This window comes from Branchiostoma belcheri, unplaced genomic scaffold, assembly GCF_001625305.1.
Source record: "Branchiostoma belcheri isolate BF01 breed outbred unplaced genomic scaffold, Haploidv18h27 scaffold42, whole genome shotgun sequence".
In the NCBI taxonomy this organism is placed as follows: domain Eukaryota; kingdom Metazoa; phylum Chordata; class Leptocardii; order Amphioxiformes; family Branchiostomatidae; genus Branchiostoma; species Branchiostoma belcheri.
Genome location: NW_017804043.1, coordinates 886,286 through 958,374, shown reverse-complemented (window position 1 = coordinate 958,374; position 72,089 = coordinate 886,286). Strand labels below are relative to the sequence as shown.

At 40.4% G+C, this 72,089-nt stretch overlaps 3 protein-coding genes across 3 annotated transcripts; all 3 read left to right on the top strand.

Annotated features, from left to right (window-relative positions):
* Positions 1-19,784: 19,784 nt before the first annotated feature.
* LOC109477985 (corticotropin-releasing factor receptor 2-like) lies at positions 19,785-52,557 on the top strand. Its single transcript, XM_019779437.1, has 14 exons — positions 19,785-19,850; positions 25,350-25,494; positions 32,792-32,930; positions 33,481-33,594; positions 35,551-35,648; positions 36,449-36,555; positions 39,987-40,104; positions 40,477-40,630; positions 43,018-43,078; positions 45,417-45,489; positions 46,704-46,789; positions 49,272-49,413; positions 51,569-51,610; positions 52,372-52,557. Exons 2-14 carry the CDS (start codon positions 25,462-25,464, stop codon positions 52,555-52,557), a joined length of 1,353 nt encoding a protein of 450 aa, XP_019634996.1. The 5' UTR covers positions 19,785-19,850; positions 25,350-25,461.
* Positions 52,558-57,233: 4,676 nt separating this feature from the next.
* On the top strand, positions 57,234-64,209 carry LOC109477984 (mucin-2-like). The gene is made up of 5 exons (XM_019779436.1): positions 57,234-57,373; positions 58,477-58,633; positions 60,125-60,209; positions 60,803-61,005; positions 62,799-64,209. Exons 1-5 carry the CDS (start codon positions 57,319-57,321, stop codon positions 64,207-64,209), a joined length of 1,911 nt encoding a protein of 636 aa, XP_019634995.1. The 5' UTR covers positions 57,234-57,318.
* Positions 64,210-67,585: 3,376 nt separating this feature from the next.
* On the top strand, positions 67,586-71,928 carry LOC109477983. Its single transcript, XM_019779435.1, has 3 exons — positions 67,586-67,598; positions 69,958-70,077; positions 70,717-71,928. The coding sequence occupies exons 1-3, from the start codon at positions 67,586-67,588 to the stop codon at positions 71,223-71,225; spliced, it is 642 nt and encodes a 213-aa protein (XP_019634994.1). The 3' UTR covers positions 71,226-71,928.
* Positions 71,929-72,089: the final 161 nt, after the last annotated feature.

Genomic DNA, 72,089 nt, shown 5'->3' with positions numbered 1-72,089 from the left:
AACCAGGCTAGTGAGACAAACCAAACACAGTTCGTATGTATTGTGTGGTATCACCAATTGAACAGTAATTTCTGGATACCTTCCTACATACTGCCAAACGTTCTTGTGATGTAAACGCATACACCAACTAGCGGTCTCTACCTTGTAATATTAGGTATGGAGAAGGAGGGCCAATCAATATAACGATCAGAAAATCATCCCCTGCTTATGATATAGATATAATTTAATCTGCAGTATTATTATGACAGGGAATTGAAAAATTGTACAACCGTACAAATTTTGCACCACTTTTCTAAATTACACCTAATTTATTGTTAGTGATATACATAATCTCCTTATTATCATTCCCAGATGGCTTTTATTATTATTGAATATTTGCTTTACGGCTTTAGGTAGAACATTCATCAGGCTTAGGGTCAAGCGAGTTGACTGTAAGTTTATACCACCACCAATGTGAGATGAAATCGTTCATTCTCACACGCATGGAATAGGATTTCAATAACGGTCGCCGCAGGCTAGGCTCTTGAATTCCACGCACGCCCTTGAACCAATAGAGCGGAAATATATCAAATTGCCTGTTCTTACCTCAGCTTGTTATGTTGTTTCTACGTATACTCAAGTCTGTCTTACGCAGAAACTTGTTGTACAGGTCTCTAGGGGCCTACTACAAGTGATATTTAGTAAGCCTAGCCTTACGTTTAGAGGCAAAACGTTGACGAAGAGAGGCTCTAGTTAATTTATTGCATTGGAATCTGAGCCTCCAAAAGCAACCTGCTTGCTTCCTAATCTAATCAAGCGCACACTTGTGACACAAGGCTTCAGAAAACAGGTACATGTGGGGATTTCATATTCATATTAAATACAATGATAATTGTTGTTTAAAATACCTTTCACAAGGCATTATGCATTGCAATATATAATATATTGTATAATTATACAACTGAGTGTTCCCTAATAAACCTTAACTAAATTATACAAGGCTGAATCATGCACCTTAACATGATAATTTAAACTTATCTGCATAATTTGGTTGAGGGAGGATCTAAGGTCTAATGTCTAAGGTAATGTATAATTCAAATTTCACAGAATGTTTCTCCGTTTACAAGTGAACCCTTACTGCACTCTCTACAGAGTAAGCAGTCCCAATTAGAAGTCATTAATTCTCCCTCCCACCGCGACTACCACTGCTAATATCCTAAAGGTGAACACACGCACTCATCTATTCTTCTATACATTATTTCCCAATGGTGTACCTAAATCCCCATATAGGTTCCTGTTGTAATTAACCTACAAGGAGGTTTACAACATCAAAGACTATAGGACTATTGACAAATGGTCTTATAGTTATTTCAGTAGTAATGAACATGTACATTGGAGAGTTTACTGGTTCTAGCTATGTCATGCTGTTAGCGCTATCACTAGTTCTTTGTTTAATATTCTATCTTTATTTGCATTCGGCTCTCAAGCAAGAGTTTGCAACAAACGATTATTATTGTTTTATAATCAATTTATATCCGGATACATTTGGCTACGATCAATGAGGCATACTCCTATGCGCCATATGGGTGGATTATAAAGTACTTAGTGAAAGAGTGAAAACTGCCTTGCACTTAACTTAAGATAATAAGGAATGCTAGCCAGCTATACACAGCGGTCTTTCATTATCTTGTAATTACTATCAAAGTTGACGCTAGAATTGCTCAAACGCTGTTTTTCTTGAAGTCTACATTACATTGTAGCGGTGCCAACGGCACACGTGTCTGAACCTTCATTGAAGTACTTGAAGCAGCTCTTCTGAAGGACGGCTTTTCTTTGCGCAGATAAAGGCAAGGTTGATAGACGGCCCCCTCGGCGTGATTCACAGCGAGAAGTAATTTTCCGCAAGACTGTCACACGAGACAGAGCCGACTTCTGAGGGTCTCCCTGATCATTGACTCGAGCCCGATGATGAGACGTGGCAATGGGAGGAAGTGTCAGTCGAGTGATTGGATCAACATTTCTGCACCTTTTCATCCCGAGTCTGGCGGTGGAAGATAAACACGCTAGCTCCCGCCTTTAATAGCAGTAACTCATAAGTTAACGTTATCGCTTTCTGACCTACCAACCTCGTTCATATTACCCCAGTAAATGTGTAACGGGAGTCAGGTGCAATGCACTGTACATGGAGCTAGCGGTGCGTTTTGTTTCATTGTAAAAAGAAATGGCAATTTTTACTAACCGATTTTTCAATATCACTAGTAGTGAAATTTACTCAAATAAACGGCGAAGATATATGCGTGTAGCCTTGCCACAAGTGCATTTTGTTTCGTCAGGTTCTTTGGCATTAACACTGAAGTGGGTGGTGGTTTTTGTTTCTCCGTCTAAAAAATTACAGCAATTTTGATTAGCCTAAATAATTTTTCGGCATTACTAGTAGTGGCATTACTGAAAAAAAGGTGACGATACAGCATGATGTAGCCGTGGCACAAATGCCTTTTTATTATCATTTCGTCAGATACTTTGGCAGTTCAGTCTCTGCAGACTATTATGGCTGTTGATATTACATGAAATGAGATTTTCTATTGCCACACGAAGCTTTTAATGTTCTTCAGATTGAATCAGCGCCCTCAGCCTGAGATAATAGTATTTTTTCACCCCATGAATTCCCTACAGTTATCTGGCCCCTCGCCAGCGTGCCAAAAATCATCACCCATCTCCATTTATCTTCGTATGTTACAACGACCAACAGGCAATGTTTCCTCCAATATTGCATGCAAACGTGCATTATCGTTAGGGTATCTTCTGTATTGGGTTTCGGAACATTTGCATGCTATCTGATACTTCATCAGTGGGCCCAGTTCCAATATCCCGCACAATTTATTTCCGCACGATGCCAGGACATGCAGGCTCTGTTTTCTTCAATATTGTAAACGTGAAATGTTTACGACTGCTACAAACAGCATAGATTCATCAGGTGTCTTTGCGATGACTATATGGATTGGATGCCGATTTAAGATAATTATTATTAAGGTTATTTTTGATGTAACAAACATCTATTTTGATTTTTACTTGTATTTTATGCACCTTCGATTTTATCCACCTTCGAAGTTTTACTTTCGAGATTTTGGGAAATTTTTGTTTCATTTATTGCTGGAAATTTATCATTGATTTTTTTCTATGCATTTACTATTGACTTCCAAAAAGCAACAGATACACATGCATATAGCAGGAAATTGAAGAGAGGAAATTATTAGCCTTTCCGGGTACCTTACAACTAACTTTTTATGCTTGTGCTGCCGTAGTTAATAACTATGGCAACACAAGCACAGAAAACAAAGCCTTGGTATACATGTAGAAGATAGATGATTGCACGTGCCACAGAAGGTACACTTGTCAATTGTTTTAACAGTGTTGGAAGCAGCTGCCAAGGAGATCGATTCTGACACTGATGTCTCTGTTTGTGTCATCAATCATGCAACACGTGCTAATTGACTTCGGTTACAGCTTTGCCAGGCCATTGGTTTATAACTTTTCATCATCACAAAGCAGGAAAAAGGCCTACACATGTACCAGACACACATACAATGTACGTATCTATAGATGCATCCAGACTAGGCATTTTTCTACTTTTCTACGTTAAAGTATCTGTGTGACCTCTTGAGGATTTAGCTACCTAGTTATCATTAAGTAAATGAGTTTTTGAGAAGGATTCGTTTAACAGGATGGAGGTATAGTGAGTTGGTAAGGTGTGTCGAAATTTGAAATATGAAAGGCAGCCAGCTTGATTTTAAAGATAAGCATAGAAAACTGATCAGCATTTTATTATGAGCAAATAAAAATGTCATTCCATCTATTATTTACCTAACCAAAGGAACACATATCGCCATACTGACGTTTTTCAAAAGTTTATAGGTGGAAAAATGTCAAGAATAAGTGCAATGTGGAAAGAGTCAAGTAACAGACATTCTATCTCTATCTATACTGGCATTAATCTAACAGAGAAACATTGCTCTAGATTTCTAAGGTGATTTATCTCAAACCTGATACACGACGGCGCTCGAGGCTATGCTTTGTTATCAGTGTGCTCAGACTGATAATATCATTATCCAGTTTATCTCCATAAGTAGATCATAAAAAAGATTAGCGGGATTCGTCACTGAGATGAAGTATTTTCAATCGATTCTGTCGCATTGTCCAAACGTTTTGTTCAATTTTGCGAATGCTTACTCAACTAATGAACAGGTTATACGCCCTCTTCTGTGCGTTTTTATTTTTCCACTTACAATTAGCCTTATGGTAGGGATTTGTATCAAAGGTTATCATCTCTATATCATTATTAATCCCAATAAGGGAGGTCGTTTGGTTTAACAGTTCTGACGTGCTCCTTTAGATTACGCATTGTTCCTAACACTGACTGCTGTTACCTTTCACTGCTTAAGTACAAGGTGTCTATCATGTATGTGGCATTATTTATGTATGCTTAAACCAACATACGTGCTCTTTACTTAACCTCACTTCACTGCAAACTAAATAAACTTTTTAAACCGAGTCAAACCGTGCCAACCGAAATAAGCTTATGCTGCCTGCGCAGTCCCTTGTATTGTGACGTTGCAAGTTTAATAAACAATATAAACAAAGACCAAGTCTAGCCGACTGTTGTGAATTCCAACCCATTTTTTTTCTTAATTTATTAGGTCAACGATTTTCCGTCGGTCACTGCTGTGTTTGTAGAACAGCTTGTGGCAAACCTGTTCACCTCTTTTCTTTGAAGCTTCCGAAAACCAATCGATTGATACCACTGTTTTAATCACAGCTGCTACAGACGCGGCCGGTGTCTGTGGTTAGCGCCGTCACAACCAAGCCTCAGCTTACGTCACAGGCTGTGAGGAGCGCTAGCGTCGGTGTTCATGAGCTTCATACGCCGAGAGAAAGGCACCGTGATCACCTGTCTACTTCAGCGGCAGAATAACCAGGTAAGTCATCAAGCACATGTATGTACATACCACAGGATATATTATATCTATTTAAATTATACTTCAAATGTAATTGTTGTGTACGATTTTAGCATACACCTGTCTACTTCGGTAGCAGAATACCCAACCTGAGAAGCAGATCTGAGTATCACAGAATACGTTCTATCTGTCGATCTACTTCAAATTCACTAGTTTGTATACAATTTTTAGCCTACATCGGCTACATTACATACAAGCAGTACTCCAGTCAGAAGCTCTGGAGAAGGTGTCCGATAGACACTGAAATGTAAGCAAGGCAAACATTACTGGTGTAGTAAAATGAAAATCCCAATATCTAATGTTCCACCAACCTGATGAAATTATTTTCGAAAGATTTTTAACAGTGTTTTTTCTTCTCCGTACGGGTGGGTTGATATACTATTCCACACATCATCCACACGGTATATAACATGATTGCCGTGAAAGTGCCCGTATTGCACGCGAAGGCCACGCCTGTTTATGATCTTTTAACTCCTCTGGCAGCTCCTATTCATCCTGCGTGAATGAGGTATAACTAGATGATTTGTACGTGGTGAGGACCGCTGAAGTGTTTCAAGAAGACAAATGCCTAATGTGCGTGCCACGCCGCACTCTGTGTTCATGATGGGCTATCGTTAGCAGCTCTTGACAAGCAGTTATGGCTTTACTCTGGCGTCTTTGAGTTTATGGCAATGCACATCGCCGGCGTTTGATGTAAAAAGAATGCCGATGGGGAAGGATCTAGGAAAATCATGACTTCCAATCATCTGTATCTGTATCTTTATAGCCGGTATAACCGCCTTTCGGCGTAACACACCAGCTTCGCAGGCACGCGGCGCGGCGGCAGCTGGCTACATTACACCGATCGTTTTGTTACACCTAACCCTTGAACATCTACCTCTAGTTTAACTCTGTTTAAAGGTATCTAATGGCAATGCCCCTATTGTACTTGGTGATAGTTCTAGGAAAGAATGAATTATTGAATGCCTCAATCCTTTATTGATAACTCTGGTACTTGAAGGCGTGGCTATTTCTTGCTCTCTTCTCGGCTGGTATTAGGTACTTAGTAATTGGGACGTCCACCAGTTTTTTATTACTACTATTAGTCATTTTGTACATCATACATAGTCTGGTCATGTCAGAAAGGCGACATCAACAACGCTAATCCTGGGATTACGAATCTTTTTACACATCAATGGCCATGGTATCAAATACCTGCCTTTTGATGACTGTAATTAACCTATAGGTTGATTTGATACTAAGAATCTTAATTAACGGGTTGGTAATTGAGCACAAAGGACTTTAATTTAACGGGTTGTTAATTGAGCACAAAGGTCCTTAACTAAACGGGTTGTTAAAACGTAATTAGTAATACCGAGAGATGAAAATAATTGTATATTCGAGGATGGATCACCCTTTCTTCCTCCATTCACCACCTCTTAGGAGGACGTTCCATGCTGAAAGCTTCTTTCCTAGAACAGCATCACTAAGGAATAAGCTACCATGTGCTTGATTCCCACACGTATAACCTCAAACTTTTCAAGTCTAAGGTCAACAAACATCTGTCCTCACTATCTGTACAGTAACCCAAAACATCTTGAGTGGCTCCCATGAGCCTTGTTTTGTGGTGAATCATGAAGTAAATAAAAAAAAGCGAAAACAAATGAAGCGCTGAGCATGTGGTATGATGACACTATTGAAGTGGCGTCGACTGGCCGTGTGGCTAGCTGTGTTGCTACTTCGGTTTCCCAAATATAACTTTTCTCTCCTTCAACCATACCAGCATGATTTCCTCCGACTCTAATACAATTTGGCATGAAAGTCCTTCTTGTAAATGCCAATTATCAACTGCCTTTAGAAGAAGCACTGTATGACGTATTCCGTGTAAATTAGGTGTAGTAGCCCCATGGTGCTATTCGGTATAACCCTTTTCAATGTACCAAATTCAATTTGTTATGTTTTTCTACCTTCAGGCGTACCTCTGTAGGATACTTTATCCAATTTTCTTCACATCAAACGTTCTTAGATTTACATTAACTATCAACAGTAGGCATCATTTTAAACATCAAACCTCTCTCTATATATAGGGAAGTGTTCTGTACAGGACCGGTGCAATGACCAAGTGGGTAGAGTGTTCGCCTTGCATTCGGTAGGTCGTGAGTTTGATCCCGGCCGAGTCATACCAACGACTTTTAAAATGGTACATACTGCTTTCTCTGCTTAGCACTCAGCATTTGGGAAAGAGTATGGGAGTTAAACACACACCACTACCAGTGGACTAGCCCCCTGTTGTAGTGACTTCTGTGTGTGGCCCAGGGCTAATGAACGGAGATGGGCGCCGCCCTATGCGTCACTTGACGCGGGAAAGCTCTTTAACTTTAACTTTTTTAACTTTTGTGCAGGCCGGCTGTGTCCTATTATCCCTCTCCATGGCATGTTCGTGTAAACATTTTGGGTAAAACCTTCGGTGGGTCACCAAAAGGTGGTGCCTTGGGTCCATCCGCCGGACAGGGCTGGTGCTCCCATCTAAAGACTGTGTAACATAAATCCTACCGTATGTAAACAAAGACAAGGGCATCTTAAGTTTGAGTTACCAACTTGACACACTTGGTTTGTTCTTCAAGCAAAGGGGTGGAACATGCAAGAGGGAAGGTAAGGCATAAGCTGAGATGACCTTAAAACTTAAAATGTTAGACTTCGCAGAATCGTTTAGAAGTTAATTTTGTTACGCATGCAAACTGTAAGAGATATGTCTGTTTTATTCTAGTGCTTTTATCTATTTGATCCCTACGTATACTTCACGGGATGATTCTGTTAAATCTGTAGATCTTGGGGTTTAAGGCTAGGATATAGGATCGCATTGTTTGTTTGGGCCTTTCTTAAGTTATAAAATATTCTAAATTTCACATTCGTCGTGCGAAAGCTGAAGAATTCTAGATCAGTGAGGCGTGGACAGAACCGACCATCGACAGGATCTTCTTAAGCTTTGTCACAAGATACATGTCGTCCGACACATGCACGGCTGTCCAACGAATGTCCCCGATTTGTCGTAAGTCTGTTGCACGACGGATTTGTCCACTCTTATTGACAGCATAACTTTCTGGTCATAAAAAAAGGTAACGCTATAACAGATAATATTTATCCGGTATACGCAGAATTAATGTACTCGGGGTAAGTTTCAAGGAGTAGAACTTGGATTACATTCCTAAGATAAGAATGACAACTCATCGCAGCGCCATGTCTATCTAGTTAGCCAGGACTCGAACTCGTAACCTTTGGCCCAGATTCGGGACCGTTACCCACGCAAGAACGCGCGCTATCAAAACCTGAAGGAGCGGGTATTCAGGACATTAGGTGCTACAGTCTTGACCTATTGACTCCTTATCTCTACCGCCACAGTTTTCAGCCATGTTGGAAGTTTTCCAGTTTACGCTAACAGTGTTACATGTTTCTCTCTCAAAAGCGATGGCCGCGCTAAGTGTATCAGACAAGCGTTCGGAGCGTCAGTTATCGGAGCAGAGTTTAATCTCACTACCATCCTTGACAAGGTGCAAACTTAACAAGCCACGATGGCCGTGAACGATAGCGAGTTGCGTGTTAGCCATCAGCAAGTTGTAGTGACCTGCGAGTGCAGGAGATACGTCCTAATCGAGCATTATGGCGCCATATCCCATCAGCAGGCCCCGGGTAGGTGCAGTGATCTCAGAATGATAGACGCAACAAGGCAAGAAGGATCAGCAGATATCGATCTTTTGCCGGATCCATGCCGCTTGGAATTTACTGCGGATTTAGCGGATTTGTCTGTAAGGCCCGTTGAAGGGTGTGTGTTGGTTTGATAGTCATTTGGACTGACAGCGTTTACCAAAGCGTGTTTCCGAGCGACGTCAGAAAAGTAAAAAGGTCATCTTGGTTATTCTCTCGGTTGTCATAACAGGAAGAGCTGGTGTTACAAATGTTCAATCAATATGGAACAAGTTTCAACTACAATTTCCAACACAGGAAATTGGACTAAATTTTCGACCGTACAACTCCAGTCTTTGTCGAAAATTTAGTCCCAATTTTTAGAAAATTTAGTTCAAACTTGCTTCATAATGATTTCTACCAGCACAGTTGAACTTCCAAGATAACGTTCAATCAATACAGGGAAGGGTTTCCGTCTAAAAGTCTAACCACAAGCAATCAGCTCTTTCTAGAGGAGACCACTTCGGGAGGAAGCTGGGATTCGAACTCTTGACCCTCTGCTAAACAAACTGTATAGTTACAAACAACGAGTCCCTACACTCTCCTGACGTTGTAAGATATATAACTTGCGCTATCAATTCTTTGATGAGCGATGAGATGTGAATCCACTGAAACCCTACGGCAAAAACACCATAGGAAGAGAAAATAATGATAAAGTCACTTTGTCAAGTTATACCGATACAGCTACAGGTTCAAAAACTCATTCTTTCCTAGAACTATCGCAGCGTGGAACTCGCTGTCAAGTACAGTCGATGCATTATCATTGGATACCTTTAAACAGTGTTTCGAGTTAGATGTTCAAGGGTTAGGTGTAACAAGTTGTTCGGTGTTATGTAGCCAGCTGCCGCCGCGCCGCGTGCCTGCGAAGCTGGTGTGTTACGCCGAAGGGCGGTTATACCGATGCAGACACAGAGTGCGTCTCTCCCTTTAACAAAATTATAGCCACGGTCCCAGGTACACCTGCGCCCCACCCCATACGACTTTGCCTCGGGGCCTGTAGTTTAAATCAAACTTTATTTTCACTATTCCCTAGTCCTGCCTGTATTTGCGGGTGCCCATGCGAAAGCGTCGTGCAATTTTCTATTTCACTGCGCCCTGCAAAGAGTGACCCATCCTCAACCCACTGACTATTTGGGATGCCACCAGCACTATACGTAGACACCTTCGTCAAAGTCACTGGCGCCTTACTATTGACGTAATCCAATTACTTAAGACGTTGTGGGGACCACGGCCAAGACACTGACGGGTAGTGCCTTATATGGATCTGCTGACATGTCGGCTTTTAATCTTGTCAGAGATACGTGACTTGATTTCTCACGCTCGCAAACGCCATCTAACGCTGCCAAGTGCGTTGTATGGAGCCGAGATGTACAAAACAGTACTACCATGTTACTTTATATGTTGAAAAGGCAACTACTGAAGAATCATGTATAGTCAGACAGAGAGAGAGAAAAGAGTGGGAGAGGGAGATTTAAAGGGATAACAAGGGATCAGGTTTTGTACCGAATATTGAATATTGTATAAAGTCTCCAGAATCCTCTAATAGTCTAATCTGCAAACTAGTCAAACCTTTGTTATGTACGTTATTTCATTGTTACCTTAATCAGCCTTAGGGCCTGAAATTGCAATAAACCGCATTATTAGTACAAAGAAGAAAACTTAAAGTAAAATTTTGAACAGGATGTTTATGTACATCATCATCATCTGGCGGCTGCATTACATATGTACATAATCATAAACTAAGTTTCCTGTTCTACGTGACGACTAAAAGTTTTGTTCCCTTTCGCTCTGTAGTATCATCTCAGCTTTGAAGGCTCCGCTTGTTCATCCATGTTTTATGAGTTGTACGAAGAGGTCCGAGCTCTAATTTACGACGTTATTGACTCCACAAAACGGACCTGAAATTGCTAAAGCTAATATCGTGTGGAAATGATCTAATACAGCATTTTATCGTATATATATAAAGCACCAATGCACAAATCACACAGTCACGTACACCCACTAAAAGTAAAGTTATTATAGAGAGGACATGCTGTTACGGTGCAATCTATTTTTCTATTTTTACCAGGGGAGTTCAATACCCTTCAGTCAGGATGTTACTCCTTCTTTAGCGCAGTATGGTTGGTTGGTTTTCTGACAGGATAATACCACTATAGATATAACTGGATGTAAATCGATATTTCCCTCTTTCGTTTTATTTTGAAGCTGGATATAATTGTAATTTTCAACAAAAGAAATTGAACGTGACCACAGAAAACGCACCGTTTCTATTAAGCCCATTTTACGCTAGATAGAAAATGTGGCACGGTTTGCTGCGGATCAGAAGTTGAAGGCAGTCTATGGCAGCCTCCGTCTCGATGGTTGTAGCGCTCTGATGACGTATAAGGCCTCTTAAACCTAATTCAGAAGGAAATGTACAATAGCGATGAGCTTTCAAGCTATCAATTTTACTTCATGGTACAATATTATTGTTTTGGGTGATTGTGCCGTGCGTTTTGTTTTTGTATGAGTTCGGAATAGGTTGCCAGCACGTGTTTAAGAAAGGAAAACCCACAATATTTTTTGAGAATCTGAAATTTCCCTCTTCTTGTTGGCTTGTTTGGAGTCAGATTTACAGCAAGAAGCAAACTGGAGCTCAAGAGCTGATGGCAAAATTTTGAAAGTTTGAAAGTTCTAAATGATGGAGACAAATTTCTAACGCTTGGGATCTTCCCACGTGATTTGATGTACATCAGGTGTGGTACGAAAAGTAGTAATTTGCTTCTAGGATATCACAGCAATCAAGAGCGACGAATAACAACATTCAGTACCGTTTTGATGGATGCTAAGCCCAGTATTTAAGACCCTTGCAGTTTTCTTTAACCGTGGAGGCGAAAATTTATAGCCCTTAAGTGGTTTTTCCTAGCATGATTTGTGATATCTCTTCCTAAGTGCCGCGGCGCAATTTTGTTTGTGTTAGTCCCGGCCTTCAATTAAGCAACAGTCAGTCCGGATACATAAATCTGGTCTAATGGAAGAGGTGTATCTCTTAATGACTATCTCTTAATGCACCAGATGTAAATCACCCTCACTGGGCACTAATTTTCGCTCCCATGCACTTATCTAAGGTCACATGTAAAAGCAGTGGTCATTATAAAATAATGATAAATTATATGTAGCAAAATCAAGTTTATAACCCCTATTGCCGGTGCCCTTGGAACGTGCTTGGAGATACAGAAGCAGACTTTCCTTATTATTAAATCCTACCCGCGGCATAATAGGGCATGAACTTTGCAAACGTTTCTAATACAAGCCTGCGGTGGTTATTATATTGAACGTACTCCGTTTGAACTCTATTCAGTCGACCTTGAGGTTTCGAAACAGCTTTGCGTTGGGTGTACATTGTTTGTGTAGAAGTCTTCAATTAAGCTCCAGTACTGTACCGCGAGGCTCTGTGGTCATGTTCTGTGCATCATGGCCTTGTAGTTGACTAATCAAAAGGGCTTTGTGCGCATGAAATATTCATTGATATCGATTTGATTCCACCCTCCAAGACAGACGTATTGAATACCGATAAGTGCAAAGTATTTTGTCAAGTGCGTTTTGTAACGGCGGTTGCATGGAGGGTGGGAGGTAATTTTGACAGTTGATTGACAGACTCACGATAGTTAAGCCTGAAGGTGACCCAGCGCGCTTGCTGTTGAAGCAAGTGGGTGGTATGTGAAGGAATTCAGGAAGTAGTTTAATTAATGAATGAAAGGCTTTTATTGTACGTTTGTGCTCTAACAAGCTAAGTACAGGTCATGAATAGACCAGGAAAAGGATACAGCAATGATACGTACACGATAATAATGCCCTGTTGAATTATATCACACAGTGCCCTACACACAGCTTCAATACATCCATGAAAGCCCAAATCATGGAAGGATACAGGAGTTTTCGTTTACACAACCAAGATAGTTTACGTACCTCGCTGAAGTTCGGTATCTATCAGATACCTTCCTCAGAGCTATACTTTACCAACCTGATAAAACTTTTTTTGGGGGGCCAAATCCTAGAAGTGTGAAAACTCTCTGGTGTAACGTGGATTCTAAAAGCATATTGAGATTTTAATTTTGTAGCTTCTTCACGTTTGATATATTCCACGTGCCTCCAAGACTACTACTCAAGCTAGATTGATTTCTGTTTACCTGTGAGCTCTTACGACCAGCGTAACGCCATTATTCAAATCCTGCAGTGTCTGTAGACGACAATGCAGGTTGATCTCCAAGCAGATCTTTTGGTGACTGGAAGACAGTTTCAGATTGGCAAGACGGTTTCACTGGCAGGACAGACAAAAACATACCAGTACAATAAAGAAAGCCAGGCATAAACGTTTAAAACACGTCATAAATAACCTGAAGCCTAAACCTCCACTCGGAGAGTAAATTCGGGTATCTCAACGCAATCACAAAGTCCTTTAACCCATTACCCTCCAGGTATACAGGTAACATTACCAGATACTGGAAATAATGATTCCCCATTAGTCAAAAAGACCGTCTAGGGACATGCACGGTGGGACATGAGCGTAATATCCAAGCAGATTCGGTGGGGCAAGGAATCTGCTTTGAGATTAACACGAGCAGCCAAATACATAAGTAATCTACAGGATCTGACATACATGTATGTGTCAGTCATCCAAATTAAGCCTTTGACGTGATACGTACTTCCGATGTGTTGCCGTGCTCCATTGAGCAAGAAAACACCATTTTTTTCAAACCTGGATGATTCCAGCCTGTGTGATCCTTACTCACGCTGGTTTAAGTTTCTACAATGGCCATCAAAGATTGAGTCGTCCCAAGAGAAACTCAATAAGTCTTACGAATGGGTGGGTTCGCACTGTGCATTGAGTTAGTGTTTGCAATGTGTGTGTTTCGCCAGCGTGCTCTACGAGTATACACAATCACAAAGAATTAACATCACGCTAGACTGAACGAGCCCGATGCGTTTCGGTGGATATTTTCTTTTTTGATAAGTTTATCATACTTTGAACATTTGTAAGTTAAACCTCGCAATGTGTGAAAGAATTGTATATAGTACTTGATATACCATTAAGCCTCCATAGGATTATCTTATCGTCAAACGTTTCAGACTTGTTCTTAGTACAAACATTTCCAGGACTTGTGGTGAATGAGTATTTAAATTGCTAGCTTGAAGCGGTTTTTGTACACGTTCACATTACCATACAGTAAACCCTTCCGGCTAAACGCCTTTGAGTGTATCGCAACAGTTTTGAACAATGTGCATATGACGGACTTCGTTTTGTACACTGTTCAATGTTCCAAAAACTGAGCAAAAACTTCTGTTTGTGTGTGTGTGTGTGTTTGTGTGTGTGTGTGTACATGTGTGTGTGTGTGCGCGCATGTGTGTGTGTGTGTGTGTGTGTGTACATGTGTGTGTGTGTGTGTGTGTGTGTGTGTGTGTGTGTGTGTGTGTGTGCGCGCGCGCGAGCAGCAAAGTCACAGCCTTTAAAACTGACTGACCGTAGTCAAGATTCCTATGACCAGACTGACGTTTTTGATCCACTCACACCTAGTTGAACCGATAAGAGCGGTACTTGTAACGTGCTCACGACGTGGATATCCTCAATCATCCACGCGTTACGTCACATCCGAGAGGAAGTCCCGAACCAAAGCTACATAATCATTTCCACCAGAGTTGTGTCAGGAAATAGGTGTTAACTTAAATCATCATCATCATCGGTCGACCGTATTGGTCGGGGTTATACCGCCCCTTACGAGGTGATATACCCTTTCGTTAGCTTAATACAAGACGGGGTTCGCCACGCGTCCGTCCGGGTGATGATGTAATCACCATGTTACCTTAAATACCTTTCCTAATTGCACAACATCGGTACCTGCTTGGGATTCAAACTCCAAACCAGTAGATCCAGAACCAACAATCCTAACCACAATACCATCATGTTACCATTAACAGAAAGTCTGGAATGTACGAACCATAAGAGTATACCACACAGCGATAATGAAATAATAATGATATATTACATTATATTCCCTCAGGGAACAAGTGATATATAGTTCAGCACGTGTTTCATACTCTAAAACTGCCAACTATCAGAAATTCATTTCATCTTGAGCAAAAGCAACAGTGAGCTAATTCATCTTTAAGCTTTCTAAATGTCAAATGCGTTGAAACTCACGCAGTGAAACATACATCTGTGTTAGCAGAATCCATTCTGTGACGGAATTGAGCTCTTATTCCCAACACAAAGGAAAACTGGAATATACCCAAACGACAATATTTGGCATGGTTTATGGCGCTATTATGTAATTTGTTTTTGCCTCGTCGGCAGTGTCCCGACGAGGGGAATGCTACGGTCTATCGATTTGCCAATAATTACAGGAAGCTGTGGAATTAGAGCTGTAAGTCAGCAACGTGATTGAAGTGGCAATGTAGTCTTATGGTACTGTATCTGTATTTGTATCGGTAAAGCCGGTATAACACATCAGCTTCTGTATCTGTGTAGCCGGTATAACCGCCCTTCGGTGTAACACACCAGCTTCTGTATCTGTATCTGTATAGCTGGTATAACCGCCCTTCGGCGTATTACACCAGCTTCTGTATCAGTAGTATAGCCGGTATAACCGCCCTTCGGCGTAACACACCAGCTTCGCAGGCACGCGGCGCGGCGGCAGGTGGCTACATTACACCGAACAACTTGTTACACCTAACCCTTGAACATGCGGTTAAGGTCGTTGACTCTAAAGGTTCTGGGTTCAAAAAGTATGGCCGATCAGTGCTTCCCCTTCCATGAGCCGGTTGCCACAATACTAGTAAAACCTTAGTAGTAAGCATTTCGTCGGTCATACAAGACCAGGAAAGTACTTCATCTACACCTTGTACTTAATCTTGGTAAAACCTTATCGATCGCATATTCAACCCAATGTAAAACGGCATTCCAACGACCTCACATAATGACAATGACAATGACAATGAACTTTATTGCATGTTCATGCCCTACACGGGCCAAATGCACTTAAGTTAAATAACTTGGTAATAAGAATAGAAGGAGCAATTGTTACATTCGTGTGCTATTTCTCTATCTACAGGATCTACCTACAGGATCTCTTCTCTCTTTTTGAAACATGTATGAATAAATTTACATAGTTTTTCAATTATATCATAGCGCTTGGATGTCATAATATGTTTGAACAATTCTATTTTCGGCAAGTATGCAAATTTCTTTTCTAACTGTAAGGAGCTAATAAAGGATTTCCGGATGTCATTGTATACCGCACATTCTAAAACAAAGTGTGCTTCATCCTCTATACAGTTATAGTTACATAGAGTGCAAATTAAGGTCGCGGCATATATACGAGGCAAGATTAAGTGGTTAAGTAGTTCCTATTACTAAACCCATCGTGCTGCAGTAGCTTCTTTCACGCTGGCGAATTTAATGGGCTTTCAGGACTAGTATGACCATGGTATGACGTGGTTTCGGGCCTCCAATCTCTATAATGTCGTTTGCGGGCAGTGGAGTTTGACACTGATGTCCGATACTGTAAACTGCAGAGTGGCAGGCGTGCGGGCCGTTTATTTGTGATAAATGGATTTGAAAGGGAGATTTAAGCAGCTGCATCCGAATTGGCCAAGTGGTGTATAGAAGCCGTCACAAAAAAGGTAAAAAGAGGTAGTATAGTGCCATAGCCTTATCTTTTACGACGTAGAGGCAGTGGGTTGTTAATCCACTGGCAAGGTTTTGGAAAGAAGATTCCATCCCTCTGCCTTAACTGCCTTACTAAGTTACGCCTGGGTGGAGTAAGGAAAGTACCTTTCTCGAGGACATAACTTCCAGTCAGGAAGCAGGGAATCGAACCTGTGCTTTCTCGACCTCGTGCCCACTTGCCTTACCTTGCTTCTTGACCACTTTCCACTAGCTACAACAGTAACCTAGGTCCGAAAACAAGTAGCGATCGCGCGAGCTCTAAAACAACATTTTTGGCAGCGACGTTATCAATGCCTCGAGATCACTACGATTTTTTAAACATGTACATTTTCTAAAAGTCACCTATCCAGTTTCTATATAACAGTGTATAGCTTCAGATGCAATGCATGTGGTCGACTCTCTGGCAAATTTGGAATTCGGTGACCTTCTGGGGATCAACGAGTCCGGCCCAAGGACAATATGACGGCCCTTTAACCAGGGCATTAGCTTGGCAAGCGACCGGCGACTTGTTACGTCAGAATGCTATTTAATGATAAGGCCCCTACAAGCCATTAAGTCAAATGGGATTTAAAATTGAAAGGTGTGTTTACGTGTACGTGGCTGCATCTGAATTGTTTAGGCAGTGTAACTAAGATGGATTGATACACCAGCACCAGTACATCAACACACCAGTACGCCTGCTTTGCCTAGTAGGCATGGCTTCCGCTGTTAAACCTATGGTTGTCTTGAGGCTTTTTTCTTGAATGCGTAAAGGAAATACTCCTACAGAATTGATTAGCCAGCATAACCGTCATAACACTGGTTTTGCCTTCGTACAACGTTTAGGTTATTCGGTATACATATACAGATTGCTCATAAAAAAAGGTTCAAATTCAATACAACTCAACTATTGGTATAACACTACAAGTTTGTCATAGAAAAAAGCATTTGTATACCAACAAGGTACATGTATTTTTCAGGAGTCTAATTCCACCGCTAAAGGCGTATTCCCAAGAAAACATTGATCTAGATAGCCGAGAAACATTTCAGGCCTTCAAAAAGACACAAACTCATGAATAATACCCGTAAGCATGTGAACCAAGGCCTTCATGTCTGAACGCCTTGAAGTGAGTCATACATTATCTTCTAGGTATCTTATTTGTTTACTGTTCTGCCTTTATATCATTGTCATTGCCACCACGGGTATCCTCCTGGAAAGAACGAAATGTGTTACCCAAGAAACATACTACTGTAATAAACAAAATACCAAGGGAAATTGTGCTATCGGTGAAGCTATTAAAGGTAGAGTAAAACAAATCTGATGCAGAACCATCAACTCAAACGATCAAAAGAAACAATTGAACAGAGACGGGTGGTCGGTACCGACTTCGAACCACCTTTGACCCGGAACTGACGTCACCCTTTCGGAGGATAACAGGGTCCTTCGATCCTGAGGAACACCGACCATTGGTGTTGATTCCTATTTCATAAGATTCAAGTTAAATTCTTTATGAAAAAAAAACACATCATAGAAATGGAGAAGCAAGAATTCTTAAAATGTTCATTTTGTCTCAAAACACATTATGTCCAAACAGCTAAGTATGTCACCACCTGTTCTATAAATTTCCTACCCATTGAATGATAAATTCAAACGCAAGCAGCTGCAGGGGTCTTCATAGTACAGCCTATCGACCACATGTAGTGGACATCCGCTGTACAGTGATATAAAAGCCGGTATTTACAATTAGTCTCCATGGTGATAACCTTTCTAATTACGATGTCCTGGATTCTTAACTGGATCTGATAGCGTTTCCAATGAGAGCTAGTGGACCATGCTGGGTTGGTGTTTATTCTAGCCCGGGGATGTCAGTGAGTCGGGAGTCGGTAACGTATATGTATAGTGATAGTGATAGTGATTGTGATAGTGATTTCGATCCAGTTTAGCTCATTGAAGAGCTAATCTTCCACTGGTCGTGACAGAGAAGACAGCCGCTATGTACAGTATTTACAGGTTCATTGTACCGGGGAAATTCCCCTAGCTCTTTTCGACAAGCACAATGAACAGTGGACCACGGTTAACGTCCCGTCCGAAGGACTGCGACCCTAAACAGTAGCGTACATGTCGGGTGAGCGACATCAGCCGGGATTCGAACTCCCAACCTCTTAGTCCAGAGGCAGGATCACTAACCACTGGACTACGCACGCTACTACTACTGTATCTTATCCTAGGCGGTGTATCAACGGAGTGAACGCAATTCGACGTCACTGCGGAGTAAGGTAAAAAGAATCGTTTTCCACGTGGCATTTAGATATACAATGTCCATGTCACAGATACTTGTAACATCTGTAAAATGAATGACTTTCGTTTTTAGTTTAGGAAAAGACTACCTAAAGAGCTTTGGAAAATTCTGCAAAATTCAATTGTCTTTTTATCTGTATCGGGGCCTGGTTCTCTAAGAACCTGCTTGCAATACGATGAATGGAAAAATGTACTGAAAACAGAAAGACTATTGGGCATTGGATATTGCGTTAAATGAATGTATCCTCCATCTCCCATGCACTAACATTGCTTGTGTAACGTTAACGTGTCAAAACAATATAATTTTCATGTAACCTCGACCGGTCCCAAAACCAGATTGCTGCGTATTACGACAATCATGTTGAATTTGCCAATGTCTTTTATTGCCGGTATCAACGCTGTGCCAGTTTCATTTCTAACCACGGATACCAGTAATCTGCTCTTCTAATGCGGCAGTTATCTGTAATTATATAACGTTTGATGTCATTTCGACCAATAAGGGACTTAAGCTCGCCGAGAATACACGGTCTTGCTTTTAGGTATGTAGGACAGCTAGGAAGCCTACTAAACAACAAGAAAATTACATACAAGACACAATAGTTGACAACTGTAGCAAATGGCTCATGTTAGCCTCACCACTGACATATAAAGAATAGAATTTATAACACAACAGAAAATGGGCGTTCGAAAATGCAAAGATAACATGTAACATTGTATCATTTTGTCAAATCAAATGTTTTTTCTAGAAAGTTTTAAACATTCTGTCAATTACCAACCTAATTCGTAATCGGTACGATATAAAAGGAAGAGGAAGCAGCAGCAAAAACTGAGCCAATTAAGAAGCGGATTATGAAAAGCCGCAAAATTTGCACCCCTCCCCCCGCTGAGTGAACAAGCGAAGTGCTATTTACCCGCACATTGCCGCAAGTAAACAATAGTCTAGCTCCGGAACAATAGTAGAAGTATTAAATTCCACCAAGATCGCAAGACCAATCAGCTCCCTCTTTTACGCTAAGGCATCATTTACTAGAAAGATTAGTCTCCTGTTTGCCAAGGATTTGGCCGCAGAATTGGTGTCATTTTATGTGGTGGGTAGCAGCGGTAGAGGTCCAACTTGAGCATCTACAACCCGTTTCTAAACCTGTGGTCATACAAGGTGAGTAAGTATCTCGTCTCAATCGCAACCTTTTCCGTAATAAGAGGTCTGTATTTCTCATGACACGGGAACGACAAGAAAGTCTGTGATGGTAAGACTATCGTAGGACGAACGAGACTGCGCCCTAACTAACACCAAGTCCCGTAGCTGGCAGTCATAGGGGCAGTTTACAAGAAAGTAGTAGGCCCTAACTCTGTCCCGTAGCTGGCAGTCATAGGGGCAGTTTACAAGAAAGTACTACACAAGTCTGCCACTCCCCCTGCTGTCAGTACTGACCTTAACCAAATCAAAAGTCTACATCACTCATCTAGAAACAGTAAAAACCTATTTGTTCTTATCCCCTACAGGGTGATTGTTGGCCATGTCCTATTATAAGAGATATATGAGAGGTCATGACCTGTAGGGAGAACGAACTTGAGGAAAACATAGCATGACCATCGGGAGGTTAAAGGTTAATTGAGAGAAGATTGCAGAATCAATGCGGATGAAATGGTTCGGTCTCTAATTCTACTCTGTCTCTGCCTAATACAAGGCCATTACCTCTGGTAGCCTATTGGATACTGCCTTGCCTATTGAAAACTGTCTTGCCTATTGGATACTGCCTTGCCTATTGCATACTGCCTTGCCTATTGCATACTGCCTTGCCTATTGGGTACTGTCTTGCCTATTGGATACTGTCTTGCTTGGATACTGTGTTCCTTATTGGATACTGTCTTGCCTAGTAGATGCTGTTTTGCCTTTTGGATACTGCCTTGGCTATTGGATACTGCCTTGCCTATTGGATACTGTCTTGCTTGGATACTGTGTTCCTTATTGGATACTGTCTTGCCTAGTAGATGCTGTTTTGCCTTTTGGATACTGCCTTGGCTATTGGATACTGTCTTGCCTATTGGATACTGTCTTCCTTATTGGATACTGTCTTGCCTAGTAGATGCTGTTTTGCCTTTTGGATACTGCCTTGGCTATTGGATACTGTCTTGCCTATTGGATACTGTCTTGGCTATTGGATACTGCCTTGCCTATTGGATACTGCCTTGTTTTCTGGCTTTCGCATTCTAGATAACAACATAATAAGCGTTGTAACTGGTGGGTCTATTGAATTTATAGCTTATTAGAATTTAGTATATACGTTTATCAATCTAGTATAATTTAGCCTTTAGATGTTACAATATAGCCTCTGCGATTCTTTAGTCATCTTTATATACTATCATTGTGTTATCACAGATTGCAATGAATCCTCTAAGTCTCAATGGATCGTACGGCCTTCACCTGCAGATGTTATGGTACTTTTCAGATAACAACTTAAGTATTATAGATGGCCTGTATCGGATCTTGTAGCATATTTATTGTAATACGTGTAATCCAATATTACTACAACCAAGCCTGCCTGTTACTGATTTGCCTATTTTACGGCCATTACATACTAATTTTCGGGTAGTTACTAGATAAGAAGCCCAGAAGAGAACACAGCCCAGAAGAGAACAAGAAATAGCCACGCATTCAAGTACCAGAGTAATCAACCGAGGATTGAGGTGTTCAAGAATTCATTCTTTCCTAGAACTATCGCAGAGTGGAACTCACTGTCACCAAGTACAGAAGGGGCATTGTCAATAGATAGCTTTAAACAATGTCTAGAGCTAGAAGTTCAAGGGTTAGGTGTAACAAGTCGATCGGTGTAATATAGCCAGCTGCCGCCGCGCCGCGTGCCTGCGAAGCTGGTGTGTTACGCCGAAAGGCGGTTATACCGGCTATACAGATACAGAAGCTGGTGTGTTACGCCGAAAGGCGGTTATACCGGCTATACAGATACAGATACAGATAACGCAACTTTGGCATTATCGAAGACATATGACAATGGCTGTATCATTGTTATAGTAATCCACTTATCAAAGAATATAAGTCAACCCCTCTGATTCCATCTATAGCGTCAAACTTTAGCGTCATAAAAGGCTTAAGATTCTATGGGTACGGGATTACCATAATGAATGGATTCTTGTAACAATATGTACATAATCGTTACATAATAAGCCAATTTTCAAAGATTGCGCGCGCTATGGTTATAAATTGGCATATAGGTTGTCAGATTTTACAATTCATATTACTCAGCGAACTTTTCATCTTTGGCTCTTCTTTGGAAGATTAGAGTAAGGAAATTGAGGGATTACAATGTACGTAAACAAAACATACAGTACATAAAACACACACGACACACGTTTAAGCAAATGTGCAAGTTTAGCACGTCTACCAAACATAACAGCAATATCCGGTTCCAAGCAAACAAAGTAAAACAGTCATGAAAGGAAAATATTTTGACTAACTCCTTTTGCAAACGCGACTTTGGAGGCTCTGGTGACAGAATTTGCGTCAATGGCATTATATCTTCATCGCAAATGGCAACTTGATATACATTCGTATGAAATTATACGCTGTATGTTGATGCTACATCTGGTTATGCAGCTTAACAAGATGAAGAGAACATGCCGTGAGACACCTGGGTACCACAAAGCTAAGGTTACCGTCGTATTAAGAAGTCATATGTTTTTGTCCCTGCATTTCAACGTACTTAATCCGCTAATGCAAACATTTACGAAGTGGCAGAAAAATTCATTACGATACGTGTAGCGGTAACAGGAGTTCAGAAGAGGCGGCAATATAAGTTGATTTATAAATCCATCAAATTCACCGTAGAGTGCTCAATGAACATCTGTGATGTTACATAATGTTTTATTTCGTTATCCTATAAGCTGCATTTATCTCTTGACAAAGCACGGCCTCTGTAAAACAGAGGAACTATGTTGTCCTCCTTTGCAGGCCTTCCAGGGTGTGTGTGTGTGTGTCTGTGCGTGTCTGTGTGTGTGTGTGTGTGTGTGTGTGTGTGTGTGTGTGTGTGTGTGTGTGTGTGTAAGGAGAAAAGAGAAGGCATGGGAAGGCCTACGAGCGATCATAAAATAGTGCAACTGGCAAAAAAACACCGACCTAACTGAGAAACAAAATCAGCGCTCCCCTCCCCCTACAAAAAAAACGCCAACCGCACCAAGAACGTCTGTTGAACGAGGCTCATACCCCCTGCTGCCAGCACCTTGTTGTTATCAATCTCCAAGTTTCTAACAAAATGAACAAATCCTCACTGCTGTGCCTACTCACACGCTGAAGAAGGTTCTAAGTTTGTGCCAAGGGAATCACGCACACCCCGAGGGGCTGTCATCAATCATAAAAATCACTTAATTGGTATCTCCCGAATCCTCCTCGTTACTTCAGGGTATTTGACTCGTAACAAACCAAAGTACTAAATGCCTAAACGGTTGAAATACATACTGGGTGGTTTCCCGTATAATCTTGTGGGGATAATTTGTCTAGGCAGATTACCTCCCTGGGAATATGTCGTTCACCCCGCGCTTGAGGACACCAACTTTATGAAAAAAAAGTTAACTTTTCTCTGAACTGATTATTGCTTGTTAGCACATTTTCTTGGACGTAACTTAAAAGTTTTGAAAAAAAGTTAACTTTTCTCTGAACTGATTATTGTTTGTTAGCACATTTTCTTGGACGTAACTTAACACACCATAGCGTCGCAGACACGCGGCACGGCGGTAGCTGGTTACATATCACTGAACTAAATGTCACGCCCATGCCCAACTCTCTTCTTACTGTACGGGTTATATATTGAGGAACGCTACAGTTGTTTTGGGGACGTAACGTCTTTTTGAACACCTTAATATCCTCGGTTGATAACTGGTCCTTGAAGGCATGCCTATTTCCACCCAGGTTTTCAATCACTATAGTGCGGGGTAGCCAATGGCTAATGCATAAATTGCTCATTGTGCCTGTCCATTAACAGTTCAAAAAAAGACAAAAGGGGGCTCCTGTTTATTTTTTCAAATATGGTGAGTAAAATGTTGAATGACACAGGGCGTGATATCCGTTAAAGAGTGCCTTAAATTCACCATTTACAACATCATATATACGACACAATATCCCTTATGCTGCAGTGATGACATTACATCGCCCGTGGCGATTCCGCTTTCCGCCAATCGAATCAAGCAAACTATTCATTCTCTCAAGGTCCAACGCCTCTCTATCTCCTCCGAACCGCGCGAAAACGTGATAGCAGAAGCCGTAGTTTCTGTCACCGTAGCCTGGAGGTGTGTTAGCACCGCGTACCCTCTCCCTCAGTCCCTAATGCACGCGGTAAATCAGCTAGAACCAGCTCCGTGAAACGGCCTAGGCGGGCGATGTTTCATGCTCAGTGGTCTGGCAGTAATACATAGCCACCACGTGACTAATGTTACGTTAGCACTTCGACAGAACGTACTGCGCCTGGGCCGAACCGTAGTGTTTTGTGCATAGCACTTTGGCAGAACGTCTCATATAAGGTCGTATTCTTGTATATAAGGTTAACATCCCGTCTGTAGTTTCCAAATGTTATGTCGGAAAAGATATCGTCTGCAACGGGCAAACTTCTAATCCAGTGTTGATCAAACATTCAACTACAACCGTGAACAAGAGTTCCGAGATCTCATACCTCCATGAAATATGGGCTTGATATGTAAATGTAAATTTGTTCTTTAATTACGCAAATGACCTCTGCATTAACATAATATATGCATCGTGATGTTAACTTTTGATTAACTTAAAGATGTCCCAAGTATGACATTCCCATCATTCACCATTGAGAAATCATAGATTTTTTTGCATTAATTATGCAAATTAGGTCACCATTTGCATAATTAGTATCTGTTGATGTTCCATCTGCCATAGGTTACATACATTACATGTATGAAAGTTCTATAATGTAAAACACTGTAATTATAGAATTTCCTCATTAGTTATGCAAATAAAGTCCTCATTTGCATAATTTGCAGTTAATTATGTACATCTCTCTGTCAGATAACAACACACCAAAAATGATGAAAATACGCTGTTCCTATCTGGACTTATTGGCTTTCAAATATTTCGCCCGAAAGTCCCCTGCAGTTCCTGATCAAGCTGCTAGGGGGACCAAACGCACACCACATATTCCTGACAGGAAAAGCTATCTGTCACCAAAAATTCAAGACCATAGCATGTTCAGGACCAAAGATACAAAAACCGGAAGTTCTGCTGCAGTACCAAGGTCATCCACCAGGAGGCCCATATTTGACCTTGACCTTTGTCTTCCTAAGATACCAGATACCAAATATCATCACAATCCATAAAGGCGTTATGAAGTTATGCTGACTACAAAGTTGCGGAAACACACACAGACACACAGACACACAGACACACACACACACAGACAGACGCCGCCAAAAACAATACCTCCATTTTTCATGGAGGTAAAAATCAGAGCTTCCCCAGGCGAAGTGCGCTCAGCCGACGTGCTGGTTGGCAGTAATACATTGTCACCACGTGACAACAGACTAGCGCTGCTTAAGGCCGACGCGGATGTTATAGCTACCACTGCACTGCGTGCGGAGATACGGGAATCATCACTGTTGCGTTTCGCCCTATCACACACAGGTAGTCGTCGTTACGTAGCTGCCGGTTGGGTCTGTGCCAGGCGCGGGTTGTTGGCGCTCGCGGATGCCAGGGATATCTAGTCGTTGGAGGCGCGGCCAGAGGAGCAGCTGCGATGGGAACTAAGGCTGCTTTTGGAATTCTACTGGTAAGTGAATCCTTATTGCACTGTATGCTTGTATTATATTGCTTTATTTCATTCGCGTATATTTTTTAGAAGATTGGGCAAAAATATGTGTACTTATAGAGGCCCTCTCCACACATACATATGAAAGTAACATTAACGTATTTTTTATTCAAGGTGACAGTAAGAATTGTAGATATATTCTGGTTGCTATTTGTTTCTTGGCATTGTCGAATGTCTTGATGACTGTAACAATATTTTCCATTTATGCTACGCTACGCATGTAACAATGTTTTGGTACATGTTTTTGTACAGATGTAACAGTGTCCAAATGTACAATGTTTTGTTCAAATGTAACAATGTTTATGCTTGTACGCTATGCCACGCTCTTATTAAGAAAGGGCCAATAACAAAGACAAATGTTGAAACCAATCCACAAAAATTGTTAACCAGGCACCTTCCGGATCTGTCATTTTTGCAAAACTTGCCACTTTTCTGTTAGGATAGAATAACATTTCCCCACATACAATCTACTACAACTGAGTGAACATGTAAATTATGCACCCTGAGAAAAACAACAAGACGTACAATCAGAAGGACGATGCTTTCTTGTGTCAACCGCTGTGATTTTATGTCGGTACTCTATTTAATACTAACACTAGTAACAGTACAATGCAGGTGAGGACATGTCAAATGTAAAAAACTTTCTTTGTCAGATCATATTGCTATAGATTAATGAAACTTTACATATATAAAAATCACAAGAAAAGAGTCACAAGAAAACTAAAATTCGTGCAAAACATTATGGGGTCAGTTTTGACCCCATACGGTAAGATTCGTCGCAAAAATACGATGGTGCAAATGAAATGTTGGATCTTGCTAATAAATCAGATGCTGATCATGTTTATACTCAAAAGATTTTCCCATGGTAATATTGGATCAATTATCCAAGACTTTGGGCATCATTTGATTCTCCATTGGGGGTCTTTAATTTGTGGCGATTGGGTTCGTTAGCGTAACAAAGCATCCCAAGACAACGCCGTAACCACAAGTGACACAAAATTAGCCTTAGAATCAGTACGACTTCCATGATTGTTTTCAACAAGCATAGAGCATACTAGGAAACATCAGAAATAATTATCTTGAAAGTTCATCAGTGTTGGTAGAAATCATTATGAAGCAAGTTTAAACTGTAATTTCCAACACAACAAACTGCACTCACCCAAGCGGTGGATTGCTCATTCCTTGACAAAGACTGGAGTTGTACAGTCGAAAATCTGGTTGAGTCCAATTTGTTGTGTTGGAAATTACAGCTTAAACTTACTTCATAATCAGACATAATTCAGTAGAAGGTTAGTGTCTGATCGTCCTTTGATCACAAACTAAAGGCACTCATGAGGTAGTCATACGTGTGTCGTAAACAACTCGGTTGTCTTTTTACCGAAAAGACCGTCTTTAGTTAGATCCTTGTCAACGGTTGGTTCTGTTAAAGCCTACTTCAAAACCAGACAGTATCAAAATTGCGTGATATGACGGCACCGTGAGGTTGAGTTTTGTTAGACGTCCCTTTTTCATAGTATACTTGTATGAAAGAAAAATGCAGTTAACTCAATTGAAAATGCGTGATGACCCTTTTACACTGTTCCAACGAAAACGTCCCGAAGGATGCAATTAATCCGCAGGTTTTACATCCAACCTTTGGCCTAGATTAGCTAATAAATCGAGCTTGTTACATGTCTCATTACTGCGAAAAGAAAAAGGAAAGAACCCACGTGGAAGGAATTTAGGCACTGCGTCCTCAGCTATCAGCAATCAACAACAATCCACAAAGGATTTGACGTAAATTTACTGTTATTGCAACTGCCTGGTAGCCTGGGTTCCATCCTGGTTAGTTTACGTCCGCTCCCACAGTTGGTGGTAGCGACTGTGGGAGCGGACGTAAACTAACCAGGATGGAACCCAGGCTAACTGCCTGAATTCTTTGTATCAAAATGAAAAATAGAGTAATTTCACCAAAAAGCAATTACTCAAGCGACTGGATATGATTTTGGAAACGGTCAGACGTTTCAGCTAGCATCAACTAGCTTTCGCCAGTGACTGAGAGACCAGAGGAGAAAGCTCTGTGACTAAACCTAGTGGATACTAGCTGAAACGTCTGACCGTTTCCAAAATCATATCCGGTTGCTTGAGTAACTGCTTTTTGGCGTATCTTATTACCTGGATGTCTAACCTTCACCGATAGTAATTTCAATTTGATTGACCTCTAACGAAGGTTTTCCCTAAGTGGAAACAATGTTTCCATACGCTATAGCATGTTATGTTATATCATGTTATGTAACGATACATAGATGTAGAATTGGTCTTGCGTATGTACAACGTGGTTCCCAATTGGGCGAAAGGTCCTCGTAACCTTATGGTTAAAAATCATTGGATTATGGCAACCCGAATCTGTCCCAACTTTCCGTTTTGTCTTCATTTAAGACTACGTGTTACTAATACTGTTTTACCATAAAAATCTCTCAACTATTTCATAAAAATACTTTAACCAGACATAAAATAACGCAAAGGATGAAAAATGGATTTGCTGTGGAGGTATATATAATGATATATAGTTACAGCTGTATGTCATCTATGTGTTTGAATTTGCTTACAGAACAAAATTAATGCACAGCACGGTTTTGGTCCCAAAGCAACACTAGAATGAGAATACATCACTTTAAGTCGGACGCCTTTCAGCTCAATTGGCGCTTGCTTTTAAAGATAAGCACATGGACGTCACAATGATACATGTGGTGCGCGTATGTTCTATGGATTTATGAAAACAAGAAGTGTCACCTGCGGATTTGTACTAGTTTTATAGCGTTTGCATCGGCTTACACGCCGAGCGAAGCAACTGTCGTGCGAGATAAAGGTTGTATTTCATCATATAGGACCTCAAACGGCCGTGTCTAACCATCAAAGCAAGCACTACGTCTTTAACACAATTACTGCCTTCTGTTATATAAGAAGGGATTGTTGTACTTACTGCTCGATTTATGGCAAAATTTGTTTTCTTTGTAGGTTGTCGTAAGATGTTGACCCTGACCTCATCACATAGATTCCACCACAGATTCAATCGCAAAGTTTCTATTACATAGAATAATGTTATCTATTAACAATTAAGCTGCTCATATCATATGTTCTTGTAATGTCAGTTAACTTGTTTTATCGGCATGGAGACCCCAGGCTAGTGAGGCTGCCCTGACTGTGTGTGTTCAACAGCCAAAACAATATTTTTTAACAGATAAATAACATTTTGATGCCGTTATGTTTTTAAGTAGGGCGTGAAGGAACCAAACTTAGAAATACTTTTCTGGTGCCGAATTGTTTACGACATCTGCACGACTAAGCCAAAGATGACATCCGTTTGTGGTCGTATGGTGACCGTACTACGTATGTGATCAGGCCCTTTGGAAAGAATTAAGGTGGAGAGGGTAATTGAGTTGGACATGCCACAAATCACTACATCAACGCTATTGAAAATGCCTTCGGAGCTATTCCCTCGAATATAACGCATATTTAATAATTCAAAATCACTAATTGATTAAGTATTGTGATCACGATTGTAAACTGAGGCCATCGACAGAGTTTTCAACCCAGGATTGTTTTCCCCTAAAACTATCGTAGATTGGAACTCGCTGCAACCAGGTACAGTAGAGTACAGTACAGTGCAGTAGGGGCATCATTAGATAGCTTTCAGCAACGCTTACAGTAAGATAAGTCTGGTTCGAGTTAGTGGTTCGAGTTAAATAGTCAAATTCCCAAGTCAGGACAGCGCGCAGACGGTTGGAAGTGGTAGTGTAAGGCGGCATCGTTACAGCTTGCGTTTGCTGCCAAGGACACTCTTATTCTTCTCTATAGATGCACATGTTGGATTTCGTTACGGGCAGGTATGTAATGACGTTATCGCACACAACAATAGTATATAGGGTACAGAGTATGGCATCTATTAGTACATTAATCCATAATGGTAACCTACCTAATACATGAGTGCGTGGTTTATTATTTGATGGGAATAAGTTCTTACAATCATTGGAGGAACGCCTAGACATTCATTGATATATAGCCCTATATATGACGCCTAAACTCATCATACACATACTATTCTGCTTTTAACGTCCTCTAGAAAGAGCGTAGGTTTGCTTTGCATGCACAGGAACCACGAAAATATCATATGCATCCGTTCATTATAACAGTACGTGCTCTAAAAACCTAAATAAAAGATTCATGTTATTCATTTCTTTAACCAACGTGATGATTTTCTTCGGGCTGTCACGAAATGAGGTGCAGTGCTCATACACAGTTCATTACAACCCGGCATCCCACGCTTTATCAGGATAACTCCTTTCGACAGGTCGCATCCAAGTGTGAAGCAACATCCATTTGCGGATTAGCGCGCTGTCCCTAGCAAGGTCGTGTGCTAATCCACTGCAATCCTTTCTGATCTCTGCTCTTAAGGTCAACGACCACCCCAAGGATTCAGAAAAGCTCATATAAGATGTTCATTGCACGGTCACTTTGAAGAGAAGAAGAGGAGATTTACTTTTGTCATCCCCTGCCATTCTTCAGTCTATCGTGGCCAGGTGGCCTTGAGTTTGGGAGGACAACTAGCAAAGGTGTATATTCACCTGTTTTGTCCTCCCATCCAGTTGTCTGGAAAATTCTAATAAATAAATAAATAAAATAAATAAATAAATAGCTGTTAGGTTCTAATGGTCCTGGGTTTGAATCCAGGTAGGTCACAATATAACATGTTCATTACACGGTAACTTTGAAGAGAGGAAGAGGAGCTTTACTTCTATCATCCCTTATCAATCTTCAGTCTATCGTGGCTAGGTGGCCTTGATTGTAGGACCGTTAGACTTGAATGATCCTGGGTTTGAATCCAGGTAGGTCACAATATAACATGTTCATTACACGGTAACTTAGAAGAGAAGCTTTACTTTTATTATCCCTTATCAATCTTCAGTCTATCGTATCGAAGTAGCCTTGAGTTTGTGGCTGGTAGACTCTAATGGTCCGGGGTTTGAATCCCAGCAGGTCACATTATTGTGCCTTGGGGTTGAGGTTATTGACCTATCAGGCAGGCCACGATACGTATTGTGCCCTTGAGAAGGACACTTAACATCAATTCCAGGAGTTCAGTCAGGTGAAAAAAAAGTACTTTGCTTTGGCTTAATGAGTGTTCTGTAGGAAATGAGCTCAGGGATAGGTCTGCCCCATTTCAGTCATTTTTTATTCATTCAGAACTCTCATTTCTTTATCTACCTATACAGAATAGTCACATAGAATGGTTACTTGCCATACATGTCTATGTATTATTTATGCTCTCTGTCACATGTACATACGTTATTAGTAAATTTAAGTAAAGATTTTACCTTAGTATAACGTAGAGCCTTATGTTTAACTTAGCATATGGTTTTCTAGAATTCTTCAATACATTCTGTACACATTGTTCTTGTCAGTTTGCAGTTAGCCCGCGGGAATTGACTTTGATTTTAGGGCAAAAACCCTAACCATTACTCCGCACTTTGCAACTGTCCGTCCAAAGTGACAATTGTATGCACTTCCCGTGCGCATCTCAACTTGACCTTGGCCTTCCCCTATAAATCTCTCACGCAATCGCTCCCTCGCCTTGCGTAACTGGCAGGAGATGATCCCGGAGGCTGCTATGTCGTTATCCGCGGGATTTGTCCGGATTACTTTCTCATTAGTATGGTGTGGCCGGCCTGCTTCACATGATTAACCCATTCATCACCTTCTGACGATCCGCTGAAAAGATGCCCTTTACAGAGCATCGGTTTGTGATGCACTGATGTACCGGATGACACTGTGTCAGATCTATCACGGCGCATTCTCGTCTGGTAATCATGAAGCTTTTAATTTGCGTTTGATTGGAATGCAAGTATGGCGATTTTTTTTAATTTCAGGTTGGAATACGGTACAGCATTTTTACTAATGGTCCAACAGGTGTATGTATACGTAGAATATGTGAGATCGTTTCAAGTGGGACAAAATGTGAGATCGTTTCAAGTGGGACAAAAAAAGGCTCTCAACCGCCTTTTCACGTAATGTGTATTAAATGGATGCCGCTCCTTGACCTTCTGGCTGGCTACTTATCGCTGTTGCTTTTATGATGTTAATGGAAAAACATCAACGACCGACTGTATTTCAGTGGAGGACAACCTAGTATAGATTTTCATTTGGTAGGTTTCCGCTAGAAAAGTCTTATACACGATAAAGCATGGGTTCGTTCCGGCCTATTGGGGCGAGGATTTGACCGGAATCATACTGCGTTTCTGTGTGTATCTGTATGCTCTGCATTGTATAGCCAGGTGGTATAGCTGCCATTAGACCTAACACATCAACTCACAGACACGCGTAGGCAGATGGTTATCAAACTGTCACATTTACACCTAACAATTGCACATCTTACTGTAAGCGATGCTGAAAGCTTTCTACTGATGTCCCTACTGTTCTCTCTGTACTTGGTTGCAGAGAGTTTCCATCTACGATAGTTTTAGAAAAAAAACAATCCTTGATTTTTGCTACTGGCCACACGTCATGTGTGCATGTAGAGAGTACGGCGAGCGAATGCGTCATCATTTTAAGTGGGACAAAAAAGGCTTTCAGTCGCCTTTTCACGTAATGTGTATTAAATGGATACCGTCCCAAGGCCTTTTTGGCTGGGTACGTATCGCCGTTGGCTTTATGATGTTAATGGAAAAACATCAACTACCGACTCTATGTCGGTGAAGGACAACCTAGTATAGATTTTCATTTGGTAAGTTTCAGCTAGATAAGTTTTATACACGATGAAGCAAGGGTTCGTTCCGGCCTATTGGGCCACAAGTCTCACGGGAATCACACGGCTTTTAACGTTGATGACATCCAGGTAAACAATACTCAAAGAAAATCAAACTCTACTACTGGATAAATAACGGAGATAATTTCCGGACGTTTTGAGTGACATCCATCATTCTTCTTCAGCGTCACTAAATGAGGATGTCACTCTAAACGTTCGTAAGTTATCTCTTTTATTTATCCAGTAGTAGAGTTTGATTTCCTTTGAACACACGGCTTGAACTTTCTGTGTGTATCTGTATGCGCCGTATAGCTGCGATTAGACCCAACACATCAGCTCACAGTCGCGTAGGCAGATGGTTATCAAACTGTCACATATACACCTAACAATTGCAATTTAACTCGAACCACTAGCTAGCTACTTGAAAAGCATCATAGTTCACATCATCATTGCCATTTCTTTTTTGTTTCCGTTTAGGTTCTTCTGCTATGCCGGGTGTCGGAGCAGGCGTCAACTCAGATGTCTGAGGAGGAACAGAGAGCCTGGGACGACCTTGTCTCCTTGAGAACTTTGATGTGTAAATTGGAACATGCAGGAACGTATGAACCAAGCAAAAGTAAGTTCAGGCTAACGCTCCATCTGCATTGGTAGTTAACGCACTACAGAGCTGAATCTATCTGTGTACATGTGAAATCAAAAAGTACATGGGATATTCGACTCACCTACTGCAGTCTTCCTGGCAATTGAAAGAACAAATTACCTAGATCACGTGAACCCACAGGCGATACTGAAAGTAAGTAAGGTGTAAATAGTTTATTTGAGATTATTCTGACTGTAAGGATTCTACTGTATAATGTATTATTATGTGTATACTTGATTGTCCATAACGCCATTTGCCCTGATGTAGGTGCATTTCATACAATATGAAATGTATTGATTTCAAATTCAATGCAAGAAAACTGAGCTGAATTTTATAGTCTGATACAACCCATGTTTCCCTACTTCATACATATAAGCACTACAAACTTTCTAATGAACTTAGAAACACCTTCGATTATGAAACATATCTGTTCCTATCTTTCAACCATATCGTAGCGTGAAGAAGTCGAGTTCACTTTGCTGTAGTTACAATGACAATGTATGAACTAAAATTTGTGAATTCACAGAATTGTGCAATGCGACGTTTGACAACATCACGTGCTGGCCACCCAGTCCAGCGGGGACTCTAGTGCGCATGCCCTGTCCATCAGAGTTGAGGGGGCACAGATATGACAACACCGGTGGGTCGAAATTTCCATATATCTGGTTCTGGTTTTGACTGTTGGCTTATGTTAGCCTTAGTCCCAAGCTCTGTATGCTACCGTGGGAGCCAATGCAGAGTGGAACTCGCTGTCACCAAGTACAGTAGGGGCATTGTCATTAGAGATTTAAACAATGTCTAGAGTTAGATGTCCAAGGGCTAGGTGTAACAAGTCGATCGGTGTGACGTAGCCAGCTGCCGCCGCGTCGCGTGCCTGCGAAGCTGGTGTGTTATGCTGAAAGGCGGCTATACAGATACAGAGAAATGACAGAAGGAGGCTATGGAAGATAACGCCCAAGATAGGTTTATGTATCTGTTGGCCGGGCTCCGTAGGTTGACAGCACTTGGCGGATGGACAAGCACAAACAAAAGGTCAAAAAGTCTGTCACAGGCATTGAAGGTGAACTTGAAGGTCACGGGAGCCCTGAATATTTCCTGGAAGTCTGAATAGTCCCGTTGACCAAACATTCTGGTTTAAAGTACAAAAAATCTGTGTGCTAACTGCCTTTTGATGCCTCAACAACAAGAATGAATTAGTGCTTATTTTGAAGGATTTTGTTCACAAAATTCAACTGTAGGAATATTCTCTAACAGTTTCAACGTGCTAGCTACATTAATGCCGTAACAAATTCACCGTTCTGCTAGATAAATATTTCGGTTCTGCACAGTTTAATTACACGGCCATCGCCCCCTAACAATAAATGGAGTAAGTCAAACATGTTTAAAAAAAAACACTTATCAGTGACTTTTCTGTATTGCCAAATTGCAGTTTTCGTGCCAATACAATTTGTATCGTCGACACGTTTATAGATATTTGGCACGATAACCCACAAGTAGGTTGCAGCAACATTTAACGTTATACCTGTAATACATATGGATAAAGACTGCACTACAAGTTCAAACATGTTCTTTTATGATTACTAACTATACATATGTAACAAGACTTTTAATAATTTCTATTTGGGACTGTGATAGCTCAGTATTGTCAGTTAACAAATCTTATATTATAGATAGAAACACTTTACATTTGGAACCGCACATTTCCCTATGATGTAACAATGCCTAGTATGTATGTCACAATTACACTACGTTCCGGAACGCATTGTAAACAGAAAAAACTACCTTAAGTGCACTGTGAACTATGTAACACCTTTAGTGCACTATGCACCAAGTAACATCTAGTGTCAGTCCACAGTAAACCCGTCAGAATTGTCCTGATGAAGATGACAGAAGGTCATCGAAACGTTGGCTTGAAAAATAAATGGTTGTGATAAAAGAACTTTGCTATTCATGTTTTTTTTTTTGGCTCTCGTTCACAGTTTCGCATCAAGGTAGCTTTTTGTCATGTTTATATGATATTATATGAAAAAGCATACGTACAATTTCAGCAACAGTATACTGTATAAGCTATGGGACAGATTGAGTGAATGAGTGATACTGTATATCCTTTCTTCGGGGAACATCATAAATATATGCTGCACACTATACGATCTTCTGTATGTGTATTTGTATATCTGGTATAACCACTTCTCAGCGTAACACACCAGCTTGACAAAGTGTTTTCCATCATGATTACATACGACACTGACATTGACAAATTTGTGAAAGGCGTCATAAAAAATAGCTAAACACATACATTACAACATGGAAGAGTCCATAATATACCACTTAAGGACCTGAATATAGGCGAAGTAGGCAACTGACTAAAACATTGGTCAGTGAGATCATTGAGGGGGCATTGTTAACCTCTTTGAGAGATCTTAAAGGGACCATTACAGACTTTGAAGACCGTTAAACACTGACTTAAAGACCACCCTTCAAAACTTTCAACGCTTAACTGACCACTTAACAGTCTCATGCCTATGTAAACACCCTTAAATGGGAGACAGAGACCATCTATGTGGCGATGTCATTATTCGATGTTTTTCTATTACAGATAATGTCACAAAACTGTGCCAAAGTAACGGCACTTGGGCCAAGCGAGCGGACTATGGAAACTGCCATGAAATAGAAGTTAGAAAAAACGACACTGAGGTAAGTGTAAGTGAACGATCGCCAACGGGGTGCGCTCTTGGGTTAGTCATGCATATTTTCTGCAGACGTTAACTTTCTTCTGACAGAAAGGGCAGTTTAACTTTGCTGTCTGTAGTTGGTTCTGTCACAGCCTGTTTGAAAAGTCTACTGAAATCTCACGATGAATGTAACCGTGCCATTAATGTCACATTTTGTCGGCTGGACTATCACTTAATTAAGTTTCAATTAAGATAACATAGCCGAAGATGAGGACATTTACATCTAAAACAAACATCAGAATTTCACGTACTGATTAGGAGGCTGCATAATACAAAGGAAATTTAAGATCTGACAATTCAGCATTGTCAATGTCGTAAGGAGATAAAGATAGCACTATTGGAGATTAATCAAATGGGTCATGTAGGGTACAGCATCGTTCATGTACTGTTCAGTTCAACTATAAATGGCAAGTCTATATTACCCTTCCATTCTATCTGAACATGAAAACCTAAGTTACAGTCCTTCCTGCACCAGGTGGTGTATAAGGCGGTGCCCATCGCTGGTTCAATAGCCCTTGGGCCACACAGTATTGCAATCACTTAAGCAGGTGGCTAGTCCACTGATAGCGATATGTGTTTAACTACCATACTAATGCTGAATGCTGAGCAGAGAAAGTAGTATGTACCATTGGAATGACTCGAGGATAGAACTCACAACCTACCGAATACAAGGCGAGCACTCTACCCTCTTGGCCACTGCACCGGTTATTTAGAAGGCTAAAAGTAAAGCTAAACTGGAAATTTATTTCTCATTCTTCACAGAATCCGATAAGGTGGCACGTTAAGGCAGCCCTGTTGCTGAACGACATCGGACACAGCATCTCTTTGGTCTGCCTCTCCATTGCGCTGGTATTGTTTCTCTATCTCAAGTAAGTTTGTTTTAACATATATAATAATATATAGTTACACGGTAATCTATTTTAGGAGCATTATACAGGAAATACATGTTATCATATGTTACATACGTTATGTCATATATCATATGTTAGAGTCGAGTGTAATACTAGTCATTTGGCTAAAGGTTATCTAAATAAAGAAAAAGACCCTAAATCCAGGGAACATATTGAGGATATCTCACCATCGCAATATGATGCAAACCACAGACCAGTCGAGTGAGAGAATATATAGATGCCACTAGGTACATAATGCAAGTGTAATTCACACGGCTGAATGTCAGGTAAATCTGGTAATGGTTGCGATAGGCTATAGGGCGGTATATAGATTTCCTGAGTATATTAAAAGCTAGTGGCGAATCAACTGAAGTCTCCATATCTAATCCTTGGTGATATTTTCGCTATCTAGTGATAATGTTACAGGTAAGCCAGACGAATAAATCTGAGGATGGGTTAGCGAACAACAGCAAACTACAGGGAAGATAAGTCTTATAATGTGGCATCAGGTGTCAGAATCATCCATTACCAGATTTACATTTTGTATTCATTGGCATTAACTGACACCATGCACTGTGCAAGGGGATGTCCCCTCATATTTTTAATGTTTCATCCATATGATACTTAAATAGTGCATCAACTAACTACAAACTCTTTAAGTGCTTCTCCACTTACTAGGGCATAGCTCAGTGTTGCCTAACAAACTATCGCCCATAAGACTACAAAATGCTGTCTACAAAACACCATTTCTCATGCATTGTACAAGGGGATTTCCCCTCATATTTTTGATGCTTCATCCACATGATACTTAAATAGTGCATTGACTAAGTACCAGGGTTTTTTTCTAAACAGGGGAATAAGGGAGCTGCTCCCTCATGTAACCAGCCAGCTCCCTCATACCAATTTTCAGATGGAACCCTAAGTGGCTACTCTTATTAAAAAATCCCCCCTCGGTCGCTTCGTTCCTTGCCACATGCTTGCGATCTGCTCCCTCATGCTAAATTTTTCTAGAAAAATCCCTGTAAATTCATCCATATGATACTTAAATAGTGCATTGAGTAACTACAAAGTTTTTAAGTACTTCTCCAATCCTCCAAGGCTCAGCTCAGTGTTGCCTGACAAACTATCGCCCATAAGACTATCAAATGTTGTCTGCAGGTTACGAAAGCGGATGCAGCGTTATGGAACATCAAACGCGTGCAATCTAATCATGCTTGAAACACGCTCTCCTCAGTTCCCTCAGGGAGTTTGGTACACCGTCATGGAAAAAATAGCAACTTTCATCTTCAGAATAAGTCTAATTTTCTGCCTGGGGTGTCATCAACAAGCGTGTGCTATAGCTAATTAAAACATTTCTGTTTTCGTGTGTATTTGCCATGGCAACGTTTGATACAACCGCATAGCCTTCGGTGCAATCAAAAACGTAAATTGGAAACTCGTGTGCATGTGTACTTCCCACTGCAACACATCACCGGGTGCCATTAAAAGCGGTTTTGGATGACAGATGGCTAATTCTGACCACTCCTGAGATGGCCGTACATTTATGTTCCTGTGTTTTTAGCCAAGGAAACGTTTAGTACGGCTCAGCTTTAAGTGCTACTGAGACGTTTTGGAAGAAAACATTGAAGTATTGCCACTTTTAGGCTAGCCTTGGATGTCATTAAGAACTGGTTTTAAAAGGTGCCATAGCTGATTTAAAACCCTTCTGTTTGTCCGTATTTGCCAAGGAAACGTTTAGTACTCCCACGCCCTGGAGGCCACTGAGACAGTTTCAACGAAAACGCTTAAGCAGTGTACGGTACACACCCTCTGTGTTCTGCGAAAGGAAATGCTTGGTGCCTTGGGTGTCATTAAGAATTGGCTTTGAAAGGTATCATAGCTAATTTTAGACTTTATGTTTTTGCGTATTTGCCACGGAAACGATTAGTACCGCTCAGTCTGGAGGGCTCTGAGAAAGTCTGGAAGAAAACACTTTAAGTATTGTACGGTACACACCGACTGTGTCCTGCGAGAGGAAATGCTTGGTGCCTTGGGTGTCATTAAGAATTAGTATTGAAAGGTGTCATAGCTAAGTTAAGACATTTATGTTTGTGCGTATTTGCCACGGAAACGATTAGTACCGCTCAGTCTGAGGGCTCTGAGAAAGTCTGGAAGAAAACACTTTAAGCTTTGTACGGTACATACCCGCTGTGTTCTGCGAAAGGAAATGCTGGGTAACCATAGCCTTGGGTGTCATTAAGAACTGGTTTTAAAACGTGCCATGGCTGATTTAAAACCCTTCTGTTTGTCCGTATTTGCCAAGGAAACGTTTAGTACTCCCACGCCTTGGGGCCACTGAGACAACGTTTCAACGAAAACACTTAAGCAGTGTACGGTGCACACCCTCTGTGATCCGCGAAATGCGTGTTGCCTTGGGTGTCGTTAAGAATTGGCTTTGAAATGTATCATAGCTAATTTTAGACATTTATGTTTTTGCGTATTTGCCACGGAAACCATTAGTACCGCTCAGTCTGGGGGGCTCTGAGAAAGTCTGGAAGAAAACACTTTAAGCATTGCACGGTACATACCCGCTGTGTTCTGCGAAAGGAAATGCTTGGTGCCTCGGGTGTCATTAAGAATTGGTTAAGAAAGGTGCCATAACTAATTCAAAACACTTCTGTTTGTGCGTATTTGCCAAGGAAACGTTTAGTGCTCCCAAGCCTTGAGGCCACTGAAAAGAAGTTCAAACGAAAACACTTAAGCATTGCACCCGCTGTGATATTCCATAGCCTTGGGTGTCATTAAAAAGCGGTTTTAGAAGGTGCCATAGCTTATTGAAAATTCTTCAGTGTTTCGTGCATTTGCCAAAACTGACTCTTAATGACTCGTGGTTCATCGCAGGCTCTGATGTCATTAAGAGGCAGTATTACACCATAGCTACTTAAGTCCCGTACGTGTACAACAGTAGTGGATGTCTGAGCACATACTTATGTTGAGCTTAGACATCCATTACACAACAGTACCTGCCGAATCAATATCTATATTGCATGTTTCATAATATTCAATTGATTTCAATACGTTAGATCCTATAGATAGAAACAACTACATTCTCAGGGGAGATAACCAATACAGTGTTCAAATAGGAAAATACATTAAAGAATGTTTCGATCTTAGAGAACACATGTTAGAGAATAGTTAACCTTTATTGTTACATCATACATATACTCTGTATGTAAGATGACGTTATCCACACATGTATTTAGCTTTGTTAGATCTTTAGTTAGCTTTGTTATATCTTTAGTTAAGACCATACAAAAGTCTCTGTACTTTTTTGTTGTGTCAATAAAGAATCTATCTATCAATCTATCATAATATCTATATTACCGTTTAGTAACGTACAATTTAACAAAGTATCATTTGGTAACTTGCAGAAGCATTCGATGTACTCGGAACAACATCCACACCAACCTGATTCTGACCTTCATACTGAAGAACACAACCTGGTTCATCATGAAGAGTGTGGTGACCAAAAGACACACCTCAAACGACGTAAGTTTCAATAGTATGAAGAAGCCCCTTTGTTATCTTCTACTTTAACAGACTGTTGACTGTACAACACGTGCATATCAAAAATACTTAAATAATGTAGATTGTACACAAATCATTCAGTGAGCAGAGGCCCAAATGTAGAAGATAGTTTGTGGCGTGTCCCGTCTTGATATATGTTTAAAGTTCAAACTTGTTTCAATACAAAGGTAAATGTTCTCACCTAGAGCTTTCGACCAGTCACTCTGGTCTTCCTCAGTAGACTGACACAGTGAGACTAGTCACTCGGCTTCTTTGATGTGTGATATCAACACTGGGTCACCGTCTTGATATATTTAACCTCCGGATGTTTTCGGCTTCCCTCCCTCTCCTCAGTGGGTTTGCCGGACTGTGGTGACCTTGTTCAACTACTTCAAGGTCACCAACTTCTTCTGGATGTTCGTGGAGGGTCTGTACTTGTACATCATGATCGCGCATGCGTACGGCACGGAAAAAGTCAAGTTCTGGATCTACATTCTGATTGGCTGGTGTAAGTAACACAGCTAACGTACTTTTAATGCCGTTTGTCGATAAAGTTTAGACTTATATAAAGATAGCTTTATTGCGCAACAATTGTACAGTGTACAAAGTATGGCATCTACTAACTTAAGTAAGTACATGTCAACTACATTTTCATAAGGCTAACCTAATACAAAAGTGGGTGGCTAATATGAGATAGGTATTAACTTAAACAATCGTTGAAGGAGTTTCTAATATCCATACAGTCTTTAATATATATCCCTATGTATAGCATGTAAGGATTGTCACAAGTCAATATGTATATACATGTATATATATATATATGCTTGATGCTTTTTGTAGACATTTGCCCAGACGGCGGATCAGATTTGAACGCATGGGACGCAGTAATATGTTACTCGGTCAAGTTCGACGTCAGTCTGCAATAAAACTCAATCTTGATAATGTCAACAGTCGAGAGAAAATCCTTAGTGTACTCTACGTTAATCAAATCAACCTTCTATTGAAAGCCCTACACGTCAGACGCTGTAGTAATATCACGCTGCTGTGCATTACTCGCTCAACTCAGTAAGTCTGCAATATAACTCAATATGACAGTATCCATAGTTGTAATCAAAATTTGTCTTGGCGTAATCATATCAATCTTCTTCTGTGTGTTACGCATGTAGAACGCTGTCTGCACATGGAAAGCAAATTGAAGAAAAAAGTAAACTTTACAAGACAAATTTCAATATTGCCTTACTCCTTCAAGTTATTCGTAAGTCTATAATATAACCCAATAATAGCAAAGACGACAGTTAAAAAGAGACAATCCCATGCACCCCTGGGCTCTTTCAATCTAATACATCTTCCACTGTGCGCCGTTCGCTGTCTATAGTTGGAAAGTAATTGAAAAATGAAATACTGGGCAAAATGCAATATCCGAGCTTTAGGTTTCGGGCAATCTATCTTTAATAAAGGTAGATATTACAAGCTACTGGAGTCCTTTGTACAGCAATTACCTACCCACGTTTACACAGTCATTTTTCAACATTCCTCGAAGCAATACTGAATGGCTCTACTTCTATTGGGGGGAAATTTAGTTCTGTAAACTATCAGCAATACACAGTGGTGTACCAACCTAATGGAAATATTCACTGACAGGTAACCTCTATATTGCAAGGGTCACATTTTCAAACCGGACAGTTTGCCTGAACGAAAAGTATGATGTAAACAAGAGGGAAACACACAAACCATTTAAATACGCATTACTTGTAGATATTCCTGATATGCATTTTTTTAAATCTCCAAGCAGATCCCGGGGTGGCAAAAGACCAAATTGGCCAGGGTCAAACAGGGTCCGATTGGGTGGTGTATTGGATCCTCTCTGGCCAATGGATACTGCTTTGCCAATTTGATACTGTCTTTTGCCACGATGGAATCTGCTTGTAGATTACATCTTTCTTTAGATTTTTGTTCATTCAAACAGCCTGGTACGGCCCTGGCTTGGAATCGCGAAACTCCGGCATAACTGAATAAATGACGTGCCTGTCCCAAGGACCATCTCCCTTTCCTCCTACCGGACGCTTTGTTAGAGAGGTATTGGTTGTCTATACATCACCACCGTAAGGCTGAAATCAATCTGCAGAAATTGACAGGATCACATCACGGCTAGGTTGAGTAGATATCATGCTGGTAGGAGCCACAGGTTCTAGCTAATTGCAATCAGGGTGTTCTTGGTTTGTAAATTACAATAACAAACTACGTCAGAGGCTCACGGTGTAGCCTCTATCAGGCTTCGGGAGGCGGCTGTAAAGATTAGGAATTGGACAAATAGAGAGATAACATGCCAGGGGAGTTTGTCCGTAAGAGTTTACTTTGCCGCACCCGAACTGTACTCTCTAGCGGACCAACTCTTCTGGCATGTTACCTCCCTATTCGGCCAATTTCTACTATTTCGAGTCGCCTCCCGAAGCCTGGTAGACGCTCACAGTGTACAGGAGGGTATATAGGTCACGACTATATGTGAATTGGTTTACTTAAAGGGTAAATTCTAAGGCTAGGTCGTCTTCGAGCAATCCAATCTACGCTTACTACTGTATATTTCAATAATCCAAATGATCTTCCATGGGGTTTTCATATTCCGCATACACAGCTTACAGGTTTGCAATTGGACGCAAATCTAGAAATAAGGCTAGTTCAAAATGTTTGGTTATTTCGTATTATTTCGTTTAGTACTGTTATATGATAGCATTCGCTAGCAGAATATTACAGTTTAATTAAGGTCCAATTAAAGACTAATTAACTATGGACAGACAAACTGTCCCTAAGGCTTATAATTATGGGACTAGCGGATACAGTAAAATATCTGATGTTTTTCGTCCAATTAATCGCATCATTTTCTTGCTTTCATTGCAGGCATCCCGATTGTCATCGTTCTGATTTGGGCTGTTGTCAAGTTGTTCCTGCAAAACGACCAGTAAGAAAGTCTCTCTTATCGCATTATTTTACTACTGCAACCCATACACATACATCGGGTGTTTTATTGGTGAACACAAAGTTGACATTAAACTAAAATGAATGGATTTTATGCTTTCAAATGTTACACGCATGACTGTATTCGCGATGCCTTTCACTCATTTCGTCTACTACCAGTACTTAGTATTAGGCGGTCCTATGGCTGTAATCTAATTGTGGGATACAAGGCAAAGCTAAAGGCGGTATGCATACCATATCTTTGTTATACCAATTCGCAAGGACGTTTGACTAATACGTAATGCTAGTTGACTGCGTATCCAGCACAAAATAAGACGTGCTTACCTTTGGGACAGCATTAGGACTGATACATGACACGAACATTGTCCATTATCTCAAAATTCTCTTAATGCACTGACCTCTGTACCAGTTGCAGCCATTGCCACTTTTCTCTAATCCCCAGTTATTTGCACAATGACCCTAACTAACTTATTCCTGTACCTGCAGTATCTATGGGGAGAACGGATGCCACACTGTAGTAAACAATGTAGCTTGAAAGTTCCTAACAATCCCCCATTGGTCCCAATACATTCACGAAAACCGACGCTACTTTCATGAGGTCTGTGAACCTCAATTTCACAAAAACCTCAAAATAATTCCCAGAGGTCTTTAATGTCCGATTTGTTGTTACCAGAAAAAAGTCACATGAACGTTTAGTATATGTATGATTTAATCTGACATCGACAACTTGATGTCTCCGTGAGATATCATCAGTACTTTGTCTCTTGTTGCAATCTCTAGGATTCAGCTTTCTAGGCACGAACGTTCAATTTTAAATATCAACAATTTATCTGATAGTGCTAATGTACATCTGTTACTCAAAATATAACTTCTACTGTCATCTAAAATCGCGACACTCGCTATCACACAGTTATAGTTATCTGAAACTAAACGATTCCACGACAGATTCCAATTGTATAAAGATAACGTTAACATCATCTTAACACTCTGTCCATATTTTGTCTCATGTTGTAATTATCATCAAGTTGTATACGGTATATAGCTTGGGTGCGCCACACTATATATATTGTCCTGATTAAATGTTTACGTTTACCAATCGTTACAGATAGGTGGTATTTAATATGTTTTACAGCCTTGCCAAGGGCGTTCGGTGTGTAACACAGACCTGAAATGGTGATTGAAACAGCCCAGCCATAAAGGCGGCCTTCAAATCGAATTAACGTATTGCAGGCTGATTGGTTTTAGTTGGAATTGAATCAGACATTGGTCTAAAACCAACGGCGTCTACAACATTCAACGTAATTTAATATAACAGTTGCTTTCGTTCATAAGATATATAAAGAAACAAAGTATGATTTTCTTTAGTTGGTATCACTTGAATCAGACATTGGTCTAAAATCAACGGCGTCTAACATTCAATGTAATTCAATGTTACAGTTGCTTTCGTTCATAAGACATATATCATAACGAAACGACGTCTGATGTATATTAGATAGTATCAGAGGAATCAGACAGTGATTCGAACGAAACAGCGTCTACAATTCGCTACAATGTCACCAGACAATGCGATTTTGGCTACTTTCTATGGCATATTTACTTGCAGTAAAGTTGCTTAAGAGGGTTTAATACCAAAGTATGTGCGGTTCAATTGAGGTTCATTGGAGTAGACAGTTGAACAGCTACTTCGGTTTTATCGTCTACAATCTTCTCCTATCAATAAAATAGAGCCGCAGGGGAGAAAGGACCATTAACTTCGCACGCCTGAATGCAATGCACTATGACAAGTAGCTTGTTGTATATCTCAGTTCTACTCTCGGGTAAATGGCGGCTGCAGTAATAGATTCCTTATAAACACATGATGCGTACACCGCAGCAATAATCTTATAGACAATTCTACTACCAAAATTAAGTTTTCCACAGATTATAAAAATAGTTGGTAAATCTTTAGTTGCCTTCAAAGAAAACCTAAAAGAAAAACGTGTTCAATGAACACTTTACTAAAAACATCGTATATATATATAATGTAGGGACTAGTTCTTAATATCGTTATATGTATCACAATTATAAATCTTTTACATGTACTTGCAATCAACCTTCAGGCATACATGTGCAATAAACTTAATATTCTAAAAGACTAAATGACAAGCCAAAAACTGAGGCAGGCCTGTATTTTGATTTCTTTGTGACAATCTATACCCATTAACATTGCGTTCATGGCGTGGGGACACGATCAGTGTTATGTGGCTATAGTGACAACAATAAGAACAATGAACGAATTGATGTCTTACTAATGTCTGACCTGTGTTCATGTTTTCTTCTAGATGCTGGATCGCTGACGTCAATAACAACTACTATGACTTCATCTTCCACGGCCCTACGTTCTTCATACTTCTGGTACGAAAACCGTTATGTATTGTACATAGCTATGTAGCACTTCGGCAGAACGTCTCATATAAGGTCGTAGTTGCGTATATAAGGTTAACACTCCTTCTGTAGTTTCAAAATGTTATGTCGGATAATATATCGTCTGCAGCAGGCAAAATTATGATGCAACGTTGACCAAAAACTCAAAGAAAACCGCGAAAAATCAGTGTCCTAGTGTAAAATGAACGAAATCTATAAACACACAATATAATATACACATCATAGTTTCTCGCTGTTTTAATAGGGAACACGTGCATACACACCCCGAGGTATAATTACCACACTCCAAAGCCTTACGTGTAATAGCTTGTTGCTAATTAGAACATGCTTAAATTACGGTAATTACACTGATGCCCTCCAAGTTCCGGTAGGTGCTGGTCTATATTTAGCTCGCTATGCGCCTGGCTGACGATTCGATTGATGCCGGCTGAAGATTGTGACTTGGGGTAGCGCAGATGCTTTTATTTCTATTATTTATCATACATCTATATCATCATATATCTCTCTCTGTCTCTCTGTCTCTCTCTTATATATATGATCTATTGATGTATTTAATTATTCGTCAACACATACAATAATACAATAACAAGGACCGTGTGACGCTGCACTCAAGTTTTAAAACTTGTTTTATCTGCGCCACAAAACAAAACAAAATACATAAATATTTTAGTGAGTTGACATAGCAGTGGGCAGAAGTCCCAGTACCCTAAATAAATAAATAATACTAATGCTAACAAGGTTGCAAATAAAGTTGATAGAACAAGGATGACTTCTGTGGCTGATTGACTACAGAAATGTCTTCGTCAATCTGATCTAGAAACACAAGGGTTATATATCAACCATTTATATCTGATTGGCGAAAGTATAACCGCCAAACAGAGCTGGAAGAACTGGAAGTGAGGCCTTTTAAGACATGGAGTGTTGGGCACTTCTATCGCTACTTGACTGTTAAAGAACAGTCAAGCAGAGCTAGAAGCCACTTTGAATTTCGAAGCCACTTACATTGAAGAAGGCGCCTTTAATGTAAGTTTGAATGAGTTGCATCATATACTACGCTTAGGTATTAACATTTTATTGTCTAACGAGTTACTTAACGATGAAGAACACTATATACCATATCTAAAGGAGAAGAAAAGGTAAGTCTTATGTCGCACATGTGGAAATTAACATTACTTCTTTTCCAGGCGAATTGCTTCATCCTCGGAAAGATCGTGGTCATCCTGGTACAAAAACTAAAAGCGCACCCTGCCGGTGAGACCGGGCACTACAGGTGAGCGGCTGTGTTGTTCCCTTTTCAGTGCTGACAGCTGCGTTCGTAAATTATAGATAGAGCTTCTGGTAGGCCTGTAGGGACTTCAGACTTTTCTTGTGCTGTTGATGATTTACGCAGTACATCTGTTTTCAGATCTATTGGGACCACACAGTAATTTGCAATTAGGCATTGTTCCCGAAGGCACTAACAAAAACAAGTAAAATAGTACCTGCGGCCTTTCTGCAATTGAGGGAGGACCATCTGGCGTTGGAAGCTTTTTTCTAATGCCTTAAGTCTTGTCCCCAGCTGTTTCTCTTGTCTTCCTGCCAGAAATGAGAAAAAAAGGGTGAACTTAATGTAAAAGTATCGTTATAAGTAGAGTAGATTCATTCCTCAAGCTAACTTACATCTATCACACCACAGTCGTCCCCCAGTAGACATCAGGAGCCGCATAGTCCTCGTTTGGAACTTTTGTTTAGCTCTTATTACATACTACTGAATGATTTCTTTATACAGTAGGAGCTTTGATACAACCTCCTTGGTAGGAAGTAAAAGATAAATAGGTAGTATCAAGGAGCTTCAACGTCCTTGGTAGCAAATGCAACGTCTATTTTATTGTGATATATCTATTATGCAAAACAACAGTTTCAGCTTGTATATGGCTAGTATATATGTGTCGTGTGATATATTGCTTATTCTACAACTGAAACAAAAGTGTTCAGAGCTTAAGCTTAAGACAATGGACCTACTGGCAATGAGTATTGCAGTATCGCATGGTGAGATTTTCCGCACTCTATTTTTATAAAAAATATGCAATATTTTTGTTGAAAACATTTTTTGCTTCACAGACGTGATAACGATCCAGAGAGTCCCCGACTTTCGGTGTTCTTTGGCACAGTAGATATGTTTCGACGTAATTCACTTCCAGATAGGGACCTCGTAAGGTTTGTGGTCCTTCCTTATACCGAAAACAAAGAAGTGAACATTTGTGGACAACGGTCTGTCATATGGCTTTAAAAGGCTGATACATGCACGCCCATTGGCTCGTTCATTAGCAATGGTAATTAAATTACAATGTCACCTAGCTGTCCTTGAACGATACAAGAGAATTCTATGTTCATCACCACAATGTACAACATAAAGAAGTCATAAAACCTACTGTAATTTTCAGAATTCGACAGCTTCGTTGAGTGCTATATGTTTCATTCATCGTTGAGCCAGCTCAACAAGACTTAAATGTAAAGCAAAGAAACAAAAAAGGATATATTAAGTTCCATACAAATTCCTTTCACTGGTATTAAATTTTTGGATAGTAGTGAAGTTTTTGGGTACGTAATTCAGTGCATCTATGAGCCTTTCGAAGCCATGCCATCGCTAACACCCAGCAATAGATTTTTCCTCGTTCATTCCAATTTTTGTTACGACATTTTTATCCTGTATTTTTGACACGCCCTTTTTACATCGAAACTACCAAGTCTCATTTCAGCCCTTTTGACTTCGACGCACCTTATGGTCCTAACCTGTGTCGATGAATGACTTTCGTCTTGCATAGTGCACCACATACATTTTTACCGTGACGCCACGACTTATTGTGCTTCTAGCGCGCATTTGGTGACGTACCAGTTCTGTGTGTTTGACGTCACTGCGATGTTTTGTGCCGTGAGGCGTGTGCGTTATGTGTTTGAACTCAAAATAAGGGACATTAGATCTTTTAATGTATTTACAATGTATCTGTATATGAACTCTAACCATTGTAAACTGTAGGAGTTGTGTTTTGTAATTGCTTCGTGTCCTTGATACTGTTTTAGATGGATACGGCTATCTTATTTTCCAATCCACCTATTGTTTGTAACAGTTAACACATGTATGGCTGGGCTCCATCGGGAATCATCTCCGATTGACAAGCGGAATGGATTATCCAGCTGTTTTATGATAAAATAAATCAATAAGCTACTACTACTATGTTACTACTACTACTCCTACTAATTATGACAATGACATATGGACCTAGGTTGTAGTGTTGCTAGCCTGTAGGCGTTCAAAGCTGTTTTCTGCCTTCTATCATTTGTTATGAAGTTATGTCATTATTTCAAAATGTCAGGGTTATTTGCCTAGGAAACTTTGAGCAACGCCAGTACACGATATGTATATCCTGGTTAAATAAGTAAAGAACAATAATAACACTAACACTAATTCAGATTCAGTAGTATTTTTCTACTGTTCGCAAATTATTCCAGAAAGAAGAAGTAAGTATATTATTGGCGGGAATTGTTTTTTCTTTCCTCATTTGGCCTTCGTTTTCACAACCGTTATTCACCTACCAAATATCATTCAGATCCATCCACAGCTTCGACAGTTATGCTGCACACATACACACACACAAACATACAAAACCCACTGCAGTACCACAGAAAAACGCCAGGTGAACCACGTTCAGTCTTTACTACTACTACTACTATTACTACTGATGATAATGTGCCCTACGTTGTACTGTTTCCAGCCTGAAGGCGTTCAAAGCTGCGGTGGTTCTGCTGCCGCTGCTGGGCATCATTTACATCCTGTTCTTCATCCACCCGACCAGCTCCAACGGCACCTCTTACCTCGTCTTCATCTACTTCAACACCTTCCTGCAGTCCTTCCAGGTAAGGCACTAGGAATGAATGAGTGAATGAGTGAGTGAATGAATGAATGAACCATCTACATCTTGTTCTTCATCCACCCGACCAGCTCCAACGGCACCTCTTACCTAGTCTTCATCTACTTCAACACCTTCCTACAGTCCTTCCAGGTAAGACACCACTAGGAATGAACGAATAAATGAATGAATGAATGAATGAGTGAATGGGTGGGGGAGTGGGTGAATGAATGAATCATCTACATTCTGTTCTTCATCCACCTGACAAGTTCCCACGGCACTTCTTACCTCGTCTTCATCTATACTTCAACACCTTCCTACAGTCCTTCCAGGTAAGGCACCACTAGGAATGAATGAGTGAATGAATGAATGGGTGAATGAATGAATCATCTACATTCTGTTCTTCATCCACCCGACCAGCTCCAACGGCACCTCTTACCTTGTCTTCATCTACTTCAACACCTTCCTGCAGTCCATCCAGGTAAGGCACTAGGAATGAATGAATGAATAAATGAACAAATGGATGAATGAGTGAATGTGATCATCAACATCCTGTTCTTCATCCACCCAACCAGCTCCAACGGCACGTCTTACCTCGTCTTCATATACTTCAACACCTTCCTACAGTCCTTCCAGGTAAGGCAATAGGAATGAATGACTGAATGAATGAATGAATGAATGAGTGAGTGAGTGAGTGAATGAATGAATCATCTACATTATGTTCTTCATCCACCCAACCAGCTCCAACGGCACGTCTTCATCTAGTTCAACACATTCCTACAGTCCTTCCAGGTTAGGCACCACTAGGAATGAATGAATAAGTGAATGAATAAATAAATGAATGGATGAAGGAAGGAAGGAAGGAAGGAAGGAAGGAAGGAAGGAAGGAATCTTGGGCTGCCCTGGCTGTACAATTTGTCTTTTTACAGCCAAACGAATAAACAATAAAAAAGGAATCTTCATCTACTACAGGTCAAAACAACTGAATAAAAGTACTAAAGTTTGCAGCCAATACATTTGTATGCATTGGTTTCCAGCTGGGACCTAGCTTAGGTAGATTGAGAAAAAAGGGAACTCGAATACTTAAGTATACATGTACAGCCATTTCCTGGTTATCAAAATTACTTTAATCAAATGATTGCGTATTTATGGTTTGCAAAAGAGAAGTCAAACCCTTCAAACATAGTTTAGTTTAAGACAATTACCTTTTACTATGTTGAAGTTATATTGTACTCTGTTTCACTATCCTTTTATCCTTGTCATTTGTAATTAGCCTTCTAGTAGAATTAGAAATTTGAAATAAACTTATTTATATGTCCCATGTGTTCAAACAATCGTTCCCTAGATCGTTTTTCCACAAGGTGACCTTGTTTGTCGAGTTGATTTCATGCACAGATATTTATTGACCCGCCGTTTGCTTCATCATCAGATAAAGCCGGAGGATATGATGATGACTGATGGCTCGCTTGGAGTCTAGAATTGAGTCCAGATTTACAACAACTAATCTGCAAATTGTAGATAAATCTGGAACGCTAATAATTAAATCTGCACAAGAAAACAAGACCACATAACAATGCATTCTAGCATTACAAACTATGTTACTCTCATAAAAATTACAAAATTTTACGACAAACGTGAAAATTTAGCCCCAGTAGTAAAATTCTGAATGGAGTAAACATGCTCATTGAGAAAATGCCCAAAAAACTATTAGCTGGGCCCCCTTTATTTTGATACAATAGCAAAGGCTTTGTAGTGAAACATGAGAACAGCTGAGTTTGTAGCAGCTTGGATGAATGTTGCAATTTTTCCATGTGAAAGGTTTGAGTTATGATAACAAAACTAATCTGCAAATTGCAGATAAATCTAAAACGCTAATACACCTGCACCAGTATATAGTGGATTTTCAATTAAATTTTCCTTGTAAAACGCAGTGAAATTACAATTGAATCATATCACAATACTATCACTATATCAATGTCTCATGCACGAACAAATCATTTCATGTGGTGTCCACATTGATTTCAATTTTTCCTGAGCTAGCGTATGTTTGGAACCGTTCAACTATAGCAGAAGGTAAAAATATGGACCTTTTGGATTCCTGTGCATGCATTCCATTTCAATAATGATATTATATTGTGACATGTATTTTTTTTTACTTGCAGGGCTTCTTTGTGTCGGTGATCTACTGCTTCACCAACTCTGAGGTAGGACTTATCGTACTACTAGTAGGGGTTATAAAGTTGAATAGAGAAGTAACATTTGCAAAGCGAATGCATAATGTTTACCTTCAGACATGGTCGATCTGCCCTGTTAATTATTACTCAAACACATTCACATACATGTACTACTAGTATATGGTGACAGGAGCAGAGCAGACCATGAAATTGCAACATAATGTAACCCAACACCAGTCACCATGGTGGCAGACGTCAACCAATCATGTCATTGGTCAGGTCAGAGGTTAGTGTTTGGAACAGAAGAGGAGGAAGAAACAGAGTAAAAACAATATGTTTTCCTTCGGTAAACATAAATATAGTACGTTTTAACAGTTTGTAAGTGTAACGGTATTTACAGTGGAGAACTATATGAGAGAGAATGAATTGGTATAACCTCACACGTTATTATCTAGTACCAACACATCTGCAACTGTCATGAAAGTTCATCTGTGTTGGTAGTTACATGTTTAAAGTTAAAACTTTTGGTCCAACGCAAAGAAATATCTCACCTAGAGCTTTCGACCAGTCACTCTGGTCTTCCTCAGTAGACTCAAATGTATCTGGTAGACGATGTCGGCACGGCCCATCACCCTTCACTACCACAACGGGGGGCGACATCGTCTCGCAGATACCTTTGAACCAGTGTTGACGTCACACTTCAAAGAAGCCACTAGGTGAGAGATTTCTTTGTGTTGGACCAAACGTTTAAAAAAAAACACATCTGCAACCAATATCTTCACCAACTGTAGGTTCAAAACGCCATCAAGCGACAGTTCGAGAAATGGCAGGACAGTCACCAGTTCGGCGGTCCGCGGTCGAACTCCAAGAACCTTGCCCTGACGGTTATCACACACACCGGGCAGTCCTCAACTGTCGCCCCGGACAGGCATGACTACAGCAAGGTCGACATAGAAGAGAACGCCAAGACGGCATAAACTGAAAAAGAGAGGATGGAGCTAGCCCTTGTCCTGCTGGACCCGTAAATACAGAGATGACTTTTTGCACGACAATTGTGCATTGTACATGATTACTCACACAGTAGCCCTGGACAGGCATGACTACAGCAAGGTCGACATAGGGGAGGAGAGCTCCAAAATGGCCTAAACTAAAAGATAGATGAGAATTAAACTGTTCTCCAACTCAAGGTAACTAACTCACCGAAAATTTCTGAACCTTCTCTGAACCTTCCCAACCTTCCCTCAACCGAGACGGGGGGCGGTATCGACTTCCGACGAACTTTGGCCCAGTGCTGACGTCACACGTGGGTACAAATCACGTGTTTACAGCACTCGGGTCAGAAAGCTGATGAACACCGAGCGAATCCATCGAAAATTCCGATGAATTAATGGCCTTGAGTTTGAGAACAGGCCTAAACAGTGATCACTCACACTGGGCAGTCCTCAACCGTTGCCCCGGACAGACACGACTACAGCAAGGTGGACATAGGAGAGGAGAGCTCCAAAATGGCCTAAACTGAAATATAGATGAGAATTAAACTGTTCTCCAACTCAAGGTAATTAACTCACCGAAAATTTCTGAACCTTCTCTCAACCTTCTCTCAACCGAGACGGGGGGCGGTATCGACTTCCGATAAACTTTGGCCCAGTGCCGACGTCATACGTGGGTACAAATCACGTGTTTACAGCACTCGGGTCAGAAATCTGATGAAGACTGAGCGAATCCATCGAAAATACCGATGAGTTAATGGCCTTGAGTTGAAGAACAGGACCAAACAGTGTTCACTCAACTGGGCAGTCCTCAACTGTAGCCCTGGACAGACACGACTACAGTAAAGTTGACATAGAGGAGAGCTAAAAAAATGGCAAAAACTGACTGATAGATGATGGAGCTACTAGTATATGCTAGCCATTGTCATGCTTGACCTGCCCTATTTGACTAGCACATATAGTACTGCCCCGGCCGTGCAACCACGACTACAGCAAGGTTGACATAGAGGTAAAAAAAATGGCCTAAACTGACTGAAAGATGATGGAGCTATATCTTATTTTATTTTTTGGGGGATGCAACAGTGCATGACAAGTGGTAGCCAGGCAGCCAACAAGGCCGGTAGCGGTAACCACTGATACATAATACAAATCATAACAACATACAGGACGTACGACATATTCCTAGCCCCTGTCTTACTGGACGGGTATACATTCGGGTTGCACATACAGTACTAGCCATATAGCGCCCTGTATATGCACGATGTCTGGGTATTTCTGGGCAGTCGTCGACCGTAGACCAGACAGGCACCACCACAGCAAGGTAGACATAAAGGAGAGCTCGAAAGTGGCATAACTTACAAAGAGATGATGGAGCTATATACTAGCCCTCGTCCTGCTAGACCCATATATTCCAGGTCTGTATGATCCCATGCGATTACTAGTGGAATGGACCTATACCATTATTACGTCACAGTTTCTTTACCGCAATGAATGCCGGTCAATCGACGTCTATATTGTACAGGGGTGCGTAGCACGGTGTGTGTTTGTGTGGCGTTAGCCGTAATATAAGGCTTTAGATACAGTACTACTTTCGTCTAATGTCACAACTAAATCACCCATGCGGCATGTAATGCTGTGTCAACACAACTAGACGCAGCAAGAATCAGACATACCTTACTTTGAAATGATCTTCATTCTTTAACTGACCGTTCTAGAATGTTCTTTAGAACAGGTAAACAAAATGTGACGTAATAATGGTATAGGTCCATTGTTCTGGATTCCAGTCTCCCCTGTGACATATGCACATACAGTACTAGCTACATCCATACAGTGTACTTGTCTAGTTCTCTTGAAGCATACGACAACATTCCTTGGCTGAACATATCAAATGCTTTCTAGTGGTAACATTTGCAGAGCAAATGTTTAATATTATTCTTCCTTGTTGGATGTACATAGTATTCTTTAAAAATCACTCACGTGCTTTGCAATTGTAAACTTATGTACATAAACTAGTAGATATTTTTGGACAAATGGTGTTGATGGAAGGATTCCGGAGGCAGGTAGTGGCTAAGTAGAAAGTTTCAAACATATCAGATGACTCTGGTATAAATGTAAATGCTAACAGTCTTCATTTTTTTTTACATTTTCTTATGTCCTCCAATTTAGAAACAAAGTTGACTGGCCTGATAGGTAGACGTCGCCGAAGAAAATTTTAGGACTTTGCTTGTACGATATTAAAATGAAATCTATGAATCAATTTTATGTGACAACTACAACTACTACCAGCATCTGTATCATTCAATTTAATCATAATTGACGGCATTGTACAACGATAGAATTGCCTTATCTATGGTGAAATGACGATGCCATGCTTCATTTTTTCATCTGATAGAAATTCTCAACATCACATAAAATACCACAGGAAAGTACACTGTAATTCTACCTGATACAGTATGGTGGCGCTGCAGCTTTGCTACATGCCTTTGTACAAACTGATGTATATATGTTTAAATTCAGGGCTGGATACGTTTACTAAAGTATTACTGGTAAGTGATCATTGTAAGTTGTGTAGTAATAACATCACAGAAAACAGGTAGTTTTTTCTCTACGTTTTTTTTTTGCCAGTAGCCGTTCTTGTCTTTTATGACCCAAGTTCATTTTGTCAAATTAGATTTAGAATGTTCACACCGAAAACAGCGCTTACAAGTGCCGATTAGAATGCAGAATTAGTAAACTGTACATAAGAGTAATTAGATTTAGTTTATTCCACTGTTTACGTATGTATAGAAAGTCTTAAAATTTTGTTCAGGTGATGGTTGTCAAATAATGAAGAATTGTAAGGATTTTTTTCTAGACGGAAAAACAGACAGGATTAATAATTTAATAGACCATCAGTAACTGTCGACCATCACAAGCGACAGTTCAACCAATCATAGTATGGCATTTAGCGGTTCAACCAATGAGAGAGTTGCAGCAAGTCCGTCAAGAATTCAAATCTTTGACTGGAATGCAGCCTCTGTATCATTGGTCGAACCGCTAAAGGCCATGCTATGATTGGTTGAACTGTTGATCGTCATGAACTGACTGGATTTTAAAACATTGTGGCCTAATCCTGAACTTGCCTATAGTAGTTAAAAGGCTTAGATTTCTTGTACTTTACTCGGTAGAACATCTTCTAGATGTTACTCTGTGTATTAGATCTAGAGATCAGATGGACACAGTGGTAACTAATGTTTCCACTACCAGGTCAAAACTGTACAAATAAAGTTATATATTTTGAAACTTTACCTTGCTGTGATAGTTTCCTTTTTTTAGGATTTGTTGTCATTTTTTGGCTGTGGTTTAATTTTACAATTATATCTGTGTATAACTTTGAGATACATTTTTTTCTTCCTAAAATTTGCACATGTTTCGTAATAAATCGCTGTCAGCACACTATGCAATATCATTAAATCATATCACATCTTAAATATATATTGTCTTTTTTCAAAACAAGGTTCGATTTCTAACTTATTTCTCTAACGAAAGAAGTTCTGTCTATTACTCTTTCAAATTTCATGTTTTACATCCCTTAAACTAAAGCACCAGCTCTTTAAAACACAGTTTCCGCATGCTCGACTGTATTAGCTTTTCTTTTAAATCATTTCCTCATACCAGCTCTTCTTAAGTACAAAGCAGCTTTCCCAAAAGAGTCACCAGAGTAAAGTGTTAGCTGGTGGTTTGTTATCACTACAAATGAACCACCTGTTTACTAAGCAAACACACCAGTATCTCCAACATCAATACCCTTTCTTATTCGTCCTTTTAGACCATCGCAAACAACTGCCACAGAGTGTAAGGAAAACAACTTATTTGTCTACAACATAAAGGTATTTTGGGCTCAAACAACAATAAAATGGTAAAGAACTTGAAAGAGACAGACTAAAGGGAAATACGGTAATGCACCAGTATCTTCAACATCAATACCCTTTCTTATTCGTCCTTTTAGACCATCGCAAACAACTGCCACATGGTGTAAAGAAAACAACTTGTTTGTCTACCACAAAAAAGATATTTTGGGCTCAAACAACAATAAAATGGTAAAGAACTTGAAAGAGACAGACTAAAGGGAAATACGGTAATGCACCAGTATCTTCAACATCAATACCCTTTCTCGTACGTCCCTTTAGACCGTCGCAAACAACTGCCACAAGGTGTAAAGAAAACAACTTATTTGTCTACCACAAAAAAAGTTATTTGGGCTCAAACAACAATAAAATGGTGAAGACCTTGAAAGACACCTGCTTAAAGTAAACGGAAATACGGTAGTGCTTAAAGACCACGTAAACACATACTACGTGTGTTGGGGAGTTGTCAGGGCTCTGTCGTGGAAAACAAATGCTTCACAGTCGATTAAGAACAGCGGTATGTGAGACGAAGTTTTCAACAAGTAGGCTACTTAGGGGGTCTAGCAAAGTTTGTAAATAGTCGTATAAAATCTGTTTTTGTTTTGTTTTAATCCATCTGGGTTAAAAGCACGTAAAGTTTTAAATGTCTCCTTTTGAAGTGTGCGTTTTGCACATGTAGGTTGGGGAAACAGTACTACTAGACTGTGTAGTTTCGGGCAGGGCATACGTGAAAACCCCAGGGGAGCCTCAGAGGCCTTCTAACACAGCCTTGCAACCGTGACATCGTTCCGCTCAGGTGTCGGTACAAGAACGGCGGAGGTTTTCTGAGTGACGGACAGATTCTACACACTACATTTACAACATGGCGAGGATATCAAGACAAGTCTTTTCATGGCTGGGGATCGCCTTTTTAGCAGGTGAGTAGAGTGAGTGAGTGGCAGGTGAGTAGAGTAGAGTGCTCGACTCGGAACCAAGAGGTCCCGGGTTCGAGTCCTGACATGCCACCGAGCTTGTGCCCTTGGGAAAGGCACTTTACACGACTTTCCTCACTTCGCTCAGGTGAAAATGAGTATTTTATTGTCCCGTGTTGGTGGCGGCATTAATATAAGTTGAAAAAAATTGTGTGCCGTCACCACGTCTTGTGACTACATGTTGGAATATTTAAAAAAGGCAGGTGAGTGTTCATATTCGTCGTCGGTCAAATGGTAGAGTAAAAGAGACCAAAGTGCGATCGTATGTCTTACTAAAACTACTCACTGCCTCTTCAACGCGTGGTTATTTAGACTGTCTTACGAACATGTACATAGGAAAGTGTGCAATGTACGCGCCTTACATAGGAAAGTATGCATGACCAAAACACTCAGAAGTTCGTATGTGCCAACGTTAATTGCGTCTGACGCCCGCGTTGTTGCTGCATGGAAAACAGCTGAATTTTGTACAACTTGAATCAACGACTGTTCCAAGAATCCCATCGGTTTTCGATCGTATGACGATCGCACGACCAACGTGACCGGGCCCTTACTTATTTCTCTTCTTTGATTTGATTTATTAGACTGTATAAACATATATGCATATATATATATATATACAGCCAGGACTGCCAAACTAGCCGGAGGCTATTATAAAGGGCTAGCCCTCACAACAAGAACATAAACAAATAGGAACAGGTAACAGTTAACAGTGTCGGCTACACTTCAGATAAACATACTATTACATAACAGATGTTACGGCCTAACGTGTACTATTAATAGTAATTGTTTATTGCAAATTCTTGCCCGAGGACTAATTGCAGAAACAGAAGAAATAATGTATAAAAACAGACAATTAGTACATATAGAACTATTGATAACTACTAAGAAACTACTGGCAAAAACTACTGGGTTTGACTTCTTTTTTGAAGACAGAGGAAGACAAAAGATCCCACTTTTTCTGTAATTTGTGGGTTTTCGGATGTTAAGAGGAAAGTAATTTAAATAATTACATTGTGTACTATATCTACATTGTCATTTCTCTTCTACAGTGTCGGTACGAGTAAGCCATTCACAGGCGCCAACAACACCCCGCCAAACCCCAAGGCCCCTGGGAAGGTGTTCTGTGGATGACGTCGTTAAGAGAAACCAGGAGTGCGAATCAGAGTTCATCTATGCCTTGTGCACCAACCCGGACATCGACTGTGTGTGAGTTCTGATTTTGATACATATCGCCTGGCAAAACCTGTAACAGCTTGAACTTAAGAGGAGTAAATGTATATGTAAGAAACGAAGTTATGGTTGTTAATAGCGCATTTTGTTTTCACAGTTAAGTATGTCTTAGTAAGATGAGAAGTATGTATTATAAGAACTATATACCACCAGATTTACCAAGCCTTTCAAATAAGAACGATTTCAAGCGCATACAAATACAAATACACATGCAAATGCTTATAAAGAAGTGCTTAATATAACATATACTGGATTATAGTACTATACAGCCATGGCGTTAAAAGACCATGATACAACTAAGCATAGAGAAAAAATGTGAAATCGTCCTGCTGTTCAAAGTTGAGGTTAAGGCGTGGCTTTGACCTTGATAATGATATGGCTTACTTAGCTGAGTTATGGGAGAGTTAGAAACAATGCGAACTGTAAGTGGCCTTTGGGTATTCGGTTGCAGTACGTTTTGACACGCACATATAAGCAGAAGAATAATGTGAGTGCGGTTGCGTGCTGATCCTTTGCGTCACTTGAACCGTGAATGGCCCACAAGTAAACGGCATACAAGAACCGTTGCAGGGTCTGAAACACAATGCAGTTACCCACGTCACACGCTAGGGGCGCTAAACAAACATTTATGGAGATGTCGCTGACAGACCCCTAAACGAGTAGAATCTTCAAGCAGATGTTGGGTGGAAGATTTTCTAAAGTTTTTAATGTTTTCTAGCTCCTGTGATTCTTTAACAAAACAGAAAATGGACCAATATTCTACCTCCAACTGCTGCTTGGAGAGTAACTATGGCAATGGCATTTAAAAGTCCAACCAATGATAGCATGGCAATTAACAATCGAAACAATGAAAGCATGGCTGTTAGCAGTCCAACCAATGACAGCATGGCAATCAACACACTTCAACCAATGATAGCATGGCAATCAACACTTCAACCAATGATAGCATGGCAATCAACATTTCAACCAATGATAGTATGGCAAATAACAGTTCAACCAATGATAGCATGGCAATCAACACACTTCAACCAATGATAGCATGGCAAAAAACAGTTCAACCAATGACAGCATGGCAATCAACAATTCAAACAATGACGGCATGGCATTCAACAGTTCAACCAATGATAGCATGGCAATTAACAGTTCAACCAATGATAGCATGGCAAATAGCAGTTCAACCAATGATGGCATGGCATGCAATATTAACACTTCAACCAATGATAGCATGGCAATTAACAGTTCAACCAATGATAGCAATGTAAACCATCAGTAATGAACAGTCCAACCAATGATAGCATGGCGGTTAGCATTTCTATCATGAAAGTGTGGACAGGGCTTTGGGATAGAACTACCTATAAAAGTCTATGAATGTAGGTGTAGTTTTTGGTCCCTCTAGTGACAACACATTGAACTGCAGTGGATGTTAAATTCAAATTGTCAATTGACTTCTTGTTTTCCCCCACACAGTACACACCCTGATATGACCCGGATTGTGAACTGCACCAGAGATGTGTACTATGACTGTGTTGTCGGCATCTTTGAAGATGCAATGGTGACTATTCTGCTGCTTTTGTTGTTTCCCTGCAACCGTCCTAAAAAAACTACATTCTGGAATCATTGCACAAAAACCGTAGTACTAGTATCTACCAGGCTTCGGATGGCGGCTGGAAAGAGTAGACTGAATCGGTCAAATAGAGAGATAACATGCCAGGGGAGTTGGTGAGGGATAAACATTTAAAACATTACAACTGTAACACAAAAGTAAAGTTGTTGCAAAAACTCAGACATTTATGTTTACCAAAGGAAAACATTGTTTTTGCTCTGTTTCCTCTTCTTCAACCTCAACCAGACATCTGTCACCTGGTAGCTAGAGTTAGGTTACTAGTACATCATGTTGCAATTTTATAGCAGGAGGGATATGTAATAGTAGACTACTGTCACCATATGTGTTTGAGTAAGAATTAACAGAGCAGATCTATTTGAAGGTAAACATTATGCATTTGCTTTGCAAATGTTACCTTTCTAGTGAACATTTAAAATGTTATGACTGTAACAAAAAAGTAAAGTTGTTGCCACTGCTACAAAGTTAGTTATTTCATAATCTTTATGATTAACTAAACTATTAAACTATCTTCCCTGTTTCAGGTCCAAAATTTCCTTGTCACCATAGCCACAGCTTTTAACGCTGCAGACCGTTACTGTAACGGGACAACATTTCATCCAGAACAGATGAGAACAGATGGAGAAGGGGTGGAATGCGAGGAGCAATATTCCAATGACTCAGCTGCATGCATAGAGCAGTTTATGGAATATTACCTCAGCAATAAGTCACACCCTCAGCTGTGCAGGTACCTGCTTACTTCCTACTTCACTCATGTGTTTGTTTCAGTTGAGTTGTGAGAAATTCTTGATATGAAGAAGTTGTATCAAGTACCAGTGTTGTGTTGTGTTGTGTTGTGTTGTGTTGAGTTGTGTTGAGTTGTGTTGTGTTGTGAGAAATTCTTGATATGAAGAAGTTGTATCAAGTACCAGTGTTGTGTTGTGTTGAGTTGTGTTGTGTTGTGTTGTGTTGTGTTGAGTTGTGTTGTGTTGTGTTGTGTTGTGTTGTGTTGTGTTGTGTTGTGTTGAGTTGTGTTGTGTTGTGAGAAATTCTTGATATGAAGAAGTTGTATCAAGTACCAGTACACTGTACAGAAAGAATGGTTGCCTATTTGCTTCTTTGCTTGTTAAGAATCTGAATCAATTCAACAATCACTAAAATTAGTCCTCCTAGAGTCCTGCAGTACTCCAAAACATAAACGAAATGGAGATTGTGTTTATGTTTTGGAGTCATAAAACATGATAAAAAGCACAAAATATTGACACAATGTTAAGGAGTCAAAAAACATGATACAAATGCTAAAACATTGACATAATGTTGGAGTCATAAAACATGACAATTTCTACAACATTGAATATTGCAATAAGTCATAACAAAAAATGAGTCATACATAATCATATTACAGTATTAGATGCCATACGTAAGATAACTTATGTGGCACAAAACACCACCTCTTTGAACTAAGTCTAGGTTACTTAAAGCAAAAGCAGTCACTGTAAGCTTACACAATTGCAAGTACTAGCCTCAACAATGAACTATAACAGTTCCTCCATGCTTGTTCAACTTCCTGTGCAGAAAAATAAAACACTTTTGAGAAGGTTTGGGTGGATTCTATTTGGCAGTACTTTAATATTGGGAGAGAAATCATTGGTCAGCAAATCCGGTGCCCCCCTCCCCATCAACTCAGTTACTCCATGCCACAAAACGACATAAATTGCCATGTTTTCTCGTAAAATGGCACTAAATGTTCCATTACAGAGGGATTACAACGATACACTTTGTTGTCTGGTGTTTCTTGGTAAAACAAACCTCCTCTAACTAATCAAAAAGGCAATCCAAGCTCACACTTACCGCTTCTTCGCCTGTGAAAAGTTTGAATTTGCAGCTTTTTCCAATGTGCATTCCTATTGGCTGTTTGTTGGCGCCTGTGCATCCCGAGCACCAATGGGCGAACCGCTTTCTTTGGTCACAGACGAATGTCAGTGACCCGGAAATAATCATGATGACGTATATGCTGAGGTCACGTAGGTTTGATTACCCACATAGTGTCACGTATGTTCAGCTGGCAGAGAAAGTACAGCACACAATGACAGGCTTTCTACTTGTAGTCTTCAATCTTTTCCAGCTTCTTGGGAAAGAATCATTACAATTATATAATTTCGACCTAGCGATGACTTTTTGCTTGTTCCAGGGAGTAACTATTACTTCTACTTGTATTAATTTTCTTACTGCATTGAATTTTTCCCAGCTTTTCGGGAATAATGGGATGTCTATTCATAAGAATCATCATTCTGGTTTTTATTGAACTTTAAAAATTACATTATTTTGAAACAATCCTTTGTGATGGGAACTGAATTGCACTATTAGCGGTCCATTACAAGTACAGCTATTTTAACACTAAAGTCACAAACCACTAAGATCTCTTTTATAATCACCTCTAAGATGTAACAGTTTTCATTAGATAATACATTAAAAACGTAATGATATATATAATAGTGAAATATATCGACCTTACGTTGATCTTTTTCTTGTTTTATCCAGGGAGTATGCTATCATGACTGACTGCAAGAAGTCTGCACTAGACGACCACTGCCACTCCGTGCACTTTGACAAACTGTACGAACTTCGCCTGCGCCTAAGAAGTGACTACAACCCGTTTTGCCAGTGCCCGAACCAGTACTTAGGCTCGACAACAACGAGTAGAACATCTACTGTAAGCCCTTCTACAGTAACAGCGCCACCACCGCTGATTATCGGTACTGCAGCAACGGCCAAAGATTCTCCAACAAGTGCTACTTCTACTACACAGGTGGTGACGTCTGTAGCTGGAACCACGAACGTTATTGGCATTCCTGTTACACCTCAAACGACAGCTTCTACAACACAAACACCAACGATGGCAACGTCTGTTGTAACAACTACAACATCTCAGGCGCCCACCTACCTCACCACAGTGGCTACTGATGCACATACCGATCCAGCAACTGTGGCAAGTACTCCACAAACTACAGCAGTGATAACACCAAGTGTTGCTACTACAGCACCGACTACAACACACGCTGTGTATACAACAGGGTCCACGTCCACTTTACCATCACCCACAACGCCTACAACAATAGGCACTACAACGTCTTCTACGGCAGAGATGGGCACTACAACACGTACAACAACAAAGATGGGCACTGCAGCGACTACAACAACAGATATGGGCACCACAAGGCATACAACCACAGAGATGAGCACTACAACGCCTGCAACGACAGATATGGGCACTACAACGCCTGTAACGACAGAGATAGGCACTACAGCGCCTGTAAAGACAGAAATGGGCACTACAACGCCTGTAACAACAAACATGGGCACAACAGCGCCTACATCGATGCAATCGATGGGCACTACAACACCTACTACAACAGAGATGGGCACTACAACTCCTGCTACGACAGATATGGGCACAACAGCGTCTACAGGGATAGGAACTACAACGCCTAATACGACAGATATGGACACTACAACGCATACAACAACAGAGATGGGCACTACAACACCTACAACGACAGATAGAGGCACCAAAACGTCTACAACAATAAGAACTACAACGCCTACTACGACAGACAGGAGCACTACAGTGACTACAACAACAGGGATAGACACTACAACATCTACAAGGACAGATATGGACACTACAACGACTACAACTACGACAAAGAAAGACACTTCAACGCCTACAACTAGAAGAAATGAGTCTACGAGAGAAAGAAGGACTACTACAGGCCAAAACAGCAAGTCAGACAGAACTACTGAAACGCTCCAAACGGCCCAAGAACAGGGCCCACCCGCTGCAGTTATAGCTGCGGCCGCTGGCGGCGTGACTGTCCTAGGCGTGGCTGGCATCGCAGCTTACGTCATCAAACTAAAATTCTGTAAACCTTCTAGAGTTTACATCGCGTAAAGAACTCTTAAATCCTTTGTATAAACTAAAATCTTTTTAAAGTATTTTCTGATTCCGATGGATTGTTTAGGGTACAAAATGTAAGTTTGTACAACTGGTGTAAAATAAATAAATATATCATACCCATACGAAATGATAATATAGCACTTTTACGATCTCCTTATCCTCTACTAGTCTTTCGTAAAATCAATGTCAGGTCACACCAGCATTTTTTTCAAAGCATTTTAATTTCTACAACTTGACTTAATCTGTACACATAATAATCGTCTCAGGAATATCAGATTTGAAATCTGAAAACAGTTTTTGTTCGAGGCACCGAGACCTTTAATTCAAGTAATAGCGGGGTATAGACTGATAAAAAATCCCCCTTTTCTAGCTACATAATGGTACGTCCCACCAAAGCCCCTCAATAAGCTCCGCAGGCACACACAATAAGCAGGGGAACCTGACACCACTTCCCTGTCACCATGGTAACAGACGTCTGGTTCAGGTCATTGACCTTATGTTTTCGGAGAAGAATAAACTGTTGCCTTTGGTTAACAAAAAAAAAATCCCCCTGTTCTAGCTACATAATGGTACGCCCCACCAAATCCCCTCAATAAGCTCCGCAGGCACACACAATAAGCAGGGGAACCTGACACCACTCTCCTGTCACCATGGTAACAGACGTCTGGTTCAGGTCATTGACCTTATGTTTTCGGAGAAGAGGGAACTGTTTTAATTTTGGTGAAGATAAAAAATTCCCCTCTTTTAGCTACATAATGGTACGCCCCACCAAAGCCCCTCCATAAGCTCCGCAGGCACACACAATAAGCAGGGGAACCTGACACCACTCTCCTGTCACCATGGTAACAGACGTCTGGTTCAGGTCATTCACCTTATGTTTTCGGAGAAGAGGGAACTGTTAATTTTGGTAAAGATAAAAAAATTCCCCTGTTCCAGCTACAAAGTGGTACGCTCCACCAAAGCCTCTCCATAAGCTCCGCAGGCACACACAATAAGCAGCGGAACCTGACACCACTTCCCTGTCACCACCACACAAAGGTCGCCAACTACTCGACCGTTAGGCGTCGGCTGGGCAAGCTCACCTGGTCACAAAAAAAAAACTCACTGGTGCGTCTCTCCGCGGCTCTGCCTCAAAACAGAACAACCAGGCGAGGAATCCACGGCACAACAGGTGGGTTACACTGTGATACTCTTGCTGTATGGGTGTGTGAAATGGTTGAAAAAGTTGTGATATGCGAAACAATGTCTTCTTTGTCAACAACTCGTAGGACCAGTTCTAAACTTACAACGTGAATTTGAAAAACCCCTAGGCAGTCGTACTTCTAGTTTTTTCTACCTGCCCATACCTCAACTGTACATTTATGTGGTCTTTGCAGAAGTTTATAACTACATTGTGAATGGAATAGGTCGACATATGTGAACATGTGTCTTCACAACCTTGAAAGAGTTCAAAAGCACTGAAGCGACTAAACGACAAACCTTTGTTACAAGCGACAGGTCAACGACCGAACAGGGCGTTCTAACATTCCCGTACACCTTAAACTCTTAACTTGACGCGCAATCCTAGTCTATGTACATGTAAAACAGCATACATACATGCGGGCAGACGTTCAAAAGTACGACAGGGGTGCATTAAAACATGAATTTGTGAAGTACAGCTATCTTATAGACCCAGATGACCTGTTAATACAAATACGATTGGATTATGTTACGTTCAAATTGTTACATAAGTAGCGTCCGCTATTTAATCGTTGAGGAAACGCACGTTTCTAAGCCACAATACCGATCGTTTCTTGCTGTATGAGTTTGGAAACTACTAGGATGTGTCCTAAGAAAAGTACGTTGAAAATGCCCCCCACCCCATCAACTAATTATTGTGTCACTTAACTTGGGTGTGGCCAATTTAGTTTGTTTACTTATTTTGAACAATTTCCCCTTTGTATAGACGAAAATCCAGGCACTTTAAATGGACTATAAGTTTGGAAACAAACAACAATTTTATTGAATGTGTCCTTTTATACGAACCATATCAGAGTACATACCATGTTGGCTTTTGCATTTTACCAATTCACGACCGTCACTTAATATCTCTAAGCAGATCTTTTGGTGGCCTCAAAGACAGTTCAAAATATGCCGGGGGGTATCCGTTTGCTAGGCAGTTACAATTTGCCACAGGAAAAAAAATTACTAGTAGAAAAAAAAATAGAAAACACGATGAAACACCTTAAACACCAAAAATAATACGAAGCCTATAACTCTGCTTGGCGAGAACTACTAGTACTCTCTACAATTGCCATTGAAACAGCTGTTTTCCGCTTGAATAAACACAGCAGAATGAATACCAAATCTCGTCGTATGTTTATCCTCTATCAGGCTTCGGGAGGCGGCTGGAAAGAGTAGAAATCGGCTAAATAGAGACTGAGATAACATGCCGAGGGAGTTGGTCCTGTAGAGAGAACTGTTTGCCGCACCCAACTCCCCCGGCATATAATCTCTCTACTTGGCCGATCGCGATTTCTACTCTTTCCAGCCGCCTCCCAAAGCCTGGCAGAGGCTATGTTTCGGCAAGGAGGTTAAATACACGATTTTAAACCTCCTTGGTTTCGGTAGGTTTGTTTAAAATGAAGCAACTGGTTCCTGGTTTTACATAGACGGTTAACTCGTAATTGTACCTGATAATGACCAGTCACTTTGTACATAACAAAGGCGAAAGCTTATGGGCGTGAGAAAGAAGGCTAATGATTGGGCCCACGTAATCCGCTAATAAGGCCAATCACACAGCAAGACGTTATGCAATCTCGGCAGTATACTCCTTTGTATCTCTTTTAATCTCTTTTAATCTTTTTCAGCTCAGCATTACAAAGTCGCTTCACAATGAACCCGACTTTTTTAGTATTTGACAAGTCTTTTGTAGCTCAGAAAAAGTACAATGTCATGTATATTGAGAAACCAAAAGTACAGGACAAATGGCACATGTTAGGTATCATTTCCTGCCTCACTCCCCCAATCCTTTGTACACCTGCGTAGGTTGGTATAACCTGGTTTTAAGTTTCTTCTTACCTTACGATATCATCAAGGAATCTACCAAGGTCATTGCGAGACGTGGGGAGGGGGGCATTGCACTTTAATGTGATATTTGATATGTTTACCTAATCCGCCTGACTGCATTTCGTTGTAATAATGCTTACTCAGTCCTACATACACATGGAAGCTGCTTCGTCAAGATATTTCGCATAGCCAAACTGATAGTGCTTAGTCCTTTGTAACCAATCGATGATTTATACTATGGATTTTGTTTTCTTTTAACTCAGGACTAAACATGGCCGACGCAGTGCTGAATCGACGATCTGGAAATCTGCCAACGCTGATCATGATAGTACTCGGTAAGGATACACCCACACCATGATATATATAGTGTACTGCCCCTGGGAAAGCTGTGAATGAGAACATCAGAAACATAAAGAGTGAGTGAGTGAGTGAGTGAGTGAGTGAGTGAGTGAGTGAGTGAGTGAGTGAGTGAGTGAGTGAGTGAGTGAGTGAGTGAGTGAGTGAGAGAGTGAGTGAGTGAGTGAGTGAGTGAGTGAGTGAGTGAGTGAGTGAGAGAGTGAGTGAGTGAAACACAGAAAGGGAGACAGAGAAACGGGAGAGGGAAGGAGAGAGACAGAAACCAGACAGGGCGTTCAACAATTCCTTTACAAGAGGAGAGAGAGAGAGAGAGAGAGAGAGAGAGAGAGTGCTTCATACCACACATTGTTTAGTTTCACTAAGAATAAAAGTTGCTATAATAAGTCGTATCTTGAACAAGACCCTACAAGATCTTTCCTATGCAGCAAAAATGGACAGAGCTCTCTGTAATGTTTGAAACAGGATCGTTATTTTGTAACTCAAGACGGTTAGATGGGGCTCCAATCACAGCAAAGTCTACAGATTAACGAATTACGCAGTCTGCTTCACACCAATTCTCCATGACCGTAGCTTGTGTACCCTGGCATGTACACTTCCTATACCCACATTGGGAAGTTATGCATGAGGAATTTCGCGTCTCTTTGAACAAACACACCTAAGGCCTTGTTATGGCACGTTAGGTAAGGATAAACAACACGAATCCTTGTTTTTGTTGAGTAACTGTATACCTGCGCGAAATGAGAGTAGCGAAAAATGTGCGTTTAGCTTTTTTCCTCAAATTCTGTGGCTATGTTAACGTTCTTGCGTTTGGGGTAATTCATGACACAGCTAAAGCACAAAAGAACGCTTTAACATTCACCTGCACCTGTGAGAGATACATGTAGAAGGTACGAGCGTCCTTACATGTCTAAGTTAGTGATCCTTGGCTCATATCTGGACTACAAGAGGTCAATGACACCACTGTTTTCTTACATGGTTTGGTGCGTGGTTCTAGCCCGGCTCGGGCATAGTTTTTGGATTTACTTAATCACTTCTGATGGGGACGTAATACCGGAGGCACAGTGTTTTAGGGTTTCAGCTCTAGGCGTTAGCATCAAATTTCTGCATGGAAACAACCCAATAAACTTATCTAGAAGAGTAAGCATAGAGGTGACCAGGTCTGCTTGGCTAAAAATCCAAGCATGAAGCGCTTCGTCGACATCTTTTCTACTTGTTTCAACTTGTATGCTTACGGATAGAATGACCTCAAGGCACGTTTTTCTGACTAGTAAGAATACTGTCCCTGTGGCATCTCGTCCGGAAACTGCTACCTGTTGTTTGATTATGGCTGCTTGTATTTACATGTCAGGGTGGGTTTTGTTGGTAGAGGGACATCCACAGACAGGCGGTGTTGTTGCGTGTGTACATACAAATAAAGTAGGGGCACCTGCAGACACCAAGTATCTGTATCTGTATCAGTATAGCTGGTATAACCGCCATTCGACGTAACACACCAGCGTAACACACCAGTCGGCACCGACAGTAACCAATCATAAATCTAAAACTACCCGACAATAACCATAATTACGGCAGTAGATTTGTCTCCAAGAAAATGAAAACTGATGACATATCTTGGCTCCGTTTCAAGACTGGTCATCTTCTTTGATCTGCAGATGATTAAGTATGATATAGTTGTAAGGACTGTGCCTATGAGCCTTGGACTGCGCCAAATGTATTTTGGGGAGGGAGGTTCCTAGGAGTTTTAATTTTGAATTTAAAGCTCCTTGGGTTTTGGAAGAAACTTTCCCTTCGAAGACTTACTTTTTGGCGAACCTTTTGGCGACGCCTCAGGAGTAGCCTGATCTAGGCTCCCTACAAAATATTCTAGACATTTAGTGAGTCCACGAATGCCATCCTCCGGAATTAGTTTTGGCTACACCTCATGGAAGTTTTCAAAGACATGGTAGATAGAAACGTGGCAGCTTCATGCCTAGGAAAATGCCATGCGGTGCATTTACAACTACTACAGCTGTTTCAATTTGTGTTTGAAACAAAAGTTTATCGATATCTATCTTATAGCCTGGCTATCTTGCCTTTCTGCTGTTGTATGCATCCTCTAGCCATGAAGTTGAGAAAATATACAATGCCCTCTCATTAGAATCTAATGCGCACACCACAGCGTTTATATTTTGCATCATTACAGGTGGTTAAATGTAGCTCCTAAACAATCATGTAGAAAGTTTATTGCAAAAACATACCAGAAGGCTAACTGCAAATACAAGCAACATGCATGAAAAGATACAATGATATGAGAATCTATATGATAAATATAGTTTTCTTGGTTCTCGTTTGTTACAGTATTGCTGCTGGCCATCTCTTCTGCCCAGTCTCAGAACGACACGACCCCGGCAGTCATGACAGAAGCCCCCACAACTGCCCCTGCTGCTGCCGTCACTACAGCTGCCGCTGCAACAACTGGTACTTATGTTTATATTGTCTAAAAAAAAAAGAAGTCAAACCCATTAGACATAGTTTTAGACATAGCTATAGCTCTAGATAACTACCTTTCATCATGTAGACTTGAGTTATTTTATACTCTGTTTCATTGTTCTTTTATGTTTGTAATTTGCAATTAGCCCCCGGGCACGAATTTGCAATAAACTTCTTCTTATATTTTGTCTTATGCATAATAACTTTAGATTTGACTAGATTTTTTTCTTATTGTTATTTGCAATTATTGTTATTTGATTGTCTTACTTTATCAATTAATTAGTTATTAATAGCTAGTTAGTTCGTTTTACTAACTTTATATTATTATGTTATTTGATTGTCTTACTTTATCAATTAATTAGTTAGCTAAGTTAGTCAGTTTTGCTATCTTTGTATCCTTATGTATCTAGTTTGATTTATTTTTGTAACATTCGTTTCTCCAATATTTATTATACATGTTTGTAAAAAGTAATTTTGGAAATGATACTTACGGGTAACCCCTTCGATAAGCGGCTAGGTTTTTTGGGTTGCCCCGCACATTATTCATCATTGTAATTTATCACATATTGTTGTTTTTTTATGTGCAAACTGGAAATAAACAAGTAAACAAACAACCGCCCCCTGCAGCGCCGGCCATGCCCGTTCAAAAGCTTGTCGGCTCCCTGACCGCTAGCGGAGAAACAGATGGCAGCCGTTTCACCCAACTACAGAACGAGATGACAGCGCTACTTGTGCAGTCTTTCACCGGCCCCAACAGCGAGCTGGCCACCATCTTTCGCGGCATCGAGGTCGAAAACGTCACCTTCACCGTCAACTTCCGGTTGGTGCTGGACAAGAACGTGAACGGAAGTGACGTCAACGGGACGGCGGCGGCCGCGGTGCTTCTCGGGAGTTTGTCGAACTCTGGCATGCTGGGAAATTTTATGGTTGGGAATGATGGCGTGTATTTCTGGATGCCCACGATTCCAGAACCAACCGAACCGCCTTTTGAGATACCGTACTGGGGCCCTGCAGTGGCCATTGTGGCCATGGTAGTGATTTTTATAGTTCTAGTGATTGTGGCTGCCTGTTACGTCAGGTTTAAAACAGAGAAAGCGACACCGATGCGCTACGAGGAAGATTTTGCAGAGTTGTAGAGAATTTATTTCGAATGTTTTTCTTACACCTGTGATTCTTTCACCAGATAGTTAGAGCTATCACAATCGATGAGTAACAAAAAGTAGACCGACCGCTCAACGACTTTTTCTAGATTTGGGAAAAGTAGAATTTGGGCAAATGGCTGAATCATTTGCCAGACGATGGATGTTTAAAACTCATTTGTCAGTTAACTCCTATGGCAAATACAGAAAATGGTGGTATTATAATATTAAGCTCTTTGTAAAGTATGATTGTATAGGTTGTAGCAGTGGGAATAGGCCATTTAGAGTATACTCTTGCTTAAAAATTATTATAGGTCTTAGCGTTTAGAATTTTTACTCTGTGTCACATACATACATATCGTTCTTTTGGTGTGTGGTGTTAATTCAGGAAACTATTGTGCCATATTTTCATATGTAGGTTTTGACATTACTATCACGTTACTATAGCGTCTAGTCATTATTATTATATATGAGAATTGTTTCTGTACTCAGTAATTTGAATTCAACTTGTACAGCTCTTGCAATTGATTTTCTTTATAAAACGTATAGTCTGGACAATTGGTGAAGAATATAGCTATAATTTCTCAGTGAAAAAAAGAACAAAACTTGAACCCCCTGTTTATACTTTGTTAAGGTTTTCTTTATATTGTTGTGAATATTTTTCGTTATGGGTCTTAGCACAATGTGTAATCAGTGAAACGTATTGGAATAAAATTTTTGGTGAATAAAGTTTTATTACAGTGAAACGAAGGGTAGTTTTATTTTTGAATGTACACTCGGCAAAGATAGTATTAGATGGGACCAGGAATATATATATAATGCCCATATCAAAGACAAATACATACAAACACATAAAACAAG

Bases quoted from the DNA above. Each gene is read 5' to 3' on its own strand.
- LOC109477984 (XM_019779436.1), top strand. From the start codon at position 57,319: ATGGCGAGGATATCAAGACAAGTCTTTTCATGGCTGGGGATCGCCTTT. The intron at 60,210-60,802 runs GTGACTATTCTG...TCCCTGTTTCAG, and splicing joins GCATCTTTGAAGATGCAATG to GTCCAAAATTTCCTTGTCAC. The intron at 61,006-62,798 runs GTACCTGCTTAC...TGTTTTATCCAG, and splicing joins TCACACCCTCAGCTGTGCAG to GGAGTATGCTATCATGACTG.
- LOC109477983 (XM_019779435.1), top strand. The intron at 70,078-70,716 runs GTACTTATGTTT...CGCCCCCTGCAG, and splicing joins AGCTGCCGCTGCAACAACTG to CGCCGGCCATGCCCGTTCAA.
- LOC109477985 (XM_019779437.1), top strand. From the start codon at position 25,462: ATGGGAACTAAGGCTGCTTTTGGAATTCTACTG. The intron at 33,595-35,550 runs GTGGGTCGAAAT...TTTCTATTACAG, and splicing joins GCACAGATATGACAACACCG to ATAATGTCACAAAACTGTGC. The intron at 45,490-46,703 runs GTACGAAAACCG...CTTCTTTTCCAG, and splicing joins CTACGTTCTTCATACTTCTG to GCGAATTGCTTCATCCTCGG.